This window comes from Colossoma macropomum, unplaced genomic scaffold (assembly GCF_904425465.1).
Source record: "Colossoma macropomum unplaced genomic scaffold, Colossoma_macropomum, whole genome shotgun sequence".
Classification (NCBI taxonomy): Eukaryota; Metazoa; Chordata; class Actinopteri; order Characiformes; family Serrasalmidae; genus Colossoma; species Colossoma macropomum.
In genome coordinates this window covers 19474258-19546346 of record NW_023494810.1, presented here as the reverse complement: position 1 = coordinate 19546346, position 72089 = coordinate 19474258, and the positions used below count along the sequence as shown (strand labels likewise).

The 72089-nt window shown below is 37.7% G+C and overlaps 1 protein-coding gene across 1 annotated transcript; it reads left to right on the top strand.

Moving 5' to 3' along the window:
• Positions 1–41075: 41075 nt before the first annotated feature.
• sulf2a (sulfatase 2a) lies at positions 41076–69381 on the top strand. The gene is made up of 21 exons (XM_036559977.1): positions 41076–41333; positions 43612–43867; positions 44299–44538; positions 44680–44831; positions 45115–45284; positions 48210–48360; positions 52347–52522; positions 52700–52828; positions 55223–55279; positions 55533–55659; positions 58238–58433; positions 59553–59790; positions 61466–61562; positions 61654–61748; positions 61946–62002; positions 62451–62617; positions 64592–64734; positions 64881–64989; positions 67983–68016; positions 68734–68787; positions 69207–69381. Exons 2-21 carry the CDS (start codon positions 43693–43695, stop codon positions 69235–69237), a joined length of 2598 nt encoding a protein of 865 aa, XP_036415870.1. The 5' UTR covers positions 41076–41333; positions 43612–43692; the 3' UTR covers positions 69238–69381.
• The last annotated feature ends 2708 nt before the right edge of the window (positions 69382–72089 follow it).

Sequence of the window (72089 nt, the reverse complement as noted above, 5' to 3'; positions counted from 1 at the left end):
TGCTTAGTACATAAAAAATTTAATTGAGTACATATGATTGAGTAAATGTAATTAATTACTACCCAAAAAAGCTATCATTTCACACTCCAAAAATAATGTAATAATTGAGGTAATAATTTGCACAATCTATATTAACTATTAAGTACTGAGTACTAGTACTACTTGAGTACTTAAGTATTATTAAGTAAATTCTATTAGTCTATCATTGTTGGACGAACTTTACTAGATTATATACCATCAATATAACATTTGTCAACATCAGAAAGCTAAAATAATTAGAACATATTTAATATTCTTTCCATCATTTTGTTTAAATAACAGTAAACTAAATTAAATGAACTAACTTAATTAAGTTCAACCAACATAATTTTGTTTAACACTTGAATGCCTAATTATTTTTAAACTAAGCCTATTTAATCAATACATTTCGTTTGAATGGCCCATGTCATAGAAAATGAAAGACTTAAAAGATCTAGGTTGTAAACACTGTTAGAATTTCAAAATATACTGTTCATCCCTCAGTCCATTCAGTCTATATATGTAAACCAAGCTGCAAAAACGATCCTTTTATGAATTAGCTGATTTTTGTGATGTTGCAAAAACAACTAATTTATATACAGTGAGAGGAAGCAAGTATTCAATTTTGTTTTTGTTATTTAGTGTACTTCCAGTGCAAGTATCCTCTTCAAATTTACACATATAATGGACCAGATTCATGAAACACACCACCAGATTTGCTATGATGTTAAAAGCAAATAGTGTGGCAGTAACGCGTTTGCTTGTTTATTCATAAACGAGGATGTGAGGCATTGCCATGCTTCTAATTTTTTCATTTCGTTTACATGCACCAGAAGCAGTTCATAACATCACACAGTCCCACAAAAAATAACACCTGAACCACTTTTCCTGAACCTTCTAACTGCTGTTGCTGTTTGCTGGCTGAGGCAGGATTTCAGCTTTAGTTTGGCATGTTTGAAGAACACTGTTCTTAAAAAAGCCTTTTCTTCCTGCATCAAATTCAGCAATTTCAATGTTTTACATGGGAACCCCATTTACAGGTGACAACAACATTTTCACTAGTAAAACAATTCTTACTCAAAATGTGATATGTATAGTGGAATTTTTATGTTGATATACACAAATTGAATTCCTAATTTTAAGAATTAAGTTTTTATTAGTTAAAATTTAATATTCACATGTGTAAAATTGATTCCTGAGATCACATAAAAATAGGAAAAAATAAATGGCTTGGCTTGCCATAGTACTTAGAAATTAAAATTTTTAATTTGTGCGAAAAAAAAAGCACATCTAATTTTAATTTAATAGTTAATAAAAGTTGTTACTGCAATTATAATGAATTGGAAAAAAGGCTTGAATTCTTACCAATGAGAAACAAACTCCTACATCCTGAAATATAATTCCTAATTAAAAGTTGAATTTTAAGATATTTTAATTTCTATATACATCATTTTTTCTAGTATTGACATTTTCTGATAAAGAAACTTTGCTTCTTGATTAAAAGTCAAAAGCAACTTTATTGAACAATTTACTGTTATTTGCCAGCACTTCTTCTGTTAAAATTTATAGCTCTGTTTCTGAGAATTTTGGTTTTCTTTGTTCCATTTCTTTTGTCGTATCCATTTTGGCAGACTACCCGAGCTTCACTTGGTGCGGGTCTTTAATATGTATGACCTCATTCACATGTAGATTTTGATAGCCTAGGACACTGGTGAAAATACTGCACCCTTAAAAAGACTTCGGGATGCTAATTATGCCACAATGACTTTATAAATAGTGCTGTTAATGATGAGTTTTATGAATCTGGCCCAGCGTCCTTTGACTATGTATAAGAATGAAAAAAAGAATTTATTCATGAGCATAAACACAGATAGGATTAAACAAAGAAACTGATTGGGGAAAAAGTATTCAGACATTCAAAATAATAATATTAGTTCTTTGTTGCAAAGCTGTATGTGGTAACTACAACTTCAAGACATCAGTGGATATGAAGTTATTAGCTTTTTGGGGCATTGTGGTTCAATTTTGGTCCATTCCTCTTGGCAAAACGTCTTAAATTGTCTAGACCATGCAAGCACATTCTCCTTCACTTTTTAGAAACCTTTCGTCTTGAATTTTTTTGGTGGGATCTGTATTTTTTAGTCTTGTTTAAACATCCATCTTTTCCCTTTCTTAGCCAATGAGATTAAATTCTCCTGGTACACTGCAAAAAATGGTTCATCCGATCAACCTAAAAAAAAGTACTTCATGTAGTAACTCAAAAGTAATTGAATTAGTTTTATTCAACTCAAAAATACTTTGATTGAAATAATTGTTCTGTCACACTTCCCTCCTTTCTCACTGTCACTACCTCCCAGCCTCCGGACTCCATCTCCCAGAACACCTTACCTGCTCACATGACTCTCCATCGGTCTCTTCTCTCTCTCTCTTCACCTGACTACTGATGAACCTCACTTGTTCCTTGTTTCTTCTAAGCTGTTAGTTCAGTATATAAGCCTGGGCTTTAGCATAGGATATTTGCAAAGTATTGCCTTTGTTTACAGAGCTTACCGAGCCTTCCAGTCTGTTTGTTTGCTTCACCGTGTATGCCTTGTTTGTTTTTGACCTTGCCTTTTGCCTTGCCTTCTCAGTATTGTTGTGATTTCTGGTTTGATCTTCTTTTCTGGATTTTGACTTTGGACTGGCTGACCTTGATTTTGGATCCTCCTTTTGTTAATAAACGTATTTTACTTTAGTGTGGTCTGCAAGTGTCTGAATTCTGTCCGAGCCTGACATGTTCATTCAAAATATTTATTTAGGGTGAATAAAACTAGCTAATTTACTTGTTACCACATGATTTTTAGGTTGAACTGATGAGCCATTTTTACATAACTCTATTAATTTTTCCTTCAATGACATCTAATGCCCCAGTGCAATTTGCAGAAAAATAGCCTCAAATCTTGATGATCCCAAAACTCTGTACTTTACTGTGAGTTTGGGGTTCTTGGGATAATATACACTGTAAAAAGTGGCTCATCAGATGTACTTAAAAAATCACTTCATGTGGTAACAAGTAAATTAACTAGTTTTATTCAACCTAAATACATACTTCGAATTAATGATTCTTTCAATCAAAGTAATTTTTTGAGTTGAATAAAACTAGTCAATTGCTTTTTACCACATGAAGGATTTTTAAGGTAATTTTTTACAGTGTACTACTAATAAAATATCTTAATGTACTTTAAAAACATATTTTTTGCCACCAGTAACATAATGCTAATATATGCTAGTGCGTTAATGGGGTTTTCAATGTTACACTGTATAAAAGTGGGTCATCAGATCTACTTAAAAAAATGACTTAATGTGGTAACAAGTAAATTAACTAATTTTATTCAACCTAAATAAATACTTTGAATGAACAATTCTTTCAATGTAGTTTTTAAGTTAAATAAAATTAGTTCAATTGCTTGTTACCACATGAAGTAATTTTTTTAAATAGATCTGATGAGCCACTTTTTACAGTGTAGTTGTTAATATTTATGTTATATAGCCTGGATTATTATATAGCACTGACATTTAAAACTCATAACAGACATTCAAGTAACATATTCTACACTTTGGATTTTACAGTCTGCATATTGACACCATCCCTAAAAAGATTTAAACCCAAAATATTACTGGCTTGGTATGCCCAAATTACTCTAATGAGAACAGAATATGGTATATTAGCCCACATCAACTTTAATAACATCAATAGCAGAAAAAGAACCTGCTGAATCAGTCACTAACTGAAATTTTATTTTAGCAATATGTAACATTACATTGCTGTTTTACATTTTTCTGTTTGTCAAAGATGTCTGTATGCACAGCACACAGCAGTACAACAGTAAAAGTATTAAGGCTAGCTTCTCACTGTGACACAGCATCCAGTAGCAAATCCTAATAGTCTGTAGAATCACATGCTTTTGGTAGGGGAAAACAATGAAAAACAGTGGAGACTTTTTCATAATTTTTTCATTATTTCTTGGCAGATACAAAGATGAGCAATATGTGAATTTGCAAGGAAAATGCAGTTTTGTGTGCTATGTCTCTAGAGAATACATAATGCATAACATGCAATAAGAGGTTCTCAAATACTATTAATAGTATTTCTCAGCAAGAATCATTGTGTGAAAGCAGTCATTTGTTTCAGTAGGCACATAAGGAAAAAGGCTAGGTTTCCCACCTAATGTGTCTCTTCTTAATGAGGAATGAGGGCAGTGCACAAATATTTCTTTCTTTTGTTAAAATTCAAAAATATATAATATTTCAATGTAAAAACATGTTTTTTTTTATATTTAGCTTTATTCTCTGACTGTCTGAAAAAAAAAAAAATAGTGTAATGGGTATTAGACAGGCCCAGACCACATTTCCACACTGCTGTAGCTATTTAACAAACATAGTATTTCCATACTGGGTACTGAATAAATCATGACAGTTACTGGATAATAAGACTTTAGATTAATAACTGAATAATAGGCCTATATTTTAAGGGGGTTAAATACGAATGCCCTCTTATGAGTGATACAATTTGAAGCACAACACCACTGGAAGTGTCTATTCAAGTATCACTGGGCTTTACTTTGTATAGATCAAGTGTCCCATAGCAGTCTGTAATTACTTAAGTCAAGCCTACAGAGATCATAAAACCCTCTTCTTCATTTCATGCATAATCAGCATGATAATTCACAAGAAATATCAAGAGTGTGATGAGGTATAATGATAAATGGGATTTGTGGGATCTCTCTAATTAGTTACATCATCATTTATTCTTGAAAAACAGATTCTGTTATGGCTCTGGTTCTGTAGTAAAACACTCCGTATACACACAGGACCCCACACATCACTTGAATTCTGTATTATTGCAGCAAGTTATTAAAGAACAATGTATTATTCATGGAATAGTTTTTGGCCCTGTTTACATTTGGCATTAACATTAGATCACTGAGGTTTCAACTGTGGTAATTGTATCTTCATCCAATCAGGACAAAGGAGGTTTAGAGTTGCCCTTTTCAAATGTAGCTTCTGCATCCAGGAATTGATTGGATTTAATATCCCTGCATGATATTTACCGTTTTAAATCATGCTGAAATGATGCCAGGGTATTTTGCAATTGTGATTCAGAGCAGTAAATTACAGAGAAAGAAAATAAAGTTATGTCACAACCACAAGTGAAGCACAGTCAAAAAGAAAATACCCAGGCGGAAAATAACTTTTCAACTTTCGTAAGTCTATGTTTGAATACATATTCATATCACTAAAAATAACTTTTTTTAACAGACATATGAGAACGATTAAATGATTAAAAGTTATGGGTGGAGCGCATGTGATGTTAGACTGTGAATGTAGCCAAGCTGGCTGCATTGCATTCACACATGCATTTACAGATCTGATCATAATACATGCTGGACACATCCCAATCACAAACGTCATCCCACTTGTCTTTTAAATGCTGACATGGACAACACGGGTCACATTTTAATGCCAAGGGGTAAACAGAGCATTTGACTGTTGTGTTGCTTTGCAATGACAGTCTCCTGTTTACAAACTGTATTGCATGTGCATGGTGATAGAATTTTGTATTATGATTAATGTTAATAAATAATTTAACTGATAAATTCAACATCGGTTCTACTTTCTACTCTATTGCCATTTTTATGCTTTTTGACATGCATAGCAACTGTGATAAAATCAGTGTAATGTATGGACATTTTTTATTACCTCTATGATAATACTAAAGATTTGGCATTGATTTTTCACTGCATAAATACTGCATCACCTACAGGAACATAGTGATGGAAGGACACTGTTAGAAAAAGGGCTGTCAGGGTCACAAATTAGTATTCTGCATTGCTATAGCCATTATAGATACTCTCTCGTCCCATCACACAACACTCAGAACCTTCCAACAATGCAACGCTATTTTTTCTACAAGAATTGATCCCTTGTCTTAGACAATGTTAACCCCTTCTCCACTTACAGCTGCAGTAAGTGGCCAGTTGATGCAATGATTAAATAAGAGTGCATCTCAAAGGCATCTCGCATGCTGTAAATACACTACATATATAGCATGTTTCATACGTAAAGAAGTCTGTTTAGGCATTAACATATCTAATATTTTTAAATACTCTTTGGTTTATACGTGCTCTGAGCTCACATGAACACAAATCTGACTGATTTTTCAAATTGATCAAATTGATTTTTTATCAATAAATTTAAAAGTTTTATATATTTTTTCCTTCTGCTGTTTGGTTCTAAGTATGGTCAGACTAGTTATGGTAGAAGTCTCCAGAAATTTCATCCCATTTATACTGTACATCACTTTATTTGAGCAATCACATTTGAATTCATCACCACTTCTACTCACTAAGTCTCCTCATCTGCTCCCTCAAACTCTTCCTCACAGAGAAGCCATCATTTTACTAAGTGCACCTTGCTTTTTAATTTCTACTCCAGCCCTCATTAGCAGAGCAGCAAACACTGTGGATGCCTAAGAGGTTTTATAGAATTATAGGTCTCAAATTTGATTTTCTAATGCCGCTAAAGCCAGTGGATCAGGTGGTTGGAGTTGTGTGTATTGCAGCTTTGCTTACCTGGATCTGACCTCCTTTGGTAGACCGTAATGTAAGGTGGCAGATAGAGCAATGAGTTCAGTGCCTTATAACCAGTTTTGGGCATATTTGTACATTTTTTTGAAAGCACTGCAATTCCATACTCAAACAAAGTCCAGAAGCAAACTGTATGGCGGGCAGTATGATGATATATCATTATCGTGATAAATTATGTGACAATACACTTTTCTGAGTATACCATGGGTATCGTACTTTTAGAGTAGCACTTTTAGTACTTTTAGAACACTGAACAACTGCATGTTTCATTAAAAACTACAGATTAAGACCAGTTATAGAATGCTTCAAATAACAACCAGCACTGTATAGTCACTTCATAAACTGCATAGTAACAAGTAGCTGATTGGATTGTTATGCAATTATCTAATTATGTATTTGTAAAAATTGTTTGATTTTTTTCCAGTTTATTTTAAATCGTTTATTTTTGCAATTTCAAATTCAGGTAAAGCCAGACATGTTTGATTTTCCATAAAAACTAGTTTGGAGAGTTGGAGAGGGAGAGAGACTAAAAGTCATTAGCAACACCAAAAGAAAGTAGGGTGGATGAAGCAGACCTCTGGGAACAGCATGGTAATTGGATATATGAGAGGCTTCTGGAATCAATTGAGTAGGATCAGGGTCCTGGTTGAATTAAAGAAACATGACCTAGGGGCTAGTTTGTGCCAAAGCAGTCATGGACTCTTCAGAAATATACCTACGATTAAGGAAGAGTGTTCTAACTGTCACAACAGGAGCATAGTTGAAACTGATAGCAAAATGTATTTGGGCAATTTGCTTAGATTATGGCATCAACATTTAGAAACCATCAATAATTGAAACAACATCTCCAAAAGTACAACTTTGGAAAAACATTCTCAAATTTGAATGGAAGTTAATAGAACAAGATTTTTTCCAGATAATTTTGGAGCATTTCTAATGCTCAGTTCAGCATGAAATGTTAGCACAATGTAAAAAGCATCTGGCATTTCCAAATCACATAAAAGAAAAAAAAAACAAGGTTTTGTTCTGACCTTGACAAAATTGTATATAACTGTATATCCCTGTGAAATTACATACGCCACAGTTTCTTTCTTCTTGAAAATAAGCCAATTTCAGTCTCTTACGAGAATGACTTAATGACTTATTTATTAATACATGGCTTTGCATCGTTACTAAAAATGAAAGAGTGCTATTTGATGACCTTTGATTCCAGTGACAGAAATAACCAGGGGCAAAGGGCAAAAAACACTGTATTAAACATAATGCCAATAAAATAACATATTACAATTAAAATAAATCTATGTGAATTGCATTCTAAAGTAATAAATCAATGTTTGAATGTCACAATTGTGCTAACACAAAAGCTACCTGCTACTTCTAATCTGACAGGTCCAAACTTTTGTTACACACTCCTCTAGCTTAAGAATAACTTAACCAAGTCACATTGTAGTCCAGGTAGGTACTGAATAATAAGCCTAAGAATATGATAAGCTAGAGATAAAGGGGTTAGTATTCCAGGCTTATTACATGATAAGACTTTTAGTATTTAGTAAGCATTTAGTAATTACACGGAAAATAATGTGTTCTGGCTGAGTTTTATTAAGTTATAGGAGTGAGGAATGAAACCTTGGATGCATGAGCGGCTCTTGGCAATTCAAAGGGTTTTTATGCCATTTAGTATTAGAAAAGTTATTATTTCCTATGGAACTCATTCCAAAACAAACACTGTGAAAATCTCTTTGGCTGTGGTTCACAAGCCAAACCCTGTTGTACAATCATCATAACACTTATTGCATTAAGCATGTTGGTTTGTGAAAGGGAGGTGGAAAGACTGAGTGACATCTGTTCGAGATGACTCTGTGAATGACATCTGTGATTCACAATTCAGATTGGCATCTGTTTGGACTTTGCCATTATGGAAGATAATACACATAAAAAGGAGGCATAATGAAGCCAGACGCAATTTGAATATTAACAATCTTGAGAGCAGATGTTATATTCATTCAGGTTCTTTTAAGCTCAACCTTGGCTTTAATTACTTGAGGACATAAAATAAAACAGTGTTTCAATATATCAAATAGGGGTTCTTCCCTGTATTGAACGCATTGAAATGTTTTGAAGCAGTAGGCCTACAATCATTAAACTTGCATATCCTCTGTAGTTCTGTATTGTTCACAGATACTGACCTTCGTCTAAAATAAAGAAGAAATGTTGTTTAGCACTGTATACAGTGAATGGTAAGTCAAACTGATTTCTCAAGGCTGTGTGTGTGTGTGTGTGTGCATGTGCGCACGTGCATGTGTATAACATGCAGAGTATACTTGCTACCTTGACAGTAACTTTCAATATAATTTGTGATGGTTGGAAGCACAATTAAGCCTAATGTGGAGGGTGGATTGCCAATTTTCCTGCAGGTTCTGAAAACAGAAGTAAAACAGCCAGAGCCATAACTAGGATCAAAGTTTTAGTGAGGTCCATTTTGCAGAAATGTGACCTACATCTCATAGTGAACAAAATAACTGCCAAATATGAGTATTTCTCCAACCTTAAGCTTCTTTAGGGTTTTTTTTAACCAAATCATTGCTCTTTTTTCACCTGTCCATAAATATATGCACCTTTTCCTTTCATTTGTTCCTTCCCAATTCCTCCATTCTTCCATTAACTGTTATTACTCTTCCATATACTGATTTGACTCCAGTAACGGTACAGAATGTATATAATATCATCCAATCTTTTTACTCCTGGTTGACTTCAAAATGAAACAACAAACTAATACAGGCCCAAAGTTTTACTATATAATTCTATAACCTGAGAATAGCTCAGCCAATTTGCATTGTAGTTTCCCTGTAGTTTCTGAATATTTTTATTTATTTATTTTATTTTATTTTATTTTACTTTTATTTAACCAGGATAATCACATTGAGATTAATAATCTTTTTTTTTAGAGACCTGGCCAAGAAGGCAGCACACAAAACAATCAACAAAGAAACAACACTACCATAACCAGCAGAATCAAATTAGTCAAAACCAAATTAAAAACAAGAACAAATAGAATGATATAGTTCTTTAACAGTTATCTTAAAATCACTTTATAGACAAAAATTATCCAATGAATTTGTCTTCACACTGAAAGTGAAGCCCAACCAACCATTTCATAAAGTTTACAGTGATGAGTTGAATATCTAGCACCCATTATAATTCATAATGCTGAATGATAAACCGGTGAGTGCAATGTTGTCTTTGAAGTATACCTATAAAAATATCACTATAATTTAAAATAGGTAAAAGGTAGCTTCAACTATTTTTTTTTGTGCCTTTTGAGTAAAGCAAAAACTGTTCCTACAATAAAATCCCTACTTCAACTATAACTTCTTTATCAATTGTTCAAGATGATCTTGGTCACACGTTTTTAGAAAATATATTTGTTTTTTGATCATTGCGAACAACCATTAGAGAGCTAAGACCGTCACAAATGCTTTCTGTAAATTTGAAAGAACCTTTGCTAGTAATGAAGCGCAACAATCGATAATTGATAGATATTATCAAGAGTATTAATTATGTTATTAAGTACTTTAGTGGTAGTTGTAACGGTGCTATATTTTTTTCTGAAATCCAGACTGATAGTAACCAGCTTTAGTATGTAATAAGCCTGTGATTTTAAGGGGTTAACACACCCAGTAAAATCAGTGCCAGCAGTTGTAGGCATAATTAACAGCTTTGGAGAACTATCTGGCTATAAAATAAATTTTTCAAAATGTCCCCAGTGTTAAATGATATTTAATTAATATTTCATTCATTTATCCAGTATATGGAACCAATTTCATTATCATCAACTCTCACCACCGCTGAAACACCTCACCGTCAATTCTCGGAGGTCTCTCCACGTTGAAATGCCCTTGCCTTGATCTAAGAACTTCTTTTTCAATCCTTGTCCTTCTTGTCAATGCATGGAGTTCAGCACATAGCCCCTCCCTTTCCCCCATCTTGGGCATGAGCATGAACACACCCTGTTGCTGATTGGCTGTGATAGTATTGTGTAGCTCGGCCTGAGATACTTTGTTTCCCATTTACAGAGCCAGTGTATGAACACAGATTTTTTCTAGCTCGCTTTTTGAGAACAGAGAGCTAGCGGATCGTGAGGAGATAATTGCTGAATTTGACAAATATTTGATTGAAATCTAATGTTAGGGGAGCAAAAGTAGCCTATTTCACTATGGACTAAGCAATCAGGTTAATTTCCACCACTCAACACTATACCAACCTTTCTTTGAGAAAAATTGGGTGACATACTGTTGCCCTTTCTTTTCTCTCAGGCTATGATATGTGAAGAGGCCAACATCTACAAGCCAAGCAGTTGGCAGTGGCAGCAGCAGTCACAGATAATAGCCACCTATATAATTTCCTAATAAACTGCTTCATTCTGTTCATATATGTTTGTATTCATTTGTATGTACATGAAGAGGGCTGTCTATCTGTGTTTATCAGAATAGCCAGTTCACATGTAGTGTTTTGTGTTGTAATTAGTTTGTTATTCTTTGGCTGATCATGGAAACAACACTGTGAAATGTGAAAAAAAGCAAAGTTGATTTGAAGTGTTTTGATGTTTGAATTGATGTAAGATGATTAGTTCGGTCATCTAAACTAAAATTTTGCTTTGCATTGTTTCATTGGAAGTACTTTTGAGTTGAATTAAACCACTTAAATTGCTTGTTACCACATGAAATATTTTTTAGGTCAAACTGACAAAATTTTTGTTACAGTGAATTAAAAAAGCAGTCATTACATCAGAGAAACATAAAAAAAAAACAGAATGGTATATCTTTATTTTAAAGGAACAAATGGAGTAATAAAAACAAAAAATCCAGTACTTTATATTATCTAGCAAAGAAAAAAAATTACAGATACTTTAAATGCTTAGTTTAATTTGGTCACATGAACTGTGCATTGTGAACAAAGTAACTCCAGAATGACCCTTTTTATAGATGGTCAACTTCAGATGGACTTCAGCTCAGATTGGGAATCAGTATTATATGATAAATAAGAAAAACTAACACAGAGGAGGACATTGGAGAGACAGGTTTGTATTTAGCATGACAATATTTCTGCTCACACGCTACCTATTAAACATAACTTGCTTTTATGCTGCAATAAGAAAACTCTAAGATGTAACTGTAAGCGATGTAACTCGCCCACTGATCTATCGCTTATCCTCTATTCAGTGGACTAGTTCCAACTCCTATGTTATGATGAACTGATAAAAATACAAATCAATTGTTCTTATAATTTTTATTGTACATATTTGCATTAAATAATACTTCTTACAGTTATACACGTATCTAGTCTGTCTAACAAGATTAACCTTCTGGGCTAACGTGGTTCTCCAACTGTTTACCAGCACAATTTACTTCATTGATGGTGGTTCGCTGACTGTGAGAAAAAAAGGCGATGCCACACATTTGATTGGCGACTTTGTTTAGTAGCTGACAGCAATTGCCTAATTAGCTTTATGACTCAAAGTTTACAGAAAAAATGCACTGAAATCACCATCGCAATCACAAAAAAAGTGTGTAACAGCATCTTTTCACTCAGTTCCCAGCCAGGGATCGATCAGCTCAATAAAGAGGCTCTCTGGATGTTTACTAATAATTAAAAACTGAAAAAATTGCCAAATGTTCTGGAATATTTTAGGGCCCCTGTCAGTCACAGGCCATTAGAATTGTCCTAAACCCCTCCAATATGGCACCCCTGCCTTTAAGTAGTATGGAATTAGGCTACTCTACCCATCTCTAACCATCCTATTTTACTTTGGCCTACATGTCTTTTGCTTCTTAGGGGACATTTTCGAAGATCACCAACTTGTCTCCTCATGCTGGGGCTTTCCCCCAGTTATTAATTAAGAGTCAGATATTAAAATGCTCTCTTGTGTGTTGGTGAAATTGATTCTTTCCGCTCTGTGCACACAAAACAAGCTGACAGCAGGAGATACCAGGCTTTGTCAACAGTGGGCCATGTGCCTGCTTTTTAAAGCGGCCCAATAAAGCCTTGCAGGCCATGCCAAGACACAGGCCACACACAAGGATATACAGCAATGTGTTTTGGGATCACTGCGCTGCCAATCATCTATATGACTCTCCTATCATGGAGAATCATTGGAAATTAGCTGTATACACTGTTTTACTGTTGCACAAAGTGTCTCAGGGACATTAACATTTCTCTGCGAGCGAGTTTTCAAAATCCACCCACTGCTGTCCCACTGCTTCAGTAATTGTTTTAATATGTTTAAACAGAGATTAACACCCATCAAGAAGCTTTTCTGAGTGGTTAAAAGTGAGTGATTTCACTCTACCCTCAGATTCTCTGCGGCTTTCTATGGTTTCAGATGTAGTTCTCACTAGTGTTTGTATGCTTTTAATATAAGTGAATGGCTGTTAAAGTCACATCATTATGAGACAATGACAAACTGATACCTCAAGCAGAGATGATGCGAAACTACTTTGTCTTTTTTCAGATACTGAATCTGTATTAGCTGATAATAAAATTATATTCTTCACCAGTCTTTAGTCATGGTCCCATAGCCATTTAATGCTGCCAGCATTGGGGTATCAAATTGGTGGCCCCAAAAAAGTCTCACCCAAACAGACAGTTATAGGTTCATACTAGACTCTGAATTTCCACTTATTGAGTAACCTCTGCTATAAAATCCCTGGTGTGGATCCATTTACTATGGCGATTTATGACTTTATTTAGGAACGCTGAGTTTTACTGCCTTCAGTAAAGTGGAGCCCTTCTCCTATAACTGCCTACAGCTAATACAGTTTTCCTTTAAAGATGAGGCCCACCTGTGCCATTCAGCTCATTCATTTACTGGTTACTGTGATCAAGTAAATTTAAGATTAATAAACAGGTAATTGTGGGGGTAGTTATAGCCAGAAAAAGGAACTGTGATGTTTATGTAATTTTGAAATTTCAATTAGGCAGGTCCAGTCCAGCTATAGTTTAGAGCATTGAAAACTGAAGTAATAGAATAGGCTTTTGTGAGAGTCACTCTGGCCAATGGCTAAGGAAGGAAATTAGCATCCATTATGAATCAGTGACTATAAAGTAATTATTCACATATAATTCCCCATCTGAAATGCCATAGAGGGCCTTTTAGTAGTAGACTGTCAAAACTCATAGCCTTCCTTTCACTTGTATGACATCAGCTTGTAATTCATTGGCACAATAAAATTAAAATTATATTCTTATTCTAATTCTACAATTGGTGCTTCACATTACCTGTAATTTATGTCCACAATGGGCTGGTGAGCAGCCCATACCTCTAATGCCCTTTCCATAAGGGCCAAGACTGACTTTGATGTTAAGTGTTTATGCCTTAGTAGTTAATAATCATCTCTGATCCTTAGTTTAGCCTAAACAGCTGCATCAAGGAACAGTCTGGTATTGTGTGACAGTGATTTATATTCAAATGAAAGTAAATGGACAACATGCTGAGATTAATATAGAGTGAAAAATGGCAACTATAATGTGAATATCATACTTTAAGTGTTTGTGTGTGTGTGTGTGTAATCAATATAGATTACACATTAAGTGTCTGCAGGGAGAACAAATGATACTGATAAGAATTGTCCAAGGGACCAGTCCAATGATACATTATTAATGTGGTGTTTCATTAAGAACCTGAAGAGCACTGCAATCCTATACAATATCAATACCTCAGCACCCAAGAGTGGAGAGAGAGGGGTCAGAAGTAAAAAATAAATAAATAAAAAAAGCAAGAGGGAGAGGAGTGGTATGTTTGAAATGGTGATTTGGGATTGGATACAGAACAGGACGCTGGAGGACATAATCTCTGATGAACCAGCACACTGGTGGAGGCAATAGATAATTTCTTTTATCACATTGTTGAATTGTTGGAATTTTTAAGAGTGCCCTCAGTACATAAACATTGTTCTTGGCACTGTCATAACAAAATCTAGGAGAAGGAAGAAATGCTTTTAAACTTTTTTGCATGGTAATCTAACAAGAGTTTAATCTGAGTCATTTTGGATGGTCATCATAAAATGTTCAATGTCAGGGATGGCTGGCATTTTCAAGTACTGGAAAAAAATAAAAAAACAAAAAAAGTTAAGAGCTTTTGACATGATGATAAACATTTGTCCACTTTGCATACCATATTTGTACGTTGTTCACTACTAAAATCATATAGAGGCACAATGATTTAAATAAATAAAATGTGTAATATGGCAATAAATAAATAATAAGTCAATTGAAAGTGATTATAAATAATTAAATGTGACTTAAGTCATGTTATTATGTCAGGTTCAGACAGAATTCAGACACTTGCAGACCAAACTGAAGTAAAATAGGTTTATTAGCCAAAGGAGAATCCAAAATTACAGTCAACTAGTCCAAAGTCAAAAGCCAAAACGAGAAAAGAGTAACCATGAGGGCAGTCCAAAATCCAGAAAAGAAGGTCAAACCAGAAATACCAACAATACTAAAAACAAACATGCAATGGTCATACATGAAAAAGCAAACTAACAAACTGGAAGGCTCAGTAAGGCTCTGTGGAAATAAAAGCAATACCTCACAAAGTGACTATAAGCATAATTATTCTTTTAAGTATTAATTGCCACAGTACACCATTTACTTAACTCATTTTGTCTGAAAAACCTACATACAATTCAATCTAAGGTTTATAAGAATATCACAGACCTACAATGTTTTTACTATAGATTCCAAAGAATCTTCATGCCATCACCATGAAGCTATTTTCACAAATATCCTTGATACAATGAACACATTTTTTTTTATCTCTGATTAGTAGTTTTCTTAGATGCAAGTCGGTAAGCTGACAATGGGACCATGCCTAATTCCTCTTTACAAGTTCTCATACAGACCATGCAGTTTTAAAATCCTTGTGTATTTTTGGTAAGTGTGTTCTATGTATGGATTTGAGAAGGGGGTATCACTAAGCCTGCTAATCTAAGCACAAAAAGTGCGTAGTCAGCAAAGGGACATTCCATTGCAAGTGGTGAAATCTTTAGATGATTAGAATATCCTGACTATGGTGACACTGACAGCAAGTGATTTGACTTACTAAATCCGTTCATCTATAGTATCACAACATAGTCAGAGGCTTTATGGGTAACTGTGGTCCCACAGGAAAAAAACATATTTAAAAAAAAAACAATTAAAAAATCAGACCTCAGATCTTTCGAAGAATGCTATGTATTAAGATCTATTTAAATCCAAGCTAGTATTTGAGATAGTAATAGGCTAAATATATTCAGAAAATTTATTTATAAGGTACTTTCTGTTGGGAGGTGGCTGTCACAAACTAACCCCTAAATTTTATGTTTTTCATTGTTGTTTTAAAAAATATATCTTTTTGATTTGAGTTGAAAAAATTTGAGTTAGATTAAAAAAATTTCTGTCCCACGTTCAGTATGTCACTACTGAAACACTGAATTTTAGATCATATGCGAAGCCTTATTTTAGCCCCACCCCTGCATTTTAGAGCAGAAAGTGGACTGCATCCCTGTTCCTCATGGCCATATCGTGAGTGGTTTGATCCCATTGTTTTGTAAATGTGTCTCAAAATATGAAAATTAGTCTGTAAATTTTTATGTACAACTGTTCAAAACTGTTCATGTTTGCTAGCTAGCATTTTGAGTTGTGGTCAAAATTAGCTAAAATAGTCACTACCATTCACCAGTCACTATCAAAAGATTTGTAAAGATTTCAGTAGTGTTATGATTATTTTGATAGTGACAAAATGGAATGTTGAATCATTTGTTTTAATAAAATAAACAAATTTAATCCCCTAAATGGCCAGTTTTTTTTAAAGTTTTATTAGACACTTCTGTAACCTAAGAATAGCTCAGGAAGTTTGCACTGAAGTCCCTGTAGTTACTGAATAATAAGCTTTAGTATATATAAAAAGCCTGGGATTTTAAGGGGTTAAGGTATCCACCTTATTTTTCCTGTGACTACTATGTTTCGAGACATCCAGTTCAGGAACAGAAGTATTGTTTATCCCCTTTCTTTAGTGAAGTTAACTTTCAAAGTTTTTGTTTTGTCCCATTAAATGTCTCTGAGACATTCTGGGACGGTGTGCAGTTTGCATCTATCAGTACAGCTGAGTGAAGATGAAAGTATAGCAAGAACAACAATGCTATTAGCATAAATAGCTGGCAAACATAAGAATGTGGCTAAAACTAAGTGGAAAAGTCTAGTTGTTTTGGCTGAAATCTGAGCATATAAAATCCAACCAGGTGACACACTGCCAGTTAAACATCACTGTTCGCTCCTAACAGAAAAAAATTACATTTTATATTCTCTTTATAACTGGATTCTGCCCTCACTAGTAAGCTGAATGGTCAGCAGAAAGCTATAGCTGGCTATCAGGCTAACACTACATGAATAAAAGACAGACTTCAAGCTCAAGCTTTTAAATGAAGCATTACTAAAAAAGTGAGACATACAAAGTAAAGAATGTTATTTCCATGCCTGTTAGCTAAAAATGTCTGGATTTAAACTAGAGCTAACATAAAATTCCCTTATAGGTATTCGAGCATCCCAGTGATAAATATTATTGATATTTTTATTTATTTCCACATTTCTATCATTTCTATCAGAATGTTATAAGCATTCAGTGTATTGTCTGTTTACACTTCACCAGAAGTTCTGTCCATAAGTCATCCATAAGCATCCACAGGAATAAAGTGAATAAGGTCATTCAGAGTAAAAGGGTTTAAAGTCCTTTAGTCTTTAACCTAAAGTCCAAGTCAGTTAAAAGTCCAAAATAGGTTTTTAACTCTGACTTTGTATGGTAGAATGATCCTTATATGTGATAATTACATACTGTTCAAAGCATTTCTTCATGGGCAATCGCCTTAAAATTACTGCATGTGCTTTGAAATTTCTCATCAACCAAGAGGAGCTGCGGTGTGAAGATGTTCTTGGGGGGCTTGGACCCCAGTCATTGCTATCTGGAGTGGGTGTGCTAGCTTGTGGTATTCACTGCAGCAGCTGTAATAGCATATTGATTTATAAGTGTGTCCTGTAATGTTTTCACCACTGAGGTTGTTTGTTGAAATGAGAAACCAATATTGTAATCATCATTAAGTCAATGCCATTACCAGTTCCCCTCTCCCTTAGGTCATTTTCTGGAGACACAAGAAATTGGTTGTAATTAAAACAAAACAAATTATGATATAAACTCATAATGGGGGGCAGCACTGAAACAGACTGGTGCAGAAATTTGATCCTAATAGGCTGTTTTAAACATACAGCGACATTAAGGAATTCTTTATCCACAAGGAACATTGATGAATTACAGTTTATGTTGGTTTGTGGAACTTTGAGAAAACTGTGACCAGACTGGGTGGAATTTAACAAATACTGTATACTAGATTTTCAAATATACACCATACACTCACCAATCACTTTATTAGGAGACACTATACTAATACTGGGTATGCTATACTAATTAGGGGTATGTCTAGGCACCTCACGATTCGATTCGATTATGATTTAGAGGGCTGCGATGCGATTATAAAACGATTATCGATGCATCTTGATGCATATTTTTTTTCTATACAGGATTTCTTTTTTCTCACTGTGTGAGGACTTGGTACTTTGAAAGCAAAGTATTTGTAATGATCCATAATGAATTTACTTCCAATATCTTTTATCATTAAAACAAAGGGAAGTGATGTGGCAAGTGAACTGGAAGGCTCTTATTCACTGCTCTTGTTTGGAACACGAGACACTGGCTACCACTCATCTGTGATAAAATGTGCTGTTACAGTGACATAAGATCCAGTGGTAATAGATGTCTATGCAGTATGTTACAGCTATCATACTTGTTTTCTTTTATTTTTTTTGATTTTGTAACTTTGGTTTTGGTCTCGTTGTAGAGAGTGGGGATCACTGTGTCAGTAAATATCTTCGAGACTGGATGCTGTATCTTGGCTCCAAAGTGTGCAACAAAGCGTGAAAGCCCTGGTTCTCAACGACTGAGAACTAGTGTGCAGACTGCAGGTAACATAGCAACGCAGTCTCTCCTAGCTAGTAGCCAACGAAAGGCAAAGAGAGAGATTTAAGATGGACATTTGGAGATGAATGGACTTCGCATTTGTAAGTGGCGCAGTTGGTTTCCTGGAACGTTAAACTTGCAGTGAGAGACAAACACTAAAAAGTTGCGAAGCTGAAGTCAGCTTCTCTTTCAAATTTTCCCGTTCCACCTTAAATGATGCCGCATTTATATTCTGGTGCCTCAGGCAGAATTTAAGGTGGAACGGGAAAATTTGAACAAGAAGCTGGCGAATAGGAAGCTGACTTCAGTGTTGTAAAACAGTCAGAAGTTGAAAGATGTTTTACAAGAAACTGTTCTACTTTTAAGAAAAAGTTTTCTGGCGGTGATGGGAGGAAAGTGGCTATAGCTTAAGCTTAAAGCAGAGTAAAGTAAGTCTGCTTTTTTGTTTATATTTTTTAGCCTATACTAGGACTTTAGTACATACTGAGATATACTGGACATAAAATGATGTGGTTCCCAAGGTGGTTAGATTTTTTTGAAAGGACAAAACTCCTGATCTAACCTAGCTTTTAATGCAGAGGGTGTCAGTCATATTTCTCGCTCATCCAGTTGTGTTTTTGTCATGTGCATGTCAGTGTCCGGGCGGTGCACTTCTGCACTTCCAAGTTCCACCTTTCGCGTTCCGTCAACATTACGTTATCAATTAAAATTTCGAAAATCGATTTTTGAACTTTGTGAATCAATTCAGAATCGTCCACGTCCGCATCACAATGCATCTAAGAATCGACCCCCCAATCCTAATACTGGGACACAATACTAATACTTGCTCTTAATGCTTAAATACAAATAATTAATATTAGCCTTGTCTTTGTGGCATGGTTTCCACAAGATGTTAGAGACATTTCTTTGAGATTCTATTCCATGTTGACATGACTGCATCATGCAATTCCTGCAGATTTTCCAGGTACACTTTCATGCATCTTCCATGATCTACCAAGATGTGATAAAATAGATTAGGTAAAATAGATGTGGTAAAATACTAGATACAGATCCTGTGAGAGTGAAGGCCACTGAAGAAGACTGAAATGTTTTTTCAGGGCCAATACAGATACCAATATTAGTAATCAAGTATACTGATAACCGTTATTTGGGGCTGATAATTATTTATCATAAATTTGATGTTTGTAGTATGAAAGTCGACAAGAACGCAACTCTTACTCACAACCTACATTAAATCAATATTAGAATATTGTAAAAAATAAAGTGCTTTGAGCTTTAGACAGTATGGACTGCAAAAATAATAACAAACATTTTAAAGTTATCTTTAAGAGAATAACCTGAAATAAAAATTTAAACTTAAAAAACTCTAAATGATGTTTAATAGTCAGTGATGTTTGTAAGAAAAAGGATTCAAAAGCCCAAAAAAGGATTCAAAAACTTTGACTTCAAAAATGTGTACAAATATATTATATTTACACAATTTTTATATAAAACAAATATGTAGCATGAGTCACTGACATCATTGAAAGGGCACACATCAGAGGCAGAGCTTGCCCTTTTAGTATATGGATGCAAGCGGGAAACCTAGATACAGATTCAAAACTGTATAAAGCATACACTAACCAAATACATAAAACTGTAAATGTATTATAGTACATATATTACACTAATACTAATAATAATAATTTTTATTTATATAGCACTTTTCATGCCGGTGGCAGCTCAAAGTGCTTTACAGACAGGTGATAAAGCTAAACAGTACTACAAGAAATTATATTAATTGTATTAAATTAGAATCATATAAGAAAATGACACAGATGACAAAATGACAAAGGCGTAGATCAAAGGCGCAGAGTTTTAATTAAATGCTAAAGTAAGAAAGATACGTTTTTAGATGCTTCTTAAAAGTGCGCACTGAGCTTGTCTAATAAAAGCTGGAATTGAGTTCCACAGTTTAGAAGCATAGTAACTCAACGAGGCCTCTCCATGTTTTCTGTATTTCACAGAAGGTATTTGTAGAAGGCCAGTATCTGCAGATCTAAGGTCATGTGCTGGAATATAAACAGATAGACACTGTGATAAGCGGGTGCTAGGTCATTTAGAACCTTAAAAACTAGTAGCAGAACTTTAAAATCTATCCTGAACGATACAGGTTGCCAGTGCAGTTCTTTTAAAATGGGAGTGACCTCTCTTTTTTGTTTTTGTTAGGATGCGTGCTAATGTATTTTGTGTATTTTGTAGGAGTTGTAAGGGATGTATTATTTCTTAGGAAGTCCAGTAGGAAGAGCATTACAGTAATCAACACTGCTTGTAACAAATGCATGAACAAGTTTCTCTGCATCACTCTGAGATATAAAAGACCAAGCTTTAGCAATATTTCTCAAATGATAAAAAGCTACTAAACATCTGAACAATTATGCATTCAATTTTTTCACTACTTTGTAAAAAAAACAGGGGGTGAATATGAATGTTAATGCATTTATTTCAATTTGTTGTTTAACCAAAAATGTATTTTATGCAATAACAAGCAGTAGTTGAATGTATCAGATGTATTCTGATCGGCTGTTGAAAATGTGCTGCATGATTCCATGGAAAGCAGAGCGGTAGAATATTTGGAAGTAACAAGCTGAAGTTTTCTGTACTTTTAACAAGAGAAAAGATAAATTAAAATGACCAGAAATTAAGTACAACTAATTTATTAAATGCAAAACCATGTGTATATGTGCATACATTCTAAATGCGTTTATACTACTACAGAAGGAGTGTGGGTCCGCACAGCATGTCTACTCCTATACATAGAAACCTTACTCTCACCAACTAATGTGATGTTTCAGACAGGGCTCAATCTGCATGCATTAGTGAAATTTGTCTAGAGTGAGTGAATATACACCGATCAGGCATAACATTATGACCACCTCCTTGTTTCTATGCTTATTGTCCATTTTATCAGCTCCACTTACTATATAGGTGCACTTTGTAGTTCTACAATTACAGACTGTAGTCCATCTGTTTCTCTGCATACTTTGTTAGCCCCCTTTTACCCTGTTCTTCAGTGGTCAGGACCCCATGGACCCTCACAGAGCAGGTACTATTTGGGTGGTGGATCATTCTCAGCACTGCAGTAACACTGACGTGGTGGTGCGTGTGTTGTGCTGGTACAAGTGTATCAGACACAGCAGTGCTGCTGGAGTTTTTAAACACTGTGTCCACTCCCTGTCCACTTTATTAGGACAGAACTCTGCCCACAGGATGCTGTTGGCTGGACATTTTTGGTTGGTGGACTATTCTCAGTCCAGCAGTGACACTGAGGTGTTTAAAAATTCCAGCAGCACTGCTGTAAGTGGAGCTGATAAAATGGACAATGAGTGTAGAAACAAGGAGATCATAATGTTATGCCTGTTCATTGACTGAGCGTATTGAGCCTTTTGCCAACTACAGTGGAGGAAATAAGTATTTGATCCCCCACTGACTTTAAAAGTTTTAATACAAAAAAATAAATGAAACGTCTCATAATTTTATGCCAGCTTTATTTTAACAGTGACACACAGAATATCAAAAGAAAAACTGAGAAAATTACATGAAATGAGAAATAAAAATTAATTTGAATTTCATTGAAGGAAATAAGTATTTGACCCCCTAGTAAAACATCATTTAATACTTGGTGGCAAAACACTTGTTGGCAAGCACAGCAGTCAGACGTTTCTTGTAGTTTTTTTATAAGGTTTGCACACACTTCAGGAGTAATTTTGGCCCACTCCTCTCTGCAGATCATCTCCAAATCCTAAAGGTTTTTAGGCATGCATTTGGAAATGCGAAGCTTCAGCTCTCTCCATAGATTTTCTATGGGATTGAGGTCAGGAGACTGGCTAGGCCATTCCATGACCTTGATATGCTTCTTATGGAGCCACCCCTTTGTTTCCTTGGCTGTATGTTTTGGGTCGTTGTTGTGCTGGAAGACCCATCCACGACCCATTTTCAGTGCCCTGGCGGAGGCAAGGAGGTTGTCACCCAGGATTTTGCGATACATGGCCCCGTTCATCTTCCCATTCATGCGGTGAAGTTGGCCTGTGCCCTTAGAAGAAAAACACCCCCAAAACATAATACTTCCACCACCATGCTTGACGGTAGGGATGGTGTTCTTAGGGTCATATTCTGTATTTTTCTTCCTCCAAACACATCGAGTTGAGTTGAGGCCAAAGAGCTCAATTTTCGTCTCATCTGATCACAGCACCTTCTCCCAGTCTCTCTCGGAGTCATTAATATGTTCATTGGCAAACTTGAGGCGGGCCTGGACGTGAGCCTTCTTGAGCAGAGGAACCTGGCGTGCACTGCAGGATTTTAAACCATTACGTCTCAGTGTATTACCAACGTTTTTTTTGGAGACTGTGGTCCCAGCTGCCTTGAGATCATTAACCAGCTCCTCCCGTGTAGTTCTTGGCTGATTTTTAGCCTTTCTCATGATCAATGAGACTCCACGAGGTGATATCTTGCATGGAGCTCCAGGCCTAGGTCGATTGACAGTATGTTGTACTTCTTCCACTTCCAAATAATTGCACCAACAGTTGTCACCTTCTCATCCAGCTTCTTACTTATGGCTTTGTAGCCCATTCCAGCCTTGTATAGGTCAACAATTTTGTCCCTGACATCTTTAGACAGCTCTTTAGTCTTGCCCATGGTGGAGATATTGGAGTGTCACTGAGTCTGTTGGCAGGTGGCCTTTTATACAGGCGACAATTTGGGACAGGTGTCTCTCATGCAGGTAACGACTTCACTGAGATTAGGGTGTGTCAGTGGTCTGTGGGAGCCAACATTAGTCATGGTTTTTAGGGGATCAAATACTTATTTCCCTCAATGAAAAGCAAATTATTTTTTATTTAAATATTATTTAATTTTCTAAATTTACTTTTTGATATTCCGTCTCTCACTGTTAAAATGAAGGTACCATAAAAATCATAGACTGTTTAATTATTTGTCAGAGTACAAACTTTCAAAATCAGTGGGGGATCAAATACTCATTTCCTCCACTGTACATTGTTCTACCATGACATGCTTTTGCCTTTTCATCTCAACATGGCAGCGAAGCAAGCGGACATAAAGACAGACTACACAAGTGCTGGGTGGTTGTACTTGATGAGTCATCCACATTTCAAGCAATCCAGTAAGGTTGTGGGTGGGACATTGGCCCAGACTACAGAGGTGTGTTTTGTTGATCACGGTTGCATCAGATATGCACATAAATAACAAAAGATGCTTTTATCGGCAAGGAAACATGTTAATGTGTTGGTTCCAATAATCAGAAAAATGCCGAATATCGATAATCGATCGACCCCTAATTGTCATGTTCATGAAATCAAGTATGAGATGACTTTTGCTTTGTGACATGGTGCATTATAATGCTGGAAGTAGCCATTGGAAGATGGGTAAATTGTGGGCATGAAGGGATGTGCAAGGTCAGCAACAGTGCTCAATAGGCTGTGGCATTCAAGCCATGATTGCCTGTGTTAATGGGCCCAAAGTGTGCCAAGAAAACATACTGCACACCAATACCACCTTTACCAGCCTGGTCTATAGATACAAGCCGAAAAGTACTTAGTGAATGTATGTCTAAAAGTAATCCAGGCACCCCTTTGCTGTTATTGTAGCAAAGGGGGCAAGCTTCCTATTAATATCCTTGACTACAGAAGAAAGATTAGATCAGCACATGTCTACAAACATTTGGACATATAATGTAATTGAATATGGTATTTGTGTTTGCCAGCATTATAAAGTCCATTAGGTTTAACTAATGAATGAAATGACTTTCATCTCATTTGTACTGTTTAGGTTTTATTTTTACTGCTTGGTTGTAGATAACTGCGTAATACTGCTCCAGCTTTATTCACTTTGCCATCACGGATAACCAATACAGCCACTCTCCACTTGCTATAATGGAATATCAAAGTGAAGTAGCCCCCTCACTCTCTCTCATGGCAGGAAGAAAAAGGCCACTGCTCTCGGATTAGTCAACATTTGCCCCTCCACCAGAAGGAAAGCATTGAGATTGAAACAGATAACCATTTACCAGAAACAATTACTGTTTTCTCTTCTGGTTCCTATGTTCAAGAGCCAGACATCCAGGGCCTGTCTGAAGCCTTGAGAGGCTTGTATGTGGCCCTCTATGTGCCCTTTGGACTCAGCAGGGCTGAAGCTTTAGACAGACGGGAGAATGAAGTGGTCTAACTACTACGCGGTAACCCCTACAAGTGTACTCGGAGCGCTAACCTAGCGCCATATTCTCCCCTTTCTTTTGTACTCTGTTCTGTGTTTTTCAGTAAAGCTGAGTCACAGACTCGATCTTCAACTTGTGTGAGTTATTTGGAAACACCACTGCAGTATGAATATCTTTGTGACTTTATTTAGCTAGCAGTTTAATTAGCTGTCCGTTTTACAGATGTTTGTGGAACTACAGAACCAGTATGTATTGGTTTCTCTTCATTTTCCGTGTTACAGTGACATATTCATGTGCTCTAGTTCTGTGTATTGTGTAGAAGTCATAAGATGATAATAAAATATGCCTTTTTATTCCTGTGAATTTCGTTAATGTCATGTTTTCATATGAGCCATATTGTAGCTACTTAGTTATCCTTCATAACTGTTCTTGAGAGGGCAAAAGAATGACTGTCATTTTGGTAAGTAAAATGATTAACCCCTGCTATTTTATTAGCTGATGAACTCATCATGAAGAATTAATATATAATCAGTAATAAATTGTGATTCGCTCATCACTTTCAGGGGCACAAACATGAATTCATTATGAAGAATCAGCATTTAATGAGTAATAAAGTGTGACTGGTTCATCACTTTACTTTACGGGGCACAAACATTATGAATTCATCATGAAGAATCAGTATTTAATGAGTAATAAAGTGTGATTGGTTCATCACTTTACTTTAGGGGGCACAAACATTATGAATTCATCATGAGTTATCAGTAATCACTGCTTTCTTTATGGTGAATTGAGAATTGACACTGCATAGTTTTGTATTTTTCTCACTCTGACACACCTCAACCAGCACAACAGGAGCTTGTAAATTGGCAGTTGAGTTCAATCAGGTGTACTAGATCTGGGAAAGCACAAAAATGTGCATACAATTAAGGATTCTTATGACCCCAGGAGAAAGACACTCCAATAATTAACTCATTTCTGAGTTCAGTGGTAACTGTAGGCTAAACTATTCCCTCATGAGGCACTGTGTATCAATACAGGAGTTAAAACATGTCATATTATTAACATGAAAGATGAATTAAAACTATGGCAACTGTCACAAATGAGGACTAGTTGCAAAACAATGTCAGTGTATGCTCTTAATTTTACTAAACAGTCACTAGGTGGGTAGAAACAGACGAGGTAACATAAGAAATCAAAAACAATAAACTCAAGACCTGACAGATAGAAACAGGCAAATACAAGGGCTGCTTACACAACATGATGAAGAAGAAGGACAAGATGATGAGAGGATGGAACTATACAGTTGACTTTGATAGGCATAATATTCCAGAGCACTGTGTCTCAGGGTGATCTTGTGACAACATTAATTAACACATGAATTCCTAATAAATTCAGGCACTGAATAAAAACTTTATTACCTTCATCTTCATTCATTAGTACATGTGTTAGTAATTTAGTCTTGTGGTTGTTAATATATGACTTATTCATTTGTTCCTGATTAATGACTCATTACTTTCTGATTAGTTATTCATTAGTAAATGCATTAATTACTGCCAGTTCATGTACCCTTATTACAAAGTGTTACCCATTTTTTAAATATTGTCCCATGAAGAATGCTTCTCTGCGAGTGCTGATTATAGATTCTCTGTAATTAGCTGTAATGTAATGTTGGAGAATGTGTGTGTGTGTTTGTTTGTATGTGTGTGTGTGTGTGTGAGTGCGTGTGTTTGGAGAGGGGGCGTGGGTGATGCTGAGGTTGATAAATTCTGCCTTAATCTGACTGATGTACAGTATTCATCCAAAGAATCCCCCTCTATCAACTCCCTGCTAGAGAAAGACTTCTTCCCTCAAAGAGGCTTGTCATGGCACTATTTGCATCTGAATACCAACTTTTGTTGGTAAATTCAAGGAGACTTTGGTGAGTTTGCATATGGAATCACTTAGAGGGCGTACATTTTTACAGGCCATGCCAAACCCAGTTACCAGTGAAAGAACTGAAGCAATAGGAATGGCAATAGTGGAGAGGCCCTAGGCATGTGATCCTTACCAAGTATATTAACCCTTTAATGTCTACACTGCAGCCAAGTTGCTGTTCTTGTGCTTTAATATACTCTTCAGGCTTTTCTAACAAAGCCTGAAATTTGTATATATTTTTTATTTGTGTTACAAACTAGCATTTTAAACATGCAAGCACATTGCCTTTTATTATTACTCTGACTAACCCGATAAAAAAAACTAAAAGACTTCCAATCTGTGCTATTTAATGATAGAAAACATGGTAGCACTCAAAACTGTATTTCCACATGCTGATCTATTTTACAGTGCAGAATGTAAATATGTAGACATGCAGACATGCACATTCTACTATGTAAATCCTCAATAGTCACAGTTATTACCAGCAATAACAAAAGCATGGTAGCTCACTGAACAATGCCATGTTTTCGTAAGTATAAGTATTCATACGTAGAATAGTAGATATTGTTTTAGGATTTTGATTTGTTGAAATGTTGTTGTATATACAGTATTGTCTTATGGAAAGAAGAAACCTGTTTTACATGTTACGTTTTTGTAATTTTTTGACATCAAAACAAACACAAATAATTATAAGCATAAACTTTAACTGGTCTGTACAGAATGTGAATTACTCTACACTTCTAACATTTAGACAGTAGTTGTATTGGTTTTTAAGAACAGGACCCTGCACTGTGTGTGTGCATGGGGGTTCAGTGTTGAATCTTTCCCTTATAGATAGAATGAAATGCCCTAGTGGATTTCTCTGGATTTCTTATGCATTTTAAGTCAGACAGATTATTAAACAATAAGAAATGCAGGGATATTAATATATAATAGCAGTCTGACATTTGTCAAATATACTTTCAGATTCTTTTTCCTCTACCCTCGAGGCATTAGCTACAAATAAATCAAACCTTTCTTACCATCTTCCATACTCATATTGCCATTAGTTTTTTTCTCAAATGGCAACATTTCTCTTCTTTAATCTTTAACTCTGGCCCCCTAAATGACATCCTACTTTCCACCCAGCATAAGGATTTCATACACTTATTTACTTGCTAGCTTTCGTCTGCATGAGAGGTTTCAGTTTTTGGGAGTCTCACACCTTATGCAACTGCCTTTAGTCCTCCAGAGGTAACTGTACTGTACTCTTACAAATTTGACATGGTTTAAAAATAGAATTACTTAGACTCTAGGTATGTAGGTAAAACTAATCTGTTCATCAGAGAATGCATTCTAAAACTAAACATTTGTGACCTTATTCACATTTCATGCATATTCAGTTAGATTTGACACTATGTCAGTGTTTTGTATGATTAATTAACAGTTACAGACAAAGACTACAAAGTCTGTTGCACAGATGACATTGGTCTCACACATCTCTCAAAGCAGAGCCAGCACAAATTTATGGGATTTGTAGTTCATTTTAGTCTTCACAGTTATACGTAAGCAGTGTGTCACAATAGGCTTGTTAATACGTTTTTTTCAGTACAGGTGTGGTGAGACGATACACAGTGTAAGTCAAATACAGCTAGTTTAGTTCCTGCTAAAAATGTATAATAACAGAAATGGTTTCTATAGTTTTATTTTAACACAATCTATGATATTACTAAAAGTAATGACCATCGATGTAGAAACAAAACTCCACTATGCTGCTCTCGGAACTGGAAAAAAATCCAAAATCATTTCCAAAAAAGTTGGGATGCTGACCAAAATGTAAATATAAACGGAATGCAGTAATGTGCAAATCATTTAAATCCATATATTTAATTGAAAATAGTACAAAGACAACATATCAAATACTGAAATTGAGAAATTTTATTGTTTTCTGAAAAATATATGCCCATTTTGAATTTGATGCCAGCAATCGTTTCAAAAAAGCTGGGACAGGGGCATGTTTACCACTGTTACATCACCTCTTCTTTTAACAACACTCTGTAAGTGTTTGGAAACTTAGGAGACCAACTGCTGTAGTTTTGAAAGTGAAATGGTTTCGTATTCTTGCTTGATATAGGATTTCAGTTGCTCAACAGTTTGGAGTCTCCTTTGTTGTACTTTTCATTTTATTATGCAGCAAATGTTTTCAATGGGTTACAGGTCTGGACTGCAGGCAGGCCAGTCTAGCACCCAGACTCTTTCACTACAGTGCCATGCTGTTGTAATATGTAAGGAATTTTTTTCCTTTGTCCCTTTCTCTGATCCCACCTTGACCTCACTTTATCTGGTTGTTCTCCTCTAGAGCTCCGGGAGTGCGCAAGAACGAGAGACACACACACACAGGTGCATCAGAGTTCAGAGACACACTCATTTATTTTTAGAGCAGCAGGGCCTCTTTAAACAGAAATAAGCATACATGATTGGCAGTCGGCCAGTGCAGAGATGAACAAGGTTTCTGAGAACAATATACACCTAAGTCATGGTGATATAAAACAGGAAACCATGAATGAGCAAGATGTGGTTGCCAGTAAATGTACATGTGTATTTTAAAACTGACAGGTCAAGGCGTTTTGTTCAGACAGAAAGACATAAGATCATTATATTATAATGAGATAAGTGTGTTTACAGGATAGCTCATTGTACAGTAAAGATTTTCCTTTTAAAGAATTCCACAGAATTTCTTTTCATAATGTATGCAAAATGTGGTTTGACATTGTCTTGCTGAAATAAGCAAGGCTTTCCCTGAAAAAGGTGTCGCCTGGATAACAGCAGTTTTTCTCCAACATATGCAGGGGTGTAAAAAGTACTGAAAATCCCTACTTAACTACAAGTACTGTTACTGTAGTGATAATTTACTATAGTACGAGTAAAAGTATTAGTAAATAAAATTACTCAGGTAAGAATAAATAAGCAGTTGATTGAAAAACTACTTAAGTACTCAAATTACTTAGCTACTTTTTTGTATTTCCACTGTCACAACCTGAAAATATTTCTTAGCTGACTCGAAGCTAAACTTTCATTGTTATTGTTAGTGTAAATAGCGTTTCAAAGCCAAACCCTTGAAATATTTAGCCTTTTATTTCCAAAACTTGAAAATATAGTTGTGAAATATTTTACAAATGAGAAAGGTTAATGTATGTCTGCTGTTATCTCTATACATGATCAGTTATCAAAGTTATATGCATTATTATATTTTCTATATTTGCCCAAAAAGTTGAACTACTGTGTAATTACACATGAAAATATAAGCAGAACTGTATAAATCGCTCAACTATGCCAAACTGTGTTTGTGAAAGTTTTCACAGATCAGGTAATAACCAACATTGCATGATTATTGATAGTGTACATATATTAAATTGTGTTCCAAAGTTAAAATCACATATTATTTAGCTTTTTTATGCAATGCCTTTTTAATCAATGGCTGACAAACAATTCTAGCCAGATTTCATCTCCTTACATGTGTATTACTGGGGAAATAATAGAAACACTGAATTTTATATGCATGATAATGGAACTAGACCTGTGTAAAACAATAAAATATCACACAATCTATTTATGAATATTTTCACAAATCAAGTAATGTGTATACCAAGTTAATTTGCAAGGTTATCCCAAGATAGTCTTACTCCTGAGGAGATGTAAGGAGCAAACATACCAAGATTCATTGTGAAATTTTTCACAAATCGAGCTCTGCTAAATAAAACACATTTAAAAATTACCTAACAAAGTGAAAAAAATGCTTATATTTTGCTTACTATCCATGCTTGCGATGATGTCATCTGAATTCACAAATCAGGACTAACAAAACGCACCAGGGTTTGAAGATGCACGTTACTGCATTACAGAGTTATACCTGATAGAACTCTGAATCGCTAACTGCAAGCCAACTTTTCTTCAGTACTAAACTAGGCTATATTTTAAACGAGTAGGCTGTAAGCAACAACTGTTAACTAAAGTAGCTGACAGGCTATTGTAATAAAACATATGCAACAGATTTCAAGTTTAATAAACAGAAGCATTAAAGAAAGAAGAAAACCATAAACACGGTACCTGTTTAGCTCGGATCAGCTAGCTCGGCTAATGCTGCCTCAGGCTGGAGTCGAGTTGTGAAAGCGGAGATCTCAGCATGTTTTGTGTTTGGCTGCTGACAATAACACCATTTTCTTTAGTTCATATGAAAATGAATACAGATGACTATTTGGATGCAGCCTTTTCCTCGTATGTGCTGGTTAAGTTCTCCTTTTTACTTCGCCACTAAACTGACATCTCTGTAGTTTTTCCAGCCGGAGCTGCTGTTTGGTGAATCTTTTAAATTTAACCATGATTTGTTATTATTGGTTTATGAGCTGATACGGTCATAATTTATTTTTATTCTGTAACGTTATTAAAATTAAAGTAGCAAAGTAAAAGTATTTCATTAAAAATGAACTCAAGTAAAAGTGCTATGATTTAATTCCACTCCAAAAAGTACCATTACAGGGAAAACTGTACTCAAGTACAGTAACAAGAGTAAATGTAATTTGTTGCCTACACCTCTGAACATATATATAAATTGTTCAGCATTAATGGTGCCATCACAGATGTGCAAGTGACCTATGCCATGTGCACTAATGCACCCCTATACCATCATGGATGCTGGATTTTGAAATGTGTGCTGATAACAAGCCGGATGGCCCCTGTCTTCTTTAGCCCGGAGGATACTGCGTCCATGATTTCCAAAAAGAATAAAAAATTTTGATTCATCGGATCATGGGACACTTTTCCATTTTACCTCAGTTCATCTTAAATTAACTCGGGCCCAGAGAAGGCAGTGGTGTTTCCGAATCCTGTTTTTATGTGGTTTCTTCTTTGCATGGTAGAGCTTTAACTTACATTTGTGGATGCAGCACAAACTGTGTTCCAACTTAGTTCCAACTTATTTGAAAATGGGGTTATAGATTAGTCAGTCTACCAGGGTGAAGCTGAAGTTAGCTTCTAATTTGCCAGCTACCTTGGGTGTTAAATTAGCCAAGCTGTTTAAAATGGCAAGTGGAGAGAGCAAACTTAATGGAATACGTGCAGCCATTCTCACATTTATCTCCTGTTTGGGAACAATTCAGTGTCCCAGCTGAGTGCAGTAATGATGCAAATCCCCACATGGGATTTGAGCAGCCACTAAGTGCTGATTCCGAACAGGCATAACAAATAATTTCACAGGGATGTTTTTATGGTTGTTGATTTGCACCTGTACATGGATGTACAGTCCTGGATTTTGCAGTTTGATTGAACCATGTTAGAAAATCCCCTCTCACTTACTTCGTCAGCCACACTATACATATAAACATAAGGCCGGATTAGAAATGAACTTAAAGCTCAGTTTATTTAGTTTTGAGAGCCTTATAATCTTTTTTTTTTTATGTAATTTTTCACTTTATTTTATATTATATATTTTTTATTTATTTTATGTCTTTTAAGACAATGACTTGTGCCAGTTATCTGTTCAATGAGCACTGTTGTTTTTCAGGAAAAAAACTAAAAATTACAAAAAAATAAATAAATGCCATAGTTATGTTAGCATTCTTTCCTAGATTTGTATCAAAAATATATTGTGATGCAAAAATGGCAGTAAAATGTTGTGAAAATTGTGTATTGTTACACCCTTCTAGGCAAAATGTTATGTTATTGTATTATATTTATAGCTACTGTACTTGTATGGTCAGACCGAGTTTTTTACAAAGGTTCCAGCTTTTAGTGATTTTCCCTATTTATAGAGTTTCCCTATGGCAAAATCATGCTTATCATCACCAGGGAAAATTTTTATTTCAAGTTGTCTTTAAGGCAGGGGTGTCCTATCTCATCCACAAAGGGCCGGTGTGGCTGCAGGTTTTCATTCCAAAAAAAGGAGGAGATCACCTGATCAGCAGTTTGAAGACTGAAACCAACTGATTAAACAAGGGGAATCAGGTGTGCTCCAACTTGTTTTGAGGGAAAGCCTGCAACCACACCATCCCTTTGTGGATAAGATTGGACACCCCTGCTCTAAGGATTAGGGTATGCTTAAAATGAACATTTTGCACATCACACCTGGTTGAATTTTCTGCCAGTTTACACTTGCTTTAAGTGTTTTGTTTTTTTAATCAATGCAAAGAGATGCTAAAGCTGGCTTTTCCCATGGTGGTTGGTATTTCCTAATTGTTGGTGTTTGCAACCGTCATTTGGGCAAAATGACTCCAGTGTGCTTCCACACCTATAGAACTGTGAGCTGTTTAAATTTCCATTCACTACCCTTTTCAGTGGCTATTGTTTTCATCAGTTGCCAACTGAGGGAGTGGCGGCAGGAGTAGGAGAGGGAGTAGGAGGAAGGGTGAGCAAGGAGCTGGGAGAATTTAAAACAGCAGACCCTCAAGGTCAGACCTCATCCATTCCCCTAAGCGACAACAATACCTAAAAGAGAGAGCAGGAATTAACATGAAGTGAATACAATTCTCTGTGTGTGCGTGTCTGGTTGTGTGTGTGTGTGCATACATGCGTTTTTGTGTGTGTGTGTGTGTGTGTGTGTGTGTGTGTATGTGTGTGTGTGTGTACGTGTGTTTGTGTGTGTGTGTGAAAGAGGGAGAAGTCAAGGCTTTATTGTCATTTCAACTATATACAAGTTCACAGTGAAATGAAACAACATTCCTCTAGGACCATGGTGCAACACAGGAACACAATGCAAGACAATACAATATACACCATGCAAGACAGTACAGTACAATAAATAAATACAAAAGACAATAAATACAAAACTGAACACAGGCAGTACACGGTACTGAGAGTATGTGGAGTTGTGCAAAGGAGGATGTAACATACTATGACATATCAGTACCTTAGCAGACAGCCTAGCATATATGAGCATAGCAGTCACTGAGTTAGCAACCAGAACAGCTATGGAATACAGTATTTTGTTGATACAGTAATTCTAGCAGCATGTTCAATGTTCAAGTAAAGTAAAATGTGCAAAATGCAAGTAGTCATGTCTACAGCTGTATCAAATTAAGTATTTCATGAAATGCAGTATTTATATTTAAAAACAGTGTTCAAGAAGTGGGGAGTGAGTTAGTCTCATATTCTTTTGTATATGTTTGTGTGTGGGTCCGTGTATTTGTCCTTCAATTCAGTCCGTGGGAGTTAAGGAATCTGATGACTGTGGAAAGATACTGCTGCACAGTCTGGCTGTGAGGGCCCAAATACGGCGGTACCTTCTTTCAGATGGCAGACGAGAGAACAGTTAATGTGAGGGGTGTGTGAGGTCAGTCACAATGCTAGTGGCTTTGGATGCAGCGTGTGGTGTAAATGTCCATGATGGAGGGAAGAGATACCCCAATGATCTTTTCAGCTGTCCTCACTATTCACTGGATGGTATTGCGATCAGAGACAGTGCAATTCCCAAACCAGGCAGTAATGCAGCTGGTCAAGATGCTCTCTACAGTACCTCTGTAGAATGTGGTAAGGATGGTGGGCGGGAGATGAGCTTTCCTTAACTTCCGCAGTAAACAGAGACGCCGCTGGGCTTTCTTGGTTATGAAGTCAACAACCATCTCCTTTGTTTTGTCCACATTCAGATATAGGTTGTTGACTTTGCACTAGTCTGTCAGTCGCTGCACCTCCTCTATGTATGCTGACGAGTAGTGTCATCAGCAAACTTTATGATGTGGTCGTGAGTCAGCAAAGTGAACAGCAGTGACTGAGCATTACGAAAGATAAGCCCAGGAGTGAGCTGTGAGGATCTCAGAGGACAGCAGTTATCTACAGACAACTCAGCTGTCAGTGGACTATACTGAAAGGTGACCTTTAAATTATCGCCACTGCCCTGGAGGCTGCAGAGGGCTGAGGATGAGCTGGGTGGTCAGGGTGTTGCTTGATAGTTGGTTCTTATGGATGAGGACAGTCACACTTTACGTTTCTTAGATCTTTGCTGTCTTATAACAAATGTCACATCAGTCTGCAATAGGACAAAAAAGTTTCAGTTTCAGTTGCACCAGAGACACTTACAGTACATCTTAACTAGTAGTGATTGTAGATCAAAACATTGCTGGAAAAATGTTTTTACGCTCTGCAGACAATCGGTAACGCAACCCGACATAAACAGGAAACATTACATGCGTGTAATATCTTTCTGTGCTACATTTACTTTGTTTAAGGTATGTCTGTGGTATTAGTGAAAAAGAGATGTTTTACATCAAAGTTGTGTCCTCGAAGCATCCATCTCTTGTATCTGTGTTTATTTTGTTCTGCTGCGTCTTGGAATTTTTTCGATGTTCAAACTGGGGTTCTCGAGCACAATATTTTAATGGCACTTCATCAATGAGCGGTCGGTAACTTTAGCGAAGCATAATCGCGATGTGAATTCGCTGAAAAACAGAAGAATAATGTTTGTGTAGTACTTGGAAATTCAGTGCCCTTTTGTTAAATGCAGTTTATTTTGCTCGCCAGTAGGTGGCAGTGCAGCGCATTGGTGGGAAGTAACCTAAAGAAAAGGCTAGAGACAACGGGGCCGGAGAGTTAAGACAGCATAAGCTGTGTCTCAATTCAAGGACATCCCTTCATAGACCGCGTCCTTCGAAGGCTGTGTAGACCCGTGAAGACTGAACTGAAATGAGGCAGTCTGCTCTATGGCGGATTTCCTGTTAGCATCACAGCGCCACTGTTCCTGCCCTTTCCGGTGCGCCACGAAATGCCGCACTTGTCAAGTCATATTAAAGTTCTTTAAAGATGGAGCGAGAAACCTTGATTTTTTTTTTTATTTTGTCACTTATTACAGCTGGAGACACTTCTCTTTGTCTGTTCCTAGCTCCCTAAAACAAAACAACAGCAAAAGTTATACTTCTGACCACATTGTTTTTTGTTTTTTTTTTAACATTTGTATTGTTAGCTATTCGACTCAATTTAAAGCCAGTTCTTATATTTAAAAGTGTACTCCTCAGCCGCCTTTCGCTCCCCTGCTGACGCCGGCCTGTTCTCGAATCCTCGCCGGCACGCAATGAACCTTGGGATATGTTGGCTGGCGAAGGATCCATGTGTTGGATCTTTCATTGCCATGGAAAAGAGGAACACATTTCTTGGCCGCACATGAAGGAGCCTTCTAAATATGACAGCCTAGTTGCGCCGCTGTGACATAATCGGCCTTTAAAAGCAGCCTCCGAAGGGCACAGCCCCTGAACTGGGACGCAGCTATAGTGTGACGCGCAATTGTTTTACCGGAGCACTGTGGTGCATGGTTCTTATACATATAAATATTTGTATATATTCAGTGAAATATCACCTCCGTTACCCCAACAAGGAGAACAAAGAGATGGACTATGCCTGTTTGAAACCAGAATGCCTTTCACTGCTGACCTCCACTTGTAAAAGAAAGAAACAATAGCCAGCGAAGTCGCTTAAGTTCCTTCTGCTTGTGCTAAACAGCAAAATAAAAAGGACACTGGTAATTTGTCTCAGTCAGTACCAAGTGTAACATTAGCTATGTTAGTTGTATATTAAATATAATGTGTATATCTGATAAAGTCAGCGTCACAAACAACCTGAGCAAAGATGCAATAATCCTTTCTGCTGACATATCACCACCCAGATTTTGGAATGACCCTGTAGCAAAGTATCTCTGTGCCAGACACATTTGTAAAGTAGGACTCAGGCTTCCATTCCTCTCCATGTTGTGTTGCAAATCTGCAAGTAGGAATTTTTTTCTATCTTTTCTATCTCTAATCTACAAAGTTATCATATTAATCAAATGGGTGTCCCAAAGTGGTTGCCGATGCAAACTTTACGTTTTCCCATCAAATTGACCAGCTATTTTACCGGCAGAACTTACATCTACTTTAGGGTATGTATGAATTTTAAGTTAGAACTTAAAGCTACATTGAAACTATGTCACTTAGTGCAAACGGTTAAATTCTAGTAGCTCACAAACTTGTTTACGTTCAAACTAAGCTACGATCAAACGTTCAGCTGGTGCAACGGGCTGCTGGATGGTTGGTGAATGGCCACCTTGTTCCAACAAGCAAGGGGGTGACAGAGTGATGATTTGTGCTGGAATATTGGGAAGTGAGATGATAAGTCCCTTTAGGGTCCCTGAGGATGTTAAAATAACCTCTGCAAGACATGCAAATTTCCTTGCTGACCATTTTCTGCCATGGTATAAAACGAAGAATCATGCCTTCCAAAATAAAATTATTTTATGTTATTGCTCCAAAGCTTCCTTGTTTGTGTTAGCATCTGGCAATTTTTGCCTATGGGAAATGTAATATAAAAAATTGCCCCTCTCTCACCCATCAAATACCACTTTGTCATTTGAAGTAAGAGCAGTGGTGCTGGAGTTTTTAAACACTGTGTACACTTAATGCCCATTTTATCAAACACACCTACCTTGTTGGTCCACCTTGTAGATGTACATTTAGAAAGAATATCATCTGTTGCTGCATAGTTTGTTTAAGTCATCCTTTAGTCCCTCATTAGTGGTCAGGTTCTGATTGCAGAATGCCATTGGATGGATATTGTTGGTTGGCAGACTCCAGGTAGATTCTCAGTCCAGAGGTGACTCTAAAAACCTCAGCAACACTGGTGTGTATGATCCATTCAGTGCGGCACATACACTCACTAATGTGCTACTACCATGTCAGTGCCACTGCAGTGCTGAGAATGATCCACCACCCAAACAATACCAGCTGAGCAGTGTTTGTGTGAGGGTCTATTATTGGGACTATTATTGAACAGGGTATTGTTGTACACCACTCCGGTCTATAGACCGTAATTTAACAGTCTCGGTTTGTCTCAGTCTCAACATTATTTTGACTCTGTCTTATCTTGGGGTAAGGTGGACTTGGATATTGTTGTCAAGACTAGCTGAGTGTGATGCCTCTGTCTGAGGTAATTAAAAACTGAATTTTTTCCTATCATTATTGAATATCAACAAAACCTTTAAACAGAAGTAAAACAGTCCTTTCTCTACTTCATAGGTCTGAACACAGAATAAACTGCTCTCTCTTATTAAATGCAAAAACTTGCATTCAGCAGAAATGCCAATGCTATCATGACAAAAGTGTTAAATCTACATATAAGTAAAAAAAATCATGCTTGGGAAAAAAATTACAGAACACTTTTTCCCTACATTTTTTCTACTGGCCTGGTTTTATTTAGATGACTTTAGGTAGTGATTCTGAATACATTTTAGAGAAGCAGGGACAGAGAGCAACCTTAACGATCATCTTCTTCTAGAAGTTACAGTACTAAGTTGGACTATGATGAATCTGATGAAATGGACAATAAGTGTAGACAAGATAAGTACCTCATAGAGTGGCCAGTGAGTCTATATGCTACATGCAAGCTAATGCTCCTACATATATTGACATCATAACACTGGCAAGCTCACCAAAAACCCTGTGTAAACGAATAAAGCTTTGTCAAGTGTAGGAGTCAAGTGGATTTGGCAGTAGTAGATGACAATCTGGGTAACTGTTGATGTTATGTAGTGTTGAAGTAGTGTATATTTATATTAGTAGGACCTTCCCGTAGTACGTGTTTTGTCATTATATATATATATATATATATATATATATACACACTACTTTACTACCATATTTGGTATGACAAGGGTAATTTATGTTCAGTTCTTCGCCTGTATATGTGTAATCTGGGAAACCTAGAAAAAGAAAAAAAGAGATACATTTCTACAATAGTCAACTTCTAAAGAGAAAAAAACATCACTGTTCATTTCTAATATAATTGTACTTACCTGTTAACCTGTGAATTAAAGTGATTGTACTCAATTCTGAGACCTCATTAAAAATACTTCTTAACAAAATACAAATACTAATCCTAAATCCAATCAAATCAAATCACGTTTATTGTCACATCAGATTTACACAGGTGCAAGGTGAGTGAAAATCTTAGGTGCGTAGCCCCCTTGTAAAATAAAAAAAATAAATAAATAAAAAATAAATATATATATATATGAAGAAAAAAGAAATATATATATTTCCCCTGATGGCCCAGGGGAAGAAACTGTCTCGTAACTGGCTGGTTTTGGACTTTTTACTTCTGTACCACCTCCCACTTGGCAGCTGTGAGAACAGACAGTGGCTTGGGTGGGTGGAGTCATTCAGAATCCTCCTGGTCTTCCTCAGGCAGTGGCTGGTGTATAAATCCAGAAGGTTTGGGAGCTGGACCCCGGTGATGTGCTGGGCTGTCCGCACCACCCTCTGCAGAGCTTTCCACTCGATGGCAGAGCAGTTCCCATACGAGGTGGTGATGGAGTCTGTTAAAATGCTCTCCACAGTACATGTGTAGAATGTTCTGAGGATGCGGGGGTTCATGCCAAACCTCCTCAGCTGCCTGAGGTAGAAGAGGTGCTGTTGTGCCTTCTTCACCACCCGTGTAGTGTGTTTGGTCCATGTCAGTTCCTCTGAGATGTGAACACTGAGAAATTTGAAGCTCTTTACAGTGGCCCCGCTGATGGTGATGGGGGTGTACACTTTCTCTTGCTTCCTGAAGTCCACTATGAGCTCCTTGGTCTTGTCGACATTGAGAGAGATGTTATTCTCCTGGCACCACTGTGTCAGAAAGCTGACCTCCTCTGTGTAGGCCTCCTCATTGTCATTAGAGATTAGGCCCACAAACGTGGGGTCATCTGCAAATTTTATGATGGCATTGGAGCTGTGTCTAGCTGAATAGTCGTGGGTGTACAGGGAGTACAAGAGAAGGCTGAGTACACAGCACTGAGGAGCTTCGGTGTTAAAGGTCAGGGAGGAGGAGGTGATGTTGCCCATCCACCTGGCATCAGCCCGGCAGGAAGTTCAGGATCCAGCTGCACAGCGAACTGTTCAGACCCAGATCCCGAAGCTTAACACCGAGCACTGAGGGCACGATGGTGTTAAATGCTGAGCTGTAGCCCACAAACAGCATTCTCACATACACGTTATTTTTGTCCAGATGAGAGAGGGCAGTGTGTGGAGTCAGGGCTATTGCATCATCAGTGGATGGATCTTTTCTGTCTGTAAGCAAACTGCAGTGGTATGGCAAGCCAAGAGGGTCAGAACTCGTCAGGGTTTTGACGGCGTATAAAGCGCGCGCTGTTTAAAAAACGTCCGTCCAGAGTGGCGTTTAAGGGTTTTCTTTTCGCCGTCAGGTGAACACGAGGCGCCGCCAGGTATTTCAGAACGTCTGACGGCAGCAGGCGCTTAGTTAACGCCACCACATGTCTGATGACCTGAATTTACATATCCCCTCCTTCCCCAAGAGGTTCAGCCCTGGCTTTAGTTTGGTTTGCCCAGTTCGAAACTCAGTGATATGCACTGTACAACCTGCAATCACAATGCCTGTAATTGTTTCACACAAATAAGTAGTCAGAAGATAATTAAACCTGTCAGTACCAGCAAAGTAAACACATTCACTTCTCACAAGTTCTGCTTTTGTCCATCTTGGGGCAAAGAAAAGTGAACAACTTTACAGCAGAGCTATCCATAGGCCCACATATAGGCTACATTGCCTGCTTGCTGCATGCATGTATACTCGGAAGCAGACCGATTAGCAGTGCGCAAAACCAGCATCGTAATCAGTGGAAGCAATAAAATTCTCTTGGCTATCACTGAGTTTCGAACTGGGCAAACCGACTCTCCGTATAACCCTCCCCCTGAAGGCTGAACCTGTTGGGGAAGAAGGGGATATGTAAATTCAGGTCATTTCTGCTTATGAGACGCGTGGTGGCGTTAACTAAGCGCCTGCTGCCGGCAGACGTTCTAAAACGCTTGGCGGCGCCTCGCGTTTACCTGACGGCGAAAAGAAAACCCTTAAACGCCGCTCTGGACGGCGTTTTAAAACATAGCGCGCGCTTTTTACGCCGTCAAAACCCTGACGAGTTTTGACCCTCTTGGCTTGTCATAAACTGACGGTGAAAAGAAAACACATAACCGCCACTCTGGACAGCGTTTTTAAACATAGCACGCGCTTTATACGCCGTCAAAACCCTGACGAATTCTGATCCTCTTGGCTTGCCACAGATGTTATTTTTTGATGCCTCGTGGAACATCTCCCAGTCTGCGTCTTCAACAGTCCTAGAGCGCAGAATCCGATTGGTCCGACCAGCGGTGGCCCTCTCTGATGGTGGGCGGTGCCCTTTTCAGCTTCTACCTATACGTGGGCAGGAGCAGAATGGAGGGATTATCCGATTTGCCAAACGGAGGTCGGGGGAGGGCTTCGTAGGCCTCAGGGAAGGGGGAGTAGCTGTGATCCAGCGTGTATGATTTTCGTGTGCTGCATGAGATGGAAGTACTTTGAAGCGACTTCACTAAAGTTCGCTTGTTAAAGTCCACAACAACAATGGAGGCGGCCTCCGGGCGCGTGGTCTCCTGCCTGTTAACAGCCTCGTACAGTTTCCCGAGTGCCAGGTCTGTGGTGGGATGTACACGGCGGTGACAATGACCCCAGAAATCTCTCTGGGCAGCCACAGCGGTCTGCACGAGATGATTAGATATTCCAGGTACGGAGAACAGAAAGACTTGACGAAGTGTACATTCCTCTGATCACACCAAGCATTGTTGATCATAAAACACACCTCCTTCTTTGCTCTTCTGGAGAGGTCCTTTGTTCTGTCCGCGCAGTGTACAGAGAAGCCCGCGGGCTCGATGGCCTCTTTGGGAATCTACGTTGATAGCCAAATCTTTGTGAGGCAGATTGTACAACAGTCCTGTGTCTCGCTGGAAAGAGATCCGCATGACCAAAACGCCGGCTCTCCTGCCCCTTCTCCGGCATCGGCGGCGTTTCCTCGGCCGGTCAGCCCAGAACTGACTTGGAACTTAAAGTACGGTGTTATGGTAAATTTAGTTTCCCCTGTTCCCCCTCATTGCGCACGTCGAAATCATGACGCCTTCAATTGACGCTGCTATGCGGGCTTAATTCGTTTGTGTTTGTACGGTTATTTCGTCCTATTTCTCGCGGTAAACGAATTATCACAAATGCACAGAAACAGATTAGCAGCATCATTGTTGTACTTTAAATCCACTCCAGCTGTATATATAAGGGGAAACCACTTTGCTCAGGCTCTGGTTAAGGATGTGCCCCGCTGTATTCTCAGTTCTAAAGATGATATGAATAAAAGTTACTGAGTGAAATGATCATGAACGGAAACAGATTATCAGCATCATTGTGGTACTTTAAATCCACTCCAGCTGTAATATACAAGGGGAAACCACTTTTCTCAGGCTCTGGTTAAAGATGTTCCCCCTGTATTCTCAGTGTAAAGGTGGTATAATATGAATAAAAGTTACTGTAAAGACAAGTCACATTAGTACCATAACAATAAGACTTCAGCTTCAAAGACTACAGGGAAACTAACTTCCTGAGTGCACTAAGATACATAGTCTAACAATAATAACACAGACTAATTACTGTGCTGTGTAATGTTTCAAATCTATTTACACAACTCAATGAGATTGATGAAGATATGGGACATAAATACACCTTAAAAATCACTGACGTCTGAACAACAGAATGTGTCTGCATGTACGGTAATTAAATAATAAATGGCACATTAAATCCATGTTGCTCGGAGTAGTTGAAAATGGAGCCAAAGCTAGCATTAGCAAGATAACCCATGTAGTGTTTGAGCATTAAAACATCTGCTAACAACACATTTTATACTTTAAAACGTGTTTAACAACAAGTCATTTTACAAACAACGTGATAATTCGCTTACTGCAAGGAATAGGACGAAATAATGGTACAAACACTAACGAATTAAACCCCGCAGAGCAGTTTCAACTGAAGACGTCATGATTTCGACATGCGTAATGAGGGGGAGCTGAATTTACCGTAACACAGGTTTTCGGTGAGTGATCGTCGATCTGATTTCCAAAAGTGTTTGTCTGTCGTAAATGAAGGTGCTGGCCACATTTAGTGTAAAAGTAGTTACAAATAAAAACAGAATTAACAAAAAAATGAACAGGACTGAAGGGAGTTCGCAACACGGCGCCATCTTGAAGAAAAGTAACTGAACCACTGTAAACTAATCTGTAAAAGAAATATAAACCTTAACAATAAACTAAAGTAGCCCAGCATACCATACACAAGGAAAATCAATGAACTTTATCGCTGTATTTATTTTCTTTTGAACAGCCAATGTAAATCTCCTTGTTTTGGGGCTTGTAACTTGTGTCCACTCAGGATATCCTTCCAATAAAGAGCCAAGTACCCCACTTATACTTGTGTCTCTGGTCCTTTGCTGTTCCACCACTCCAGCATACTTAAACTACCTCATGATGTTACGATTGCTGGATTGAGTCACTTGGTGCTCACAGACCACTTTGCTTCAGATGATGTGCTTTTCAAAATACCTGTCTAACAGATACAGAGCAAGGTTGTAATGTCCTTCAAATCCCTCAACTTGCTCCAGTGATGGAAAGCCACACTGATGTCATCTTGCTAGCTAAACTTCTAAGGCTGGTCTTTGGCTCTCAATATCTGCTGTTCCCCTTTACAAAGCCTTGGGAAGCCACAGATGCTGGATTTTTTCCTCTAAGCCAATGTTTTATTGACATCTTCCAAACTGTATGAAGAATTTTGCTAAACTGTACTAAAGGTTTATCATACTTCTCAGAGTAAAAGTGCTGATCTGGGATCAATCTATGCTTTTTACATAACTCTGTGAACTGATGAGACTTAAACTAAGATCATTGTTCTTGCTCTGGACCACTTGGTCCTGGCTTAAAATCAGAAAATTACCCTACCTTAAATGTTGATGTTTTATGTTTTGTTCACAGATACAGTGTGTTTTCCTTTTGAACAAGCCTTTCATCATATTGAATTACTGAAGAAGGCAGTGGCGCCAGCTTGGCAGAGTCATGGCAGGGTGGAGACCAGCCAGCCTCCTCATTTTCCTCCTGGGATTCCTCTTCCTTTCTGATGCCTCTATGTACCTCTCTGGCCAGCGGCTAAGGTCACGTTTGCAGAGGGACAGACGCAACGTTCGCCCAAATATAATCCTCATTCTCACTGATGACCAGGACATAGAGCTTGGTGAGCTATCTGTGGCCCAGGAAGGGGGTTGAAAATCATGGAAATCACCTCAATAGGCACATTTGGAAAATGGTACCATACCCATTTCATCCAGTGGCATGGGTCAACCAAAGTTTTCCAAACTGGCTGCCTTTCCTTGCAATGAGACCCTTGAGCATTTTTATTACTTGAGTGGCCACATAATGGCCTTGCTGCTGGTCTTTGTTGTGCTCCTATCAGCATGCTTTTTGGAGGTGGTATTTATAGTTAAGCATCTGTTGCATAGGATAGTCCAGAACAATCTGAAAAAGTTTTAATAGATTTAATTAAACAGGGCCACACTCAAAGAAGATTTGTTTATTCTCTCCCTTTTCTCTGTTTCTCTGTATCCTCATTCCTCTCTCTCTCTCTCTCTCTCTCTCTCTCTCTCTCTCTCTCTCTCTCTCTCTCAGGCTCTATGCTGGCCATGAGCAAGACAAAGCATATAATGATGCAGGGAGGCACCCACTTCTCCAATGCATTTTCCACAACTCCCATGTGTTGCCCATCTCGGTCTTCCATTCTGACTGGAAAATATGTACACAACCACCACACCTACACCAACAATGAGAACTGTTCATCTCCTTCATGGCAGGCCCATCATGAGCCTCACACTTTTGCTGTACACCTTAACAATTCAGGCTACAGGACTGGTTAGTGTTGTTAATTTTACTCACTAATTGCTTTGGCAATCACAAGTATCACTAGATTATCGCATTAGATCCCACTTGGTGTGGGCTTTGCTTCCTATGATGGCCTTGTTGACTTAAAAATAATTTCTTTTTTTTTTACAGCTTTTTTTGGAAAGTATTTGAATGAATACAATGGCTCCTATGTGCCACCTGGCTGGAGAGAATGGGTAGCACTCGTGAAGAACTCTCGCTTCTACAACTACACTCTGTGCAGGAATGGAGTCCGTGAGAAGCATGGCATGGAGTACTCCAAGGTTCTTCCTTTTTCTTAAAATATTCTATAGAATATAACAAAAGCATTTTACCTTAATGTATAAAACTCTTTGTTCAATTTCTGGTCTCTCTGATTCAGGTAGTGTAGACACTTAGATTAATTCAGGTTTACACTATTTTAGGATAGCTGTTTGATCTCTCTTTGTTAAGCTTTTACAGTATTCACGTGTGATAAATACATCAACTAAATCAACTGTATGTGGATTCAAGCTCTGCAGTGTTACTACTCAGGACATCAATATCTTCTCACTTCTCAACTTACAGGACTACCTCACGGATCTAATCACAAACGATAGCATCAACTACTTTCGGATGTCCAAAAGACTGTCTCCCCACCGGCCTGTAATGATGGTCCTGAGCCATGTTGCCCCTCATGGCCCAGAGGATGCAGCACCTCAGTATAGCACAGCCTTCCCTAATGCCTCCCAGCACATGTAAGCACACATCTCACAGTCTCTTAATATGTCAATTAAGAATTGCAGAAAAACCTCACAAGACATACAAAGCCTTAAGTTTTATGTAAAGTATGCATTTATCCAAAAGTTATATTATTAAAAAGTAGTAGTGTCAATTGTTTTATAATAAAAATTGAATTATTCTTTAGAATGAACATGCAATTAGAATTTGAATTAATTATCTTTTGATGCATTCATGGGTAGAAAGATATAATGTGCATTTACAGTAATCACTTCCCTAATGCTTTTGGCAAGTGAGAATTTACATAACAGCCACTAGAGAGAAATTTTGTGCTGCCAGTATAATCAATTTTCATTGTTCTCAAAGGCCAATAGAATAATTTGTAAGGCTCTTTCACATTTGTTTATTGTTTTGCATCTGATTGTTACTACACTTATTTTTACACATACACTCACCAAGTACTTTATTAGGAATACCGGTACACCCACTCATTCATGCCATTATCTAAACCAATTTTGTGTCAGCAGGGTAATGCATAAAACTTATGCAGATATGGGCCAGCAGCTTTAGATGGCCTTCACATCAATCATCAAAATGAGGAAAAAATGTGATCACTGTGATTTTGACCATGGTATGATTGTTGGTGGCAGAATGGGCTGGTTTGAATATTTCTATAACTGCTGATCTTCTGAAATTTTTCATTCACAACAATCTTTAGAGTTTACTCAGAATAGTGCAATGAAGAAAAAAACATCCAGTCAATGGGTAAGTATGCCTGCTGTTCATTTGATTTTCATTTTAAAAACCAGTATTGAAAAACGGCAAATGGGTCAATTCTCATTTCTGATTCTGATATAGAAATAGCTTCATTTTACAGTTTCACAGACTAATCATAAAATCAAATAACAAACAACCAGCAATGGAATAAAGGGTCGTTTTCTAATGATCCAAATTTAGAATTTCCCATCATAAGCGGAAATAAACGTGCAGAGTGCAGGTATGGAAGCTCAGAAATCACAGAAATCAGGCCTGTGGATCTGGTGTATTGGTAGGCCTTGTTACTTTTTATATAAGCCTTTGTATATTTGACATGTACAAACTATATAAGAAAGAAACGATATAGGGAAGAAGCTGAACTCCCACCATTTGACAGGGGCTTCATGCTCCCCAGAACAGCTGCAGACACGCTCAAGTTCAAGAAGTCTTCTGTTGGTGTTGTGCCGAACTCTGCTATGCATGCACATGCAACATACAGGCGTATGAACACTAGATTGCATTCTGTCTTTCAGTCATAATGACTAGTACTGTAGCCTCTTGGTGAAGAAGGACTCAGGAGAGACTGTCATTCTGCTAGAGAAGTGCTCTTTATTGACATCATCAGAAAAGACACACACTGAGCAGCCCGTTAGCAATGGAGGTCACATCCGCTCCCTCCACTTCATAGAAGACACTTAACCCAACTAACTAAACACACACCCATGTGTGTGATTCAGACCATCATAAAAAAACACTCACAGAAGCGAATTGAACACAGAGTCCTGAGCACAGAGACCCCCGGAGCAGTTTTAATGTGCCTCTAAAGCCCTTTTCCCTCTAAAACCAAAGCGCTTGGAACACAGGACAGCGCACATGGCATTTTGCTAATAGAACAAGTCACCAATCACATATAAAACATTATAAAGCATTGAATAATTCCAGATCTAGGCTGACTTTCTCAACACTCATGCTGAATCTTTCCTGTCCTCGTCATTTTTTAACCGCAACAGCCTGATTTCTGAGCTCCTGCAACCATGGGTGCACTCTACACCTTTATTTTTGCTTAATTTAAATCAGTAAAATCAACCTTATTCAACTGCTGTTTGATTGTTTTTTTGATTTTATGATTAGTCTGCAAAACTGTAAAATGAAGCTATTTCTTGTTTTTTCAACTGACAATAACAGAATCAAAAATGAGAATTGACCCATATTCTTGTTTTTCAGTACTGGATTTTAAAATGAAAATCAAATTAACAGAAGGTACATGGACCTCAGTGGCAGTTTCGCGGACGGAAACACTTTGTTGATGAAAGAGGTCATGAGAGAATGGCCTGACTGGTTTGAGCTGACAAAAAGACTACAGTCGTTCAGATAACCACTCTGTACAATAGTGGTGAGTAGAAAAGTGTCTCAGAACGCACAACATATCGAACTTTGAGGCTGATTGGCTACAACAGCAGATTTGAAAACATAGCCTGGTCTGATGAATCTTGATTTCGGCTGAAGCACCAACAGCATGAATCCATGGACCCAACCTGCCTTGTGTAAACAGTCCTGGCTGGTGGAGGTGGTATAAAGGTGTGTGGAATGTTTTCTTGGCACACTTTGGGCCTGTTAATACCAATCAAACATGACTTGAATGCTACAGCCTATTTGAGTACTGTTGCTGACCAGTAATATTACAATGTTCCTAACAAAGTCCTCAGTGAGTGTATGTCTCTAATTCTTTGTATGCGTTCCCCTTTAAATTTGTAAATTTGTGTTTAGAATGCCTTATTCATTTTTTCTTGCTTAATTTCAATAATGATAATTTCTATAATTAACATCACAGATTAATCTATTGATCAGACTGTAAGGCTAGTTTGAGTACTATTTCTCTGAATCAAACTGAAAAAAGACAAAGCCTAGGCCTATGACAATATTAAATAAGATTTTGAAATTGGCCAAAATTAATAGTGCTCTGTGACAATGAATTTTCCAATACAATGACACTCAGTACCATGTAACAGCCACAATGCATTCTACATCATGTTGTTCTATTCACCCAAAAATCTGTCTGTTCAGAGTGTTCACTCTTTAAATTATGCACAGTTATAAAATAAGCTCATGAAAATTTCATGGAAAATACCAGCTTCTCAAAGGAGACTGCTTTTATAACTCTTTACTGTTGCTAATTGTGCCCCCAGCACCCCAAGCTATAATTATGCCCCCAACCCAGACAAACACTGGATTCTGCGCTACACTGGTCCTATGAAGCCCGTTCACATGCAGTTCACCAACTTGCTGCAGAGGAGGAGGCTACAGACCCTGTTGTCAGTGGATGACAGTGTGGAAAAGGTGTAAAATCTTATTCAATTCACCTTTTTATCAGATTAAGTCTGGAGATTGAGGTGTTAAAGGAGAATTTCACAGATTTTTAAATATTTATGTATATTTAAATCATTTTGTTGTAAATAAAGTCATTCAGAGTGATTGCACCATTCTAGAAAAACTTTCAAAGTCAGATTTGCTTACAATCCTGGTAATAGGAACTGAAGTGTTTAATAAAAGCTAATGATGAGGGAAAATGATTACAGTGCGTATATTCACTTCAAATTTATACACGTGTTTTGACTGTCTTTTGTACAGACATGTCTTTTGTAAATATATATATACACTGCTCAAAAAAATAAAGGGAACACTCAAATAACACATCCTAGATCTGAATGAATGAAATACTCATTGAATACTTTGTTCTGTACAAAGTTGAATGTGCTGACAACAAAATCACACAAAAATCATTAATGGAAATCAAATTTATTAACCAACATTAACACTACAGGCTGATCCAACTTTGATGTAGTGTCCTTAAAACAAGTCAAAATGAGGCTCAGTATTGTGTGTGGCCTCCACATGCCTGTATGACCTCCCTACAACTCCTGGGCATGCTCCTGATGAGGTGGCGGATGGTCTCCTGAGGGATCTCCTCCCAGACCTGGACTAAAGCATCCGCCAACTCCTGGACAGTCTTTGGTGCAACGTGACGTTGGTGGATGGAGCGAGACATGATGTCCCAGATGTGCTCAATCGGATTCAGGTCTGGGGAACGGGCGGGCCAGTCCATAGCTTCAATGCCTTCATCTTGCAGGAACTGCTGACACACTCCAGCCACATGAAGTCTAGCATTGTCCTGCATTAGGAGGAACCCAGGGCCAACCGCACCAGCATATGGTCTCACAAGGGGTCTGAGGATCTCATCTCGGTACCTAATGGCAGTCAGGCTACCTCTGGCGAGCACATGGAGGGCTGTGCGGCCCTCCAAAGAAATGCCACCCCACACCATTACTGACCCACTGCCAAACCGGTCATGCTGAAGGATGTTGCAAGCAGCAGATCGCTCTCCACGGCGTCTCCAGACTCTGTCACGTCTGTCACATGTGCTCAGTGTGAACCTGCTTTCATCTGTGAAGAGCACAGGGTGCTAGTGGCGAATTTGCCAATCCTGGCGTTCTCTGGCAAATGCCAAGCGTCCTGCACGGTGTTGGGCTGTGAGCACAACCCCCATCTGTGGACGTCGGGCCCTCATACCATCCTCATGGAGTCGGTTTCTAACCATTTGTGCAGACACATGCACATTTGTGGCCTGCTGGAGATCATTTTGCAGGGCTCTGGCAGTGCTCCTCCTGTTCCTCCTTGCACAAAGGCGGAGGTAGCGGTCCTGCTGCTGGGTTGCTCCTACGGCCTCCTCCACGTCTCCTGGTGTACTGGCCTGTCTCCTGGTAGCGCCTCCAGGCTCTGGACACTACGCTGACAGACACAGCAAACCTTCTTGCCACAGCTCGCATTGATGTGCCATCCTGGATGAGCTGCACTACCTGAGCCACTTGTGTGGGTTGTAGAGTCCGTCTCATGCTACCACGAGTGTGAAAGCACCACCAACATTCAAAAGTGACCAAAACATCAGCCAGAAAGCGTAGGTACTGAGAAGTGGTCTGTGGTCCCCACCTGCAGAACCACTCCTTTATTGAGTGTGTCTTGCTAATCGCCAATGATTTCCACCTGTTGTCTATTCCATTTGCACAACAGCATGTGAAATTGATTGTCAATCAGTGTTGCTTCCTAAGTGGACAGTTTGATTTCACAGAAGTTTGATTTACTTGGAGTTATATTGTGTTGTTTAAGTGTTCCCTTTATTTTTTTGAGCAGTGTATATATATTCATAAGCATAATCAAAGATTGTGTTTAAAAAATGAAATTGAAAAAATATTCAGACACTATATAGAAATACAGTGCCCTCCAAAAATATTGGCACCCCTGGTAATCATGAGAAAATGAGCTGTAAAAATATTTGATCCTTCATTCAAAATATTAGCAAAAATCTATTTCATTTAAGGTATGCTATTTGAAAAAAAAAAACTAAATCTTGTCATAAAACAAATATTTGTATGTGTGTTTTTATTGGGGGGTTGCTTTTGCCAGACGTTACTGAAACTTTCAGTGGGACTGTGTTCTGTGGTCAGATAATAAATAGAGGTTTTTGGCAACAAACACTAGAGGTGATTTTGGTGTGGACACAAAGATAGCCATGCAAAAAAGTACCTCATTTCGACTGTTACTTATGGTGGTGGATCTGTGATTCTGTGGGGCTGTTTTTCTTCCAAAGAAAAAAAATGGTGATTTGAGAAAAATATTTAATTCCTGATAGTTTAGTCATCTCCATTTCTGAACCCCAGGCAAAACTGCCAAAAGAAGCAGAGATGCATATGTAAATTTGCACATGAGCATTTAGACAAATCAGAACACTTTTGGAACAATGTGCTCTAGTCATACAGGAACAAAAATAGAACTCTTCGGCAATCATTCAATTGGTCATGTTTGGAGAAAGTATGGTTGTGAGTATGATATACAGAGGTGGGAGAATCATGATTTAGGGCTGTTTCTCTGCAAGTGGTATTAGGGCATTACATGTAAAAAACATGTAGGAAACATGAATGGAGCTATGTACTGGGACATATTAAAGGAGAAGTTAATCTCATTGGCCAAGAAAGTGAATCTAGGGAGGAGACAGACATTTCAACAAGACAGTAAACACATACAGCCAAAACCGCACAAGTCAGTTTCTTAAAAAAGAGAGTGAAGGTGCTTGCATGGCCTAGATAATCTCCTGACTAGAAAACTTTAAAATGGCGAATCCATCAGAGGGACCCTCATAACCTTGGAAAATTGAAGACGGTTTGCCAAAAAGAATTGACCAATATTAAACCACAGTACAGCAAAAAGGTACAACCCCAATTCCAAAAAACTTGGGACGCTGTGCAAAATATAAAGAAAAATACTATGCAATGATATGCAAATCATTTAAACCATATTTTTAAAGGAAAATACTACAAAGACAACATATCAAATGTTGAAATTAAGACATTTGATTGTTTTTTTTTTAAATAAATGCCCATTTTGAATTTGATGCCAACAACACATTCCAAAAAAGTTGGGGCAGGGGCATGTTTACCAGTGTGTTTCATCACCTCTTCTTTTAACACTTTGTAAGTGTTTGGGAACTTACCAGACCAGTTGTTGTAGTTTTGAAAGTGAAATGTTTCACATTCTTGGTTAATATAGGATTAGGGTTCATTCATTAAACAAGTCAAATGTAGACATAGGCAGGAAAATAAAATAAACCTCTGTGTTAATGAGCTTGTTTATCAAACTATTTAATTAACTATACTAGATACTTGGAGCTTGCCAGTAGCTAATGTTACCTATACTAAATACTTGCTTTTGATCTCAACAACACCAAGTAAATTAAAGTTGTTGCTCACTATGGAAGTTTCAATTTAAGATAATCTGGCTTCAACATTCAAAAAGTGGATAATGTCACACAGCATGGCTAGCTACTCACAGGTTGCAACTGGAACTGCCCCTCTCTTCACAGCCTGCAAGGGTATAATTTCTTCAAATACTCCACCATTTCAATTGCTGTTGCTACTTTGTCGTTGTGTCCTGCAGGGCTGGAATGTGGTCTAGTGTGTGTAAATTTTGGGGGTCTAAATATTCAAGAGTCAAGATACATAACAGTTTAGGATTTGGGAATTGGCCCATTTTACCACCCTCTTTTGCAAATGCAGGATTTGTATTTGAAGGAGGAGACAGTGTTTTGAGGTTCACAGTATGTCAGTTCCATGTACCTCTTCTTATTAAAATATGCCAATGTTAATACAGTTTTCCTTTCTGTGGCAGTTAAATCTGAAATGTTATCAGGGAGAATGTGGGGAGAAAATGCCAAATGCTCTTTGACCTTTGATTTCATATATTAATGCTTGTGTGCATGTTTCTTTTTTATTGAGATATACAATATGCTGGTGGAGACGGGTGAACTGGACAACACCTATGTTATCTACATGTCTGACCATGGCTACCACATCGGCCAGTTTGGCCTTGTCAAAGGAAAGTCCATGCCCTATGAGTTTGACATTCGTGTGCCTTTTTACATACGAGGGCCAGATGTGGAAGCAGGTGCCATGTGAGTTACAGATCAGACATAGATTCCATTTATGTAAAAGGCACTTCATTAGAAGCCATTTATAATTCTGTTTAAAATGGCTGTAAAATGCAAGACAAAATGTCAGTTCTCCATCTTTCTCAAAGGGTTCCTGTACTGCTAGAATTGGTCATTATTAATTTCTGTTTTCTTTTTCAGTAACTCCCACATAGTTCTCAATGTTGACTTAGCTCCCACTCTACTTGATATGGCTGGAGTAGACATTCCTGTGGACATGGATGGGAAATCTATTCTGAAACTGCTGGACACTGCTAGACCAATTAACAGGTACAAAAATGTAATACTTCATTCTGTTTTTATTCCAGTTGTTCAGCAGTGGACTTATGCTATTTTGTCATGTTATTAAGTAATTTCACATTTAGGCATCAGTGTAGCTTTGTCCTACTAATCTCAACAAAATAAAGTGTTGTCGGAACAGCAGTTATAATTTTATATTTATATTTTAGGTTGTAATTTTAGACTCCACCGCGACCCTATCTGGACTAAGCCGTTAAAGAGGATGCTGATGATGATTTTAGACTCTAGTGATACTTTACTGACAGATATACAATGCAATGATGTGCAAATCATTTAAACCCTATATCTAATTGAAAATAGTACAAAGACAACATATCAAATGTTGAAACTGAGAAATTGTATTGTTTTAATATATGGCCATTTTTTGGCCATGAATTTGATGCCAACAACACATTCTAAAAAAGTTGGGACGGGGGCAACAAAGGGCAGGTAAAGTTGTGTAATGCTTAAAAAAACACCTGCTGGTTAATTGGCAACAGGTCAACAACATGATTGTCTATAAAATGAGCATCTCAGAGAGGCTGAGTCTTTCAGAAGTAAAGATGAGGAGGGGTTCACCACTCTGTGAAGGACTGCCCAGGCAAATAGTGCAACAATTCAAGAATAACATTTCTCAACATAAAATAGCAAAGAACTTTTGTTTTTCATCATCTACGGTACATAATATCATTAAAAAATTTAGAGAATCTGGAGAAATCTCTGTATGCAAGAGACAAGACCAAAAACCAGTATTTGCTGACCATGATCTTTGGGCCTTCAGATGGCACTGCAATAAAAATGGACATGATTCTGTAGTGGAAATCACTGCATGGGCTCAGAAAAACTTATGAAAAACACTGTCTATGAAAACAGTTTGGCGCTGCATCCACAAATGCTGATTAAAACTCTTAAATGCAAAGAAGAAAGCATATATAAACAGGATCCAGGAATGCTGCCACCTTCTCTGGGCCTGAGCTCATTAAAATGGACTGAGGTGAAGTGGAAAAGTGTCCTGTGGTCTGACGAATCAAAATTTTAAATTCTTTTTAGAAATCGTGGACACTGTGTCCTCCAGGTTAAAGACCACTCAGTTGTTATCAGTGCATAGTTCAAAAGCCATAATAGTATAGGGGTGCATTAGTGCATATGGTATGGGTGGCCTGCACATCTGTGAAGGCACCAATAATGCTGAATGATATATACATGTTTTGGCAACATATGCTGCCATCTAGACAACGTCTTTTTCAGGAAAGGCCTTGCTTAAGTCAGCAGGACAATGCTAAACCACATTCTGCATGTATTACAGCTGCATTGCTCCATATTAAAAGAGTCCGTGTGTTAAACTTGCCTGCCTGATGTCCAGACCTGTCACCACTGATATCATTTGACACATTATAAAATGAAAAATTTGACCAAGGAGACCCCAAACTGATAAGCAGCTGAAATCCTATATCAAACAAGAACGGGAAAACATTTCACTTTCTCCTCAGTTCCCAAATGCTTACAGAGTGTTGTTAAAAGAATAGGTGATGAAACACATTGGTAAACATGTTGTTGGCATCAAATTCAAAATGGGCATATATTTTTCAAAAAACAATAAAATTTCTCAATTGTAACATTTGATTTGTTGTCTTTATACTATTTTCAATTAAATATAGGGCTTAAATGATTTGCACATCATTGAATTTTGTCTTTATTTACATTTTGTACAGCATCCCAACTTTTTTGGAAATGGGGTTGTAATTGTCAATTCTCAATTGCCACACTGAAATGACCAACAGTAATTGAGTTTTACATAACATAAATATTGTAGCACTTTGGGCAGAGTTACTTGCTAATTTTATCACTTTTGGTTTCTGTTAATGAATTCTTATTTTTCTTGTAACTCTTTAGTTATTTTGATAAAAGCTTTCATGTTATAAAGTTATTTTCATGCTACATGTTTGTTATTTTAACCATAATGTTATTTTGAGTTCACATTGAGTAGTTCAACCTGTATTGCTGTCATATGTGTCATATAGTTAAACAGAGGGTGGCTCTTATTGGGAGGTTCCAAGTTTGAATTCCAGTAATGCCACAGCCAAAAAAAAAATTGCTAACTGTGGGCAACATGCAGATGATATTTTCACTTATAATATTAAAACCATGGGTCGTCAATATCTGACGATAGTATTGGGCAATCGTTATATTAGTTTAGTTCATTTTTGCATCAAGTTTGTACGTTAAAAAGAAAAAATTGTACATTTTGTTCTACTACTAATTTACTTTAAAATATGGATATAGATATAAATATGAATATTTTACACCTTTGTGCAGTCATTGTGTGCAGAGTAGATTTGTGTTCTGTTCAGTTGTGGTTATTCTTAACTGTCTTTATGTTTCAAGGTTTCAGTTTAACAAGAAGGGGAAAGTATGGAGGGATTCTTTTCTGGTAGAGAGAGGGTGAGTATGTGGAATTGGGCCAGATGTGCCTATGCATTTTTAATTGAACTCAGAATCACTCAACCTTATACTGTATCTCAGAGAAAGAAGACCTTATCTGGAAATTGATTATAGGACTGTCCATTAAAGAGACACCAGATGGCACTCTGATATCTGACACATTGGTGTTTTAGCAAAGCTTCAGCTGATGCTCTGTTGTCTTTGTATGGTAGCTGTGGGTTTGAGTAAGTCATGTCTCCCTGTAACCTTACAGGAAGCTTCTGCATAAGCTGTCAGATGGAAAGGAGGAGATGCAGGAGAACGCTCTGCCGAAGTACCAGCGAGTTAGAGATCTCTGCCAGAAAGCAGAATATCAGACTCCCTGTAAGCAGCCGGGACAGGTACATATATGTGCACACATACACATAGACTATACACATATACACACACCAATCAAGTCTCTTATTGATCAAGAAGTACTTATCATCATTTTTCAACCTAATGTCAATCTACCACACTGTATTGTATGATCGATTACCCTAGACAAAAAGAAAAAAAAAAAAATCGATTCACCGATAGCACACTTATAATAGAAGCTATTTGGTTTTCTGTTCTTGTCTAAGTACAGAGAAATTATTGTCTACAGTAATAGACCATAAAATGCACAATTAGCTCGGGATACATAACACATCCAAGACCAATACAAGACAGAAGACCACACAAAGAAGCACCAGCTTATTGGTTCCTACTATAACTGTTTTGTGTCATCATGTTTTCGGTGCTTTTACTAAGTACTGGGTAATGTGTTGAAATTATTAGCGGCGTTTCGAAGGATTTTTTATGAAAAATGTTTTAACGCCTCAGAAAATATATTAATGTGGTCTCCAAAATTTTATGAATTGTCAACAGAAGTTTTTTGCTGATCAATTTTAGCAGATAAATTGCTTGTTAATACCTGTAATGTTGCCAAAACATATGTTGGATTTTTTGGGGAAAAAAAAAAACATTTCCGCATACATTTAGTGTCATGTGGCAGATTTCCCTCACAAGCCTCTTACAGCAAACACAAATGCCCAATTTAAATCTTGGACTCACTGTCTTGCAGACTTTGCACCTATGCTCTTTGACGCTCATTGAAATGCTCATTGTCATCACACTGAATCTGCTCGGCTGCATGGCTGCCAGCATATAAAAATGCTAATGGGGGGAGACTTCAACTTGACACTTCTGTGATTAATATTAACACCTAAAACTGCACATTTGCACATGAATTGTGTTTTGCTTACTTTGGAGGCATTCTTCATTCTTCATTTCGATTAGGGTTAGTTCTGCTATGAATCCACTTATATCCTTGATTAGTGGTCACCAACCCTGCTCCTAAAGATCTACCTTCCTGCAGACTCCAATCCTAATAGACCCCATGTGATCAATCCAATTATTGTCCTCAGATGCATCTTGATTAGCTGAAGGAGTTGTGATAGACTTGGGTTGGAGAGGAAACCTGCAGAAAGGTAGGTCTCCAGAAGGAGGGCTGTTACTCGTTCTACAGTCCACAACTGTGCATGCATGTGAGGACTGCTGCAGGGTGTCTCATTTCTCATTTTGCGGTTCAAATGGTGTGCACTAGTGCTCTCTATGCACCCCTACTGTGGCCTTCAGAGAGGACAGCACTGATGCAGACTCAGCAGTGGCCCATTACCCCAAATTCAATGAAATACAGTCAAGGACCAGTCAGAATGGACAGGTTTGTTTACAGCTGTATGACCAACATGGCAGAGGGAAAGATATTCAGATGTGAGTAAAAATGCATTTGTTTATTAATTTAACTTGTCATTGAGCTACAGTATGTTTGTAATCTAAATTCAGATACTGTAGATAAGCAAATAAGCTCATTAAAAAGTATGACGAAACGCAGCACACGACACATACAGAGCCCACACATTGCATGAGTCACACATTAAAGCCAAGTACCCTCAATGTCTCGTGCCCTATAAGTCTACATGTTGTAGATGTCAGCAATATGTGGACGACTGCAGTGCTTAGGGCACCATTTGGGATATTAGATTGGGCAAGTCAAAATGTAAGAGCATGGCCGTAGGTATAATTGGACTGAGGAGGCGATGAGAGCATTTTTTAAAAGAATACTGCTTTTTAGCACTTACAGAGATAGATGTCCAGAATAAGCTACAGCTTATCTAAAGGAAATGTGCTCAAACAGCTCTGTATGATAGAGAAACATTGTCTCTCACATAATGGTTCTCATAGAAAAAACAATAATAATAATTTAGGGGAGAAAGGGAGGCCAAAGCTACATAGGTTTTGACATAGTGGGAATTAGAGATGGAAAAAGTCAATTTTTTTTTTAAATCAATAAACCAAAACTTTTTTTATTTGCAGAAAATGGCATAGGCGCAAAGCATATATATTTAGCGCTAAAAGTCACTCTGATGGATACAAGCTAATGGGCAGCAATGATCAACAAGAATTAGTAACAGCCCCCAGAAACCATCTGGAAGAAACTAAATACCATTGGCTCCTTCTAATGACTCCCATATGAATTTGTGTGTACCTGCATTTAGGTCTATCCCATAACCTTTCCTAACACACATATAACACATACACATACATTGAGAAGGTACAAGGCACCTACCTTGTCTCCACACAAAATGGCCATTTTAGTAGAAATATCTACCATATAGTTGCACTTTGTTGGTTTACAGTTACTGACTGTAGTCCACCTGTTGCTGCATAATTTATTAGCCCCTCTCCAGCCCCATTCAATGAACAGAAACTAAACACTGATGTAGGGTTAAACAATGACTAAATTTTGGTGTAAGTATGAGAAAGGTGTATCTAATAAACTGGCAACTCAGTGTACACACACACACACACACACACACACGCACATACGCATACATGCACAGACGAAAGGACAGAGTCTTTCAAGTCTTTCTAACACTCTCTCCCCTCACTCTACAGAAGTGGCAGTGTGTGGAAGACCCCTCAGGCATGCTGAGGTTGTATAAGTGTAAGAGTATGGCAGGTCTCTATGCCCCCCATGCTCAGGGCCTGATGTCCAGTAATGCTCAACTGTACCAGCGTGGATCACCTTCACGGCACTGTGACTGTGAGCCTGCTGTGCCTTTCAAGAGAAAGAAGATGCTCACCAAGAGGAGTATGTCTCAAACATGTTTTGAGAATTCAAAAACTTGTTTTTGTTCCTGATCTAATCAAACATAGTTGTCTATACCACATTTGAAAATGCATATCAGTGTGAGTTATTTATATTTATCTGAATGAATTGTCTCTTTCATATTCGTTTGTTAGAACCATCATAAATTATCAAATACAATATCTCCATCATGTGGCTGAGTTTGGTAATACTGTAGATGACTTGCACACTGAAAAAGGTAATGCAGTTGTGCCTGTGTCTGTGTCTGCACAGTGCCTGTGACTGTGATTGTCATGTATTAGAGTAATATGTAAAGAAAATAAAAAGAGTTCGCTGCAGGTCAATGCACTACATGATCAGAAAAAAAACCTTCACCATATTCTACACAAGTAGGCAAGTGCAAGTGGCGTACACAATGACAGAACAGACCTGAATACCTGAATGCTTGTCTCCTAAAGTGTAGGCGTCCAGAGGCTCTGTTGTGCTATGAGGGGCATTTTTTGCCATGGTTTGGGTCCCCTTAGAGGGAAGGGTCACTGAAGATCAATACAAAGTTATCCCTCTTATCTTATGATGAATCGTTTCTATTCGGATGGCAGTGGTCTCTTCCAGGATGACAATAGGCCTATCCACAGCACTATAAAAAGTGGCTCATCAGATTTACTTAAAAAATTACTTCATGTGGTAACAAGTAAATGAACTAGTTTTATTCAACCTAAATAAATACTTTGAATTAATGATAATTTCAATCAATGTAGTTTTAAGTTGAATAAAACTAGTTCAATAGTTTGTTACCACATGAAGTAATTTTAGTTAAGTACGTTTAGTTTAGTGAAGTAGATCTGACGAGCCACTTTTTACAGTGAGGGTACGATTGGTCAGTAAATGATTTGATGAGTATAGAAATTACATAAATCAAATAGTGTGGCCTTCGCAGTCACCAGATCTCAATCCAGTTGAACAGTTATGAGAGATTTTGGACCAAGATGTTATACAGCATTTTCCACACCAATTGGAGGATTCTCTTTTGGCAGAATGGTGTTCCATTCCTCCTGTACAATATAGTGCCTCAGAATATGTGATATATGAAATACATGCATTTCATTGTCTCATTCTATTCAGAACTGAAGCCAAAAAAGAGTTTGTCTCGGAATCGCTGGGCCCGGGCACTCCCACCTTACTTGGACAGTAGTGTTTACACTTTGGATCTGGAAGATGGCTACCAGCCCATCACACCAAAGAATATCAGTCACACACTGGACAGAAAACAGGCCACTTATGAAGGCAATGAAGAGTTCAGCGGAATGGAACCTACAGACAACAACCTCATGCTGCCTGCAGCCCTTAAAGTTACCTACAGGTTAGAGACAGATATGCTTTTGGTTGTTGGGAATGGAAGATGTTAAGAAATGTACTCCATTGTGTCCATAAATAGATTATTCTACTAAATAGGTTCAAGGACAGAGTTAAATACATGTTTTAACTTTTTAACTGACCTCGATTTAGAATAAAATCCTTTTGCTTTGATTGACCCCTATACATCACATTGGCACATCCAGGAACTTTGGCTTGCAACGTATCCCTGTCCCTTTCTGGGGGAAAACAAATGACACTCGCCATAGACTGTAATGTAAAATAGCAATACAAAACAAAATCAGTAGAGAACCATCTGAACTAAAATAGTGTCTTTGGGTCATTTATAAATGGCAGGTGAATATGTGTCCTTTCTGCCTGCTGTAGAATGTGAAAAGTATGCTAGCTAGCATTAGCACTGTGCTCTGACAACTGAACTAGCTATGTTAGCCTGGTCGTTTAGCCTAAGCCCAAACAAATAACTGTTAGTAGCCTACAAAGAACCCAGATGAGTGCACACAGCCTCGCTGCCACAGTCATCTATTCTATGTAACCCTACTCTGATTGGTAATTCTATATAATGAACAGAATTAAATAATCAGTTCAAATAATGTTTAATGTTTACTTAATTGCAGAAAATATGTCTCAATCATGATAATTCTTAAGGTTACACTCTGATTTTCTGGGACACCTTTACTTCAAAACAGTAGGATCTAGGAACAGAGATGCAGTCTCACTTCCTGCTCTAAAACACAGGGTTGTGGCTAAAATAAGGCACTACCTATGGACTAAGACTCTTTGTGTTTTGGTGGTGACTAGAAAACTTGAGACAGCGTTGTTTTTCATTTCATTCAGTAAACTCATGAAATCTTTCATCTTCACTTTAAAAAATCAAAAAGATATTTTTAATTTTTAAAATATTCATGGAAGTATTGTCTTCATAAATTGAAATTTAGGGGAAGGGGTAGGACAGCCACAGCCCAATAGAAAGCACACTGTAAATGATGATTTTGTATATATTTAGCTTATTACTATCTTAATTACTATGTTCGGTTTAACAGATTATCAGTAACACATCCACAACATATCAGTGAAGTAGCAATATCGAAGCATTTGAATACACTGAAGTAAATATCTTGTAGATGTACTGTTGATACATTACTTACATTAAGTAGATGTATTGTTAATATGTTACTTCCATTACACAAAACCTAACCTTACTTGACCTTACCCAAAACTTAACCCTAACCCTGGCCCTAATCCTAACCCTAACCATAGCCTCAACCCTAAACCTAATCCTAACTCTCATATGTTTTTGACATGCTACTGAGAGTTCGTTGAGTGTTTGTTTCATCTAAAAGGACCACTCAAAATAAAGTGTTACCATAGTTTTTACTGTGGGACTTCAGACTAATTTGGTTTGATTTAATTCGGTTTGAGCTAATTTGGTACAATGCTCCGTGTACGCTTTAACACATGAACATATTTAACTTGAGGTAGTAGGTAAACCAGTATAAAAGTGAATGCCTGTGTGATGTCCCATGGTGTGGATTTCACCATGTCATGGATACCATGACAATAAACTCAAAAAACAGCCCTGCTGCCAACATCTAATTGTAGTACTGTAAACCTTTAAACTGCAGTGAAGTTTGTTCAGAATTTCAACATAGTGCTTATTTCAGGTGTTCAATACTAATAAATGACACAGTGAAATGCGATGATGGACTGTACAAATCACTACAGGCCTGGAAAGACCACAAACTACACATTGAGCATGAGGTAAGGTTTTACTTCTTTATTGTTAATATTCTTAGAAAGGGAATACCATGTTGTGCTGGTTTTATTCCTCTTCCTCTTCCTCTGTAAATAGATTGAGACTCTACAGACCAAGATAAAGAACCTGAGAGAGGTCAAAAGTCACCTGAAAAAGTTTCGGCCAAAAGAGTGTGAATGCAACCACAAAATGTGAGTATGCAGATTGATTTCGCAGAAGAGGATTTATTTGTCATACCAATTAGAGATAAGGTATAATTTTATTGGACAATAAAGCTCAGTGAACAACTGTGCTTCATGCAATAACTCCATTCACTAATCCCATGTTTACTATAGACCATGTTACTTTTTATTTGATTTGTAATGCAGTGCATTCTTTTGTGTTTAAGTTATCAGTACAAGAACATGTCACTCAGACTCAAGTCAGAGCACATGCGTTCTCTAAGGTGAGTCACAGTTACAAATGAACTTATATATTGTCCCTGTTAAATAAGCAAATAAATTAAGTGAGATAAGTAAATAAAGCACAAACGGGGCTGTCACTATTGATTATATTAGTTAAATAATATTTTAAAAAACAAACAAGCCAAAACAATAAAAAAATACCCTTAACTGAATAAGAGCAAACTATGCATAGTGTTTAAAAGATTTTTTAAAAATTCTATTAAAAGAGGAGGAAGGAAGCTTTTTCAAAGACCTATATATAATAATGTTATATTATTAAAACATTATATGGAAACTTATGCATATAAATGAGGGTGGACCATCTTTTCTTACTGCAAGAGAAACCAGTAGGAGACTTTAAAAACTATGCAGATTCATTGTGAAGGTTAATTTTATTCAGATTGTTTTTAATTGACAACTCCTCTTACATTGACCTTGACACGTCAATAGACTGGCGTCTAAAGATAAGAAGCAGTGGCTACTGAAGGAACAAAAGCGCAGGAAGAAGCTGCGGAAGATGCTGAAGCGTCTCCGGAACAATGACACCTGCAGCATGCCCGGCCTTACCTGTTTTACTCACAATAACCAGCACTGGCAGACTGCCCCCTTCTGGACAAGTAAGACACTGCAGCCCAAATCTTTGAATGACAATAGGCCATGGTTCTACAAACCCTGTCCATTACCCTGCACACTTTAGTGTTTACTCTTACCTAAGGCTGTCCCTGTCAATTAAATTAGTTATCAACTTACAATTTTTGATACTCTAGTGAAGTGATGTGGCTTTTTATAAAGGCCACACACCAAAAGTGCACTTAACTGAACTGTAACAAATAGTTATAGTTCTTTTTCTATGAAGGGCAACTTTAACATTTGAGTGTAACACTCAAAAACGTGTACTAAAAATGACAAAAAGTGTCATTAAATGACTGACATTCTTTAGAAAAATCATCATTGACTAGTTTGGGATAGTTGTGTATTGGACCTCTCTAAAAACAATAAAAGTGGTAAAATAATTCTGTTTTTAAACATTATTACCATTTTGAATCTTTTTGTCTATAAAGTTGGCATGGGGCATGCGCGGTGGCCAAGGTGGCTAAGGCCCACCCTGAAATCTGACTGGCCACCCCAGATGCCGCACCCAAAATTTCTGCAGCGTCATTGACTTCCACCTTGCTGTAGGCTAGGTGTTTGTACCTTGAAGAGGAGAGTTGTTTGCTGCTGATGGAACAACTCTCCACCCTTGCGCTCACACACCCTGCAACGCCCCTCCTTTGCACATTCTCATTGTGAGCACGTGTCTTTCGGCGATCAACGAAACAACTCTCCAAAACTGCTACCCCTGCTCGCACTTTATTTTAGCGCTCACACGTTGAAACCACCTCCTTCAATAAATATTAAACCATCTTAGCATGGTTAGCATTAGTTTAGCTAGCATGATAACAACTCTACCCAGCACATAACATGTGCAATTCTGGCCAGCTAAATCACTGATACAAGTTTAAACGATTATTATTCAACATAGAACGGACTTGATTCTGATGAACTGCTGCTCTGCCTACAAAAGATTAGATGATTAAAAAAACTAATGTCTGAGAGAGCAAAAAGTAAAGTGACTGGTGTTGGAGTGACAGAAAGCTGAGATCGAACCTGTTCTGCAGTGTTTGTGACTGTAGCACATTGGCTAAGCTTTCAAGAGCTTAGTTAGTGAGCCACACATGCCACTCATCATGGCACAGGCTTTGTTCCAGCTAACCGATGCTAAATTGGACCCCCGTTTAGAAGAAATATGATACATAACACACACACACACACACACACACACACACACACACGCACACACACACATTGTTTAAACTGTTTATTTTTCTGGGTCGCAGGGGATGCTTGAGCCTATCCCAGCGGCTATGATACATAACAGAATATATGTTGAATCATTTCAACTGGTGTAATATACATGGGGTAATATAGCGATATATCGTCGCCGACAGAACAAAAACTTGTATCTCAGTTTTTTAAAGTTTTTTCTGTTTGCTTTTTTGTTGTTTGTTTTTTTTTTAATAACAATGCCAGCGTGTCACAATGTGTCAAAGGTTCATAATGAATGAACCAATAGAAATGCATCGCAATTCCTTGGAATAAACTCCTGTTACATTAACTTACATTGAAAGAATGTTTTTGCCTTCTCCTGTAAAGTACTTTGGAAATACAAGGTTTTGTTTAGACAGCAACACATATATGTCACATATATATGTCAAGTAATTGTGACTTTTACATTAGGCATATTAAACATATTAGACTCTTCACATTTTACATGTGAAAAGTTCATGATGATAGACTAATAGAACTGCTCCAAAATTGCTTCAAATAAAATCTCTTCACGTCAACTTACATTGAAAGTAAAGAGCGTTTTCACCCTCTTCTGAAAAGTTTTGGAGATCCTTTGGACAGCAACGATATGGTGATTAAGTAACAAATTACAAAATCTTGATTAGGTAACAAAAATAGAAAATATGTGGTTTGTATACATTAATAAAGCACATAATGTCTGGGGGTGTTTTCCAAATGTTTTGCTCTATTTGAAATGTTACTAGTGGGGCCATTCTGTGCCTGTACCAGTGCCAACAATAACACCTACTGGTGTCTAAGGACCATCAATGACACCCACAACTTCCTGTTCTGTGAGTTTGCCACTGGATTCCTGGAGTACTTTGACCTCAACATGGACCCTTATCAGGTAAACACAGCATGGTCAGCCAGATGATGATTTTGAAACCCACACTAAAAAGTTATCTTTTACTAGCCTTTACCATATAAGGGAACTCAATAAATGGCAAACTTACAAAATGAATGTCTGCTTGTGTGTTTGTTTGCTGTGTGCAGCTGATAAATGCTGTTGGTTCACTGGATCGCAGTGCACTCAACTACATGCATCTGCAGCTCATGAAGCTGCGCAGCTGCAAAGGTCAGAAGCAGTGCAGCCCTGATACAGGTTAGTCACACAGCAACAGGATTTATGCATGTATATTACACACAGGCACACAAAAAGTAAGGGTGATGATGGCGACTGCAACTTCCACTTTCAGGTTCGTTTACCTGCAGCTGTTAAAAAATATTGATTATCGTTCACTCCTCAGTCCATACAATCAGAGAAGATTATACATCTGGAAGTTAGAAAAGAGCAGGGCTAGTCAGCAGGGCTCAGACTCGCTGTTAGAAGCCCCGGGTGCCTCAGGAAGAGTGAGCACACTCTCAACTCTGGCAGCAGAGCCCTCACAGCGGGGTGAATGGGTGACGTCTCGGCGGCATAGCCGCAATGCTAAAGCTAAAGCTACCCCACACGAGCACCACTCATGTCCCATTCACGTGTCCAACAGGTTTGCCCCACTCAGTGCGACACCCCCTGAGACGCCTGTTAAAAGAGCTCTGGTTATAGGTCATTCTATTTTACGGCATGAAAACTGAAGCTGCTAGTTAGCCGTAGATATTTAAGGATAGTCATTCATGTGGGTACTAATGACGTTCATCTGCAGCAGTCAAAAAAAAACAAGACAACATTAAAGAGGTGTGTAAATTAGCCCAGACGATATCCAATGCTGTAATGCTAAAAATGCTCTGGCCCCATCCCATTTCGGTGTGGCGCTGAGATCTACAGCAGGTTATGGTCACTGAACTGCTGGTTGTCCAAGTGGTGCTCAGAAAACAATGTGGGATTTGTAGATAATTGGTCTACTTTTGAGTGCAAGCCTGGTCTTTTGAGTCGGGACGGTATCCACCCTTCACGGGAGAGTGCTGCTCTCATTTCATGTAGCATAGCTCATACTCTCTCAGATAGGCATCAGTGTAGGACAGTCAGTCGCTGACAAACCAGGGCCAAGGCCAGGCAGCAGACAAACAGGCTAAACCGACCATCTGCAAGCTGCCTTGAGACGCCACATAAGTTCCACCCAATTGAGACTGTGTCTGTTCTCCGAATAAAACAAAGCATCAAAAATCCTCAGAAAGTTTGCTCTATTTGATTAACATCAGACCAAGTATACCAGTTTGCAGTGACAGCACCTTTGGTCTAAAACTAGGACTGCTTAACATAAGATCTGTTACATCTAAGGTCGTCATTGTAAATTAAAGTATTACCGGTCATGATTTAGATGCTCTGTGCCTCACAGAAACGTGGATTAGACCCAACGAATACTTTGGTCTAAATGAAGCCACCTCCACAGGCTACAGTTATGCGCATAGCCCTCGTTTAAGTGGCTGGGGTGGAGGTATAGCAACCATCCATACAAAAGCTTTAAGTGTGAGCCAGAAAGTAGGCTACAAATTCTCTTCTTTTGAAGTTCTTTTTTTTAATATAAGTGGTCGAGTAACCGATAAGAATTCCTTTTCACTACTTACAATCTATAGGCCACCAGGGCCATATTCTCAGTTCTTACAGGAATTCTTTGACTTACTATCAAGTTTAATAACGTTTTCAAATAAAGTAATAATTGTTGGAGATTTTAATATCCACTTTGATAAACCACAAGATCCACTAAGTAAGGCTTTTATATCTATTATAGATTCTGTAGGTTTCACTCAAAATATAAAGGGGCCCACTCATTATTGCAGCCACACTTTAGACTTAATTCTGACCTTTGGTGTAAACATAGATCACTTAGCCATTCTCCCCCAGAGCACAGCAGTCTCAGATCATTACCTAATCTCATATGAAAATCGCTTTAGTAGTAATGTACATTCATCACCATGCTATCATATTAAGCGGACTATAACTTCCTCCACAGCTGGTTGCTTTATCAGAAACCTCACACAATTATCAGCTTCTATCAGCTGTCCGTCTAATCCTACCAAATTAGATATTATGATCAAGTGCTTAGAGGATACTTTTCTTCCTACTCTAGATAATGTGACTACATTAAAAAGTAAAATAATAAGGCAGAAAAAGCTTGCCCCATAGTACAATGATCATAGTCGAGCTTTAAAACAGACTGTCAGGACAAACTAGAGCGAAACTAGCGCAAAAATGACGCCTGACTAAACCAGAAGTATTCCGGTCTGCCTGTAGGGAGAGCCTTATAGACTATAGAAGACCATTACTGCAGCACATTCAACGTTCAAGTTTAGCAATGAAATGCAAAAATGAAAGAGAAAAGCTAAGAGTTTGTCACTACACTCACAACGCTTCCTTTGTTTTATCAGTTAGTATAGCTAGCTCCAGTGTTGGGATAATTACTCAAAAAATGTAATCCATTCAAGTTACTAATTACTTTCCTCAAAATGTAATAGGATTATGTTCCTTATTACTTCCTGGAAAATGTAATCTCATTACTCATTATTTTACTTTTATCTTACTCTGAACCGAATTATCTCACTATGTTGGCTGATAATTTTACCTGTTTCACGCATTATTTCTCAAAACAAACAAAATGATCTGCCAAAGTCAGATAATACTCAAGTTAAACATGCCTAGAAATATGTCAGATCTCATAATACTACTACAACAGTCTCATGTTGTGAAAGATATAACAACTACATTGAAGATGAGTTCACTTTTATTTTTATTATTTTTGCAATGCATCCAGTTGCATCACTCATTAAAAAATGAACATCCAAGAGGTCCTATTTCTGTCTTTTGCCTAGTGCCCCAGAACCATTAAATCCGGCCCATCCTTTAAAGTCTGGTCCGTGTAGAGCTGTGTTGTCATCATCTTCCATTATAGCAATATTATCAATCCACTAGTCATGACATTCTCAGAGACTTATGTAATTATGCAAACTGTTCAATTAAAAGGAAAGAAAATATTTGGCATATTATTTAGCATAACATTACTGCATACATTATGTACACACTCCTTAAAATTGCTGCCTCACCATCTCCACTTTAAATCACCTTACCATGTCCCTACTTACACATCATTGTGCCAAGTGCATGTTACCAGTCTTTGAATACTTTTATTCCTTATAACCAAGATGTCCCATTTTTTGCAGGGCCAAAAGAACAAAACAACTTCAATGATTACAGGTATGACTTCATTCTGCATTTACTAATTGCTTTGCTTAATTTTTGTCTTACTCGATCCTCTTCAAAAAGACAAATAAACAAACAAACATGTACTATGAGTGACCGATGAAAGACTAATGTTCCAAACTGTAGAAAATGTTCTGTCAGGCATAAGGCCCATACAAGTTAAAGGCAAACGCCAGTGTTTATCAAACTAATCTCTGTCTGCTGCATATGTAGCATACAGCCAATTAGAACGAACAGTGATTCTGATATGTTTCTCTGTACTTAGTATAAAAAGACACAAAACCTGTTAGCTCAAAAATGTTTTTTCTGTTTTTTTTTCCTAAGTACAGGAAAATGTTGGGAATCACATACTACAAACGTGGCATATAGAGATTACATTGAAAAAAACGCAGGCATATTCCATTAATGACTCAGAGCACTGCAGGAACACTTACTGATCTTGAGTTTGCTACTGGAGCTTTTTAAACCCAACAGGCTGTGTTGTCTTTGCATTTGAATGGGGTAAGCAATAATCACTTGTGTTGTCTTATATATGTATATATATATATATATATATATATATATATATATATGTATATATATATGTATATACATACATATATATATATGTATATACATATATATATATATATGTATATATATATATATATATATATATATTTGTGTGTATGTCTGCATTGGGTGTGTGCGTGTGCACTCTGCATGCTTTAGGCCCCTTCATCGTCGAAAGAGGCCAAGAGTGAAGAAACCTTCCTCAAAATCAATGTGAGTTTGTCATAAAACCCATCTGTTCCATATAATTCAGCCAGCTACCGACTTCTCTTCCTGAGTGGGATGCCTCTGTGTGTCATATGGCCTACCTGCATGCTGTTTGTCTCTGTGGGAGCACCTGCTATTTGGCATTTTAATGACCTCCTTTTTGATGGTTGTGTATAAAATACTCTTTTATAGATGCAGGAGAATGCTTAATTTTCTTTCAGCTCTGTTACTAGCGTATTGGGTGGTGTGGAGTGACCTATTGATATATTTCTTCACTTTGGCCTTTTGTGTGTTTACTTTTCTACATTTTTCATTCATTACATATAACAGCTACATAGGCTAAGTTAGAAATTTAAGGAGACCTTATTTTAAGACAAGTCACAAGAATTTTATCGATTGTTTTTATTTTACTTTCATACTTCCAGGGGACAGATCTGGGAAGGCTGGCTGGGCTAAATTTGGCCTTAGCCCATTAAGGAGAAACAGAAGCAAAGGACACGAAGACCCGGGCATCCCTTGCAAATAGAAAACGCTTTAATCTATTTCAACAAAATGTGGAATATGTGGAAGCTATCTCACAGTGGCAGTGCTCTCTCTCTCTCTCTCTCTCTCTCTCTCTCTCTCTCTCTTTCTTTCTTTCTTGCTTTCTTTCTTTCTTTCACTCTCTGGCAGCCTACTTACTGATTGTGTCTGTCTGTTCCCATAGCAATTACAATACTTTTCTATCATCTGTGAAAAAGATTATTATAAACTTTGAACTTTAAGTACTTTTGGACACTCAAAAATGGTCAAATTTTCTTGTATCGCCTTTGGAGAAGAATAATCAAGAACCATTTTCTATTAATTGTCACATTTCTGCCTGTGACAGAAGTGTGTGCTGGATCCCAACAGACATCTTCAGCCTGGCCTACCACTCAACTCTTTATCATCATGACTTACTGGCTTTCCATCATCCACAAGCCTGAAAGCCACATCTCACAGCCGTTGCTTCTCAATGAGTTGGTGCTATACAGACACATTTATTTCTCATCATCCTTGATGCTGTTGCAGTTACCACGGGATGGTGCTATGAATGTTCTCACAGACTTTTTATGAAACGATTATGATAATGATTGCGCCTCTGCTCTGTCCAAAGGTTTATAGACACCTGCTCATCAAACATTTGTTTGGAAATCAATGGTACTAATAGAGAATTTTTCCTCCCTTTGCTGTGATAACAGTCTCTGGTCTTCTGGCAGTGCTTTACATTAGATGTTGGAACATTAGTGTGAGGGTTTCAATGCACTCAGCCACAAGAGCAGTACTGAGGTCAGGTACTGAGGATCATTAGTTCTGAATTACAAATTGCACTTCAACTCATCCCAAAGGTATCTGATGGTGCTCTCTCACTCCAAAGAACACTTTCACTACTCATCAGTCTAATGCTTGGGAGCATTGTACCCCAGAATGAATGTTTTGCATTGGGTTTGGTGACCTCAGGGCCATGTGCAGTGGCTCCCAAGTATTTGAAAGCCTGTGTCAGCAATGGGGTGCACCTTAAAGTAGCTGAATACACTAATTAGAAGGGGTGTCTACAAATCTTTGGACATAAAGTGTATGAGTACTGAAAATGAATTAATTCTCTCTGAGCTGCTTGGTCCATAGAGCTGACTTCATATTACACACCTCATTCTGTTCAATTGTATATGACCTTCTAACTATGTGTTTCTGCTTATTGATTTTTTGTGAATTGTGCTACTGTAATAACTGGGTCTAATGATGAGTAGTACATATTTAAATTAATGTGCAATTAATGTAAATTTTTAAGTTCTTTAACTTGTTTTCTAACAGAAGTTTACATTCATTTTAAGGCACAAGTAACACAAGCCTACTAAACTGTTCGCTTATATGTCAATATAAAATGACTAAAATGTTGTTCTCCCATTAACTGACCATGAACAATTTTTACCTTTTGTGTTATTTTATGTGAATCGCTGACAGTTGAGTGTATGAGTGTTTGGTGGTTTGTGAATAAAGTGCACTGTCCGCTCAGTTTTCCTTTACAACATTGAATGCTTTGTATGTGAAATGAGGAGGACATGAGCGAACTCAGGTGATGCCATAGGTGCTGTTTTAGTTTGTATTGTATTGTGTAGAAAAATAGTCAGGTGAAGCCATACTTCTGCTCAAAAATCACTCTTTTTATTTAATTTGATCAAGCAGAAAAGCCATTTATTTGCAGAGAAAACAGCAGCAAGGTCACTATAAGTACTAACCGTCCTGCTGACGATGACCAACCCAACTAACCCCGCAGGCAGGCACACAACTCACAATTAATCAAACAACACCTCTACAAACAACAACATAAACCACAACAATAACAGTCACTCCCATGAGCCTTTCAGCAAGGCCACGCTTGTGAGCTTCTGAGAGACAACACGCCTTGTGGCAGACCACGATACTTTCCAAAATTATAATGTTCGTGACAAGTTACAGCTCAACAATTTCTTCTCAAAAGTTTATTGCAAACTATATGGAACACATAAAATTATGAGAAAGTAGTGTCATTGTATGAACAGTTTATCGCTTGAATTTTGAGATGACAGGGCAGGGTGGTGAGGAGTAGCGCATGCCCAACTGGTTGCCTCATGAGCCAAAGTTGCCAGGTGTGCTTTTCCAGCCACATTGGGCTACTGTGAAAATGCAGTCATGGGTGAGGTCAGTTGTTATTGTTAGAGTTTTTCTTCTTCTTCTTCTTCTTCTACTTCTTCTTCTTCTTCTTCTTCTTCTTCTGGGATAAAACAAATTGCCCAGACCAAACCGTAAGTCCTAGAGACATGAAACTTGGTCAATAGGTAGTAGTCCCTCCCGCTACTCAGGCGCGCGACAAAGGTGGCGCTATTGCGCAACACAACACGTTTGGCCCTTTAACTCCTTCCCCGGATTTTTGACAGACAAGACACATTTTTTTCCTGATTCCTTGGGTCCAACAAAACAACTTTGTAATTTGGACCATTAAGCGCCGTCTACTTAGATTTTGAGCTAATTTGCATAATATGCCAAAACTACTTTTGCGAACTAGTCCTACAGTTTTCATCCGATCCTCATGTTTTTGGTGTCAAAAAATTCAGCATAGTCTGAACCTCAATAATTATCCAGCACATTTTTAATTTTATAAACAATATGGCTGCCATATGCAAATTAATCCTTCTGGAAAAATCTAAATAATTCTTATTTAATTGAGAAATCTGTAACTCGAGAATCCTTCACCCAAAAAAATTTAAACTTGACAGGCTTATTCCTAATGAGACTCTGAGGATGCCTATCAT

Excerpts from the sequence above, each read along its gene's own strand:
- sulf2a (XM_036559977.1), top strand. The coding sequence starts at position 43,693 with ATGGCAGGGTGGAGACCAGCCAGCCTCCTCATTTTCCTCCTGGGATTC. Across the intron at positions 59,791-61,465 it reads GCCCTTAAAGTTACCTACAG|GTGTTCAATACTAATAAATG; the intron begins GTTAGAGACAGA and ends TGCTTATTTCAG. Across the intron at positions 61,563-61,653 it reads AACTACACATTGAGCATGAG|ATTGAGACTCTACAGACCAA; the intron begins GTAAGGTTTTAC and ends CTCTGTAAATAG.